Genomic DNA, 59,717 nt, shown 5'->3' with positions numbered 1-59,717 from the left:
GCCAGGCTCACGGGTGGCGTGGGCGAGAGTCTCTCTCCCTCCCCATCCTCTCTCGGGCGGGGAAGGGCCGATGGAACTCCTCGCTCCAGGACTACGGCAGCCCCGACGTGCTGCTTAGCATCCCCTCCAACCAGTGCAGCATCTTAATGTAGGGATTTCCCCCTCTGCATCCCTTTCATAACTCTATTTTTATAAATCATTTGTCCATCCATAGTTCAAATTTTTACTACAAGTTTTCTATCAATCCTACCAATGACAATAGCTTTCCAACTAAATTATAAACTTTCCCCATTCTTTATTAAAGAGGTCCTCTTCCTGGTTTCTAATTCTGCCTGTAAGCTTTGCCATCTGGACGTCGTTCATCAGTTTTGTCTGCCACTCTTCTTTGGTCGGAGTTGTAGACCCTTAGGATCATCTAGTCCAACCCCCTGCAAAACACAGTCAGTCGCAGCCAAAGCAGCATGAGTGCCGGATTTATGCATAAGCTAAGTAAAATCCCTTATTTGGCTGCTGATCCCTTATTTTCGAGGCTGCTGGTCCCTTATTTTCAAATCTGTAAATTGACAGCTATGGCCCAGATGGGGCCCTCATTGCATTGCAGAGTTGGAAGGGAAGGGTTCCAGGGTCATCTAGCCCAACCCCCTGCGATACCGGAATGCCAGGCTGTCGTCCGTCCGGTAAGTGGAGACAAGATCGCGGGGGCGGGTAGGAACCATGGGCGTAGCCAGGATTTATGGGGGGGGGGAGGATTTATGCTAGAGACCTGCTCCCTCGGCTACCCCCGTGGTAGGAGCCTAGGGAAAAGCTCGGCCCGTGGGGGCGAGACTGCAGCGGGCGGCGTGAAGTCCGTCCCCCCAGCCTGCCCCGTCGAGGGAGCTTTGGGGATACCCCTGGAGAGGCGCTTCCGCGGCGGGTGGCTTGGGCCGGGCATGGCCTCCGGGCAGACGGCAGCCAAGTGAGGGCTGGGCCCCCTCTGCGCCGCCGCCCCCCCCCCCTCTGGGCTGGACTGAGCGCCCCGTCGAAACTCCTCCTCCTCCCGCGGACGAATCCCCGCTGGCTTGGCTACCGGGAGCAGAGCGGGGAGAGCAGGGGGCTCCGGCTGGACGTCTCCCGGAGATGGAGCCGACGGGGCGGGTCTGAGCACCAGCTGATGACCATCCGGCTAGCGAACTGCACTTCGACCCTCCCAGGTAAGTAAGCGGGTTAAGATGGGTTTGAGCGGCGGGGAGGAGGCTGTCCGCCAAAGGACCCTTTTGTCCGACGAGGCGTGCTTGCGAGGGAGTGTGAATCCGCATTCGGTTCAGCGGGACTTCCTCGCGTGCTTATATAATAGGATCGCAGCCTTCAAAATGCCTTAACGTTCGGGAGTGGTTTGGATCCAGGCGCTCTTCCGACGGCACTGTCGAAGGGGCGTCCCTTGGAACCGCCGGGAGGTTTTTTTTGGAGAGGAAAACCCGGAGAGAGCTCACCCGCCGGAGGCAGACCTGCTGGAAAGCACCAGGGACACATCCCATAATAGCACGTTTGCAAAATTAGCGACCATCCGGCTTCTGAAGAGCTTTTCAAACCAAGCATTCAAACACCAAATCGGAATACTGCAATGCTGCCTGAATCACAAGATCTGACATCCAGGATTTGTTTTTGGGCTTTGGAATAGATTTCAAATACTCCCGTTTCCCTGTGTGGAATTTGGATTACAAGGAGTAGCTGAACACGGATAATGTGAAATGATAAACTATCTCTGGATGTGAACCTTGGCTTAGATCTTTCTTTATATCTTTTATTTGGGATGATGGTAAAATGCTAAGGAGAGGTCAAAACACAGCAGGATTTGCTTTTGAGGAAACATGCATAGGGTTTTGCTGTTATCTTTTCAGGGCTGATACAAAAGGTTTATTATTATTTTTTTGTACTGTTAACTTTTAATGCTAAATTGCTTTGCAGTAATGATAAAAGAAAACTAATAACAAAACTTACTTAAATTGTGGATACCAAAATTTAATACCTCTTTTATTTAGAATAGAGGAAGCGTTGGGAGTAATCATAACCCTTTAGGGAGAATGAATGGTGTAATTTAATCCATGTTTTAATAAGAAAGCTCTTAACCAAAAGGGAAAAGAAAGCAATTTTTATATATCTGTTGGCATTGAGAATGGGCAGATGATTCTTTTTGAGAGATCTTGTTGTACGGTATTGTTGTACAGTATTTGAAATACATTTTATTCAAGTATCTAGAAGCACTCTATTGTCTCTTGAGACAGACGGATGCTAAAACATGTGGCAGTTGTGCAGGTGAACAGATATCTGAGTCTTTAGGTTTTGAGAGATGTCTGTGCCGCTCCGTGTTGTTATAATTTACAGTAGACTTGGAATACCATTTCAGAAGATATCTGCCATATTACTTGCTTTCCTGACATTATTGAAGAGTGTACTTGACATTTTGGACAAACATTGAACAAAGATACTTTGTTAAGCAGCAACACACATATTGTGAGAATCAGAGGCAGGGTGGAGTCTGTTTCGATCAAACTTTTTTTCTGGAGAAAAGATTTACTCAGTTAAGAAAAGAGCAACTCTGGATCTCTGCAATTCTACGTGGCAATGCTGCTTCTTTTTAGGCAATTGAGATTGGCTAAGTGCGACTGCATTGCTGTATTGTTTTTGAACGTCGAACTGTACCAAAATGAGAGCATGACCGCATTTTCTGTGCCACGAACCTGGGAGCATCCTTTGCTAAAATTCCTAGGGACTCTCCCTAGAGTGATGTTTCAGTGCGGGTGTCTTCTGCAACATCTTCTTGACGCAACAATAGTGCATTAGTTGTGGATTTATTTTGCTTCCGTTTGTCCTGCGATGCTTCTGCAAAGCTACGCATTATTGCTGTCTGGAAGGGCCACATCGCAACAAGGGCAGAAGAAAAATAAACTGGAACATTTGCGGTATAATAACTTACGGGATGTCGGCAGGAAGTGATGGAATATGCGCCGCCTGGAAGCGAAGCCCCCCCCCCAACATTTGCAGGCACAAACAGCATGGAAAGCGGGTTGCGTGTGACCTCCCTGATAGCATCATGAGTGCAAATCATCATTAATCCGTAATATAATGGATGTCTGGAGGAGCCCCAAGTTTTGTTAAAGCAGTGATTTCCCTTAGATGGCATTCTGTATGACAGCGATGATAAATAACTAGGGCTATCCCAATCCCTCCCTCTAAAGGACTAATCCTGCTCAACTTTCCAGACAGGAACCCATATCCTTCTCCTGGTGACTATAAATGCAGAGCTGGCTTCTTCCCTGGACCTCAAGCTCAAAGGGGGCCACAGAGTTAGACACTTGTTACCTTGTTTTTATAGGCACCAGACTAAGGTGTTCACACGCACTCTTGGCTTAGAGTTGCAGATTTAAGCAAATAAGAGATGGGATTTGGTCAGAGATGGGATCTTTGGTATTCAGTGTTGTGCTGTTCCGTTCTGCCTGTGCAAACATTGCAGCTTGCAGGTAGAACGATCTCCATTCACTGAGTGGAGATTCTCAAAACCCCCCCTTCTGACGCAATTTTTGGGGTCACAAGTGGCATGTAGGGGTAGGAGAAGTGAAAATCGCATCATTGTGCAATTGGAAGTCCTTGTGCAGCGCTTCTGATAGGTGAATCCCACCCATAAATGATTTACAGATTTTGTCATGTTGAAGAGTCAAACGTTTTTAGAAATATTAATTTTAAAAATGGTTCTGCTGGTGCAAGGTTAGACCGTGATGTCACCTCATCAGAGTTGTTGTAAACAAACAACTTAATCTCTTATTGGGTGCCTTTTTGTGTTGTCATTTTTTTAAAAATTACAACTAGGGGTCTCAAACAGTGGATGTGGCCTGGGTCTCGTGGCTTCTGAGGGGGTCCAGCCTCCAAAATCTCTTACATTCTTCTTGCTTTAGTCTCCAGCATTGTGGCCTGGGATTCCACCCTTGTAACTCTACCGAGAGAAAGAAATTCTTCAGGAAGTTCCCGTTCAGGGATGGCAAGGAGTCACAATGACTCTCCATGTTGCCCAGTCTTTCTTACCCTTTTTTAAAAAGCCGGTGTCCTCAGTTAGCTCATATAAACATCCCACACCCGCTCTTCAAACTTGGCTCCCCAAATCATTTCATTTGATTTTCAAAAGCATCGAAATTTATATTGTACGTTGAGACACATTGATCCAGCCTCTCGTGACTGGCAGCACCTAACCAATTGGGACACAGTTGTTTGAATAAAGGGAGGTATTGTGACAAATGCTGTCAGTCTCAGGGCGCATGTCTCTGGATGCAGCCGCTGCAGCACTGATTCTGAGCAAAGCTCTCCTTTTTTATCACCCTGTTCTCCCTTGCCCCCAAGCATTCCCAATGCCGATGGAATTGCTGCAAATTTTACCTGCATTGGAGATGTACAGGGCTCCTGTATCCTGTTGCTCCCAGTCTGTGCATCTGACAACTTTGCATGCCCTGAAACAACAGCTTTGCAATTGCTCTTTGCTTGGTTTACACACTCTGCACGTCTTGGTTTCTGACGTGTAGGTCCGAAAACCTTCACAAAACTTATTTGGGGTTGTAATTGCCTCCATTGGGACGTGGGTGGCACTGTGGGTTAAACCACAGAGCCTAGGACTTGCCGATCAGAAGGTCGGCGGTTCGAATCCCCGTGACGGGGTGAGCTCCTGTTGTTCGGTTCCTGCTCCTGCCAACCTAGCAGTTGGAAAGCGTGTCAAAGGGCAAGTAGATAAATAGGTACCGCTCCGGCGGGAAGGTGCGCTGCTCTGGTTTGCCAGAAGTGGCTTAGTCATGCTGGCCACATGACCCGGAAGCTGTACGCCGGCTCCCTCGGCCAATAAAGCGAGATGAGCGCCGTAACCCCAGAGTCTGTCACAACTGGACCTAATGGTCCCTTTACCTTTACCTTTAACTGCCTCCATTGAGCCTAGCGCACTGCACTTTAAACCATTGGCCTGATTTGGGGCTGTAACTGCTTCCACTGTGGCCCAAGTCATAGTTAGTATTTAAGGGAGGGAAGAAGAGCACTAGAACTAGTTTTTAGAAGCATTTAGAAGCATTTAGAAGAACTAGTTTTTAGAAGCATTTTGAGACTTTCACCAAGTTGCTTCATCTTTTTCATCTTTTCTGCTATATCTGAAGGGAGGTTTCTCTATTTCCCAACTGGTATCACCCAGCTGTAAGCTTCAGGATGGTGTTTGGATGAGGGAAAGGTCATGCAAGGAAAAGATTAAAGTTCTTCCACCCCCAACCAGTGTTCAAAATTAGCCAGGTGCTAGGTGCATTTTGCACCTGACTTTCGACCACTTGCGACCAAGTGAAGATGTCCGGGTGCTGGGATGATGCCTGACATCTCCCACTCATTGAGTGGGAACTGTTTTTTCACACACAAATACCTATGGAATTCTATCTGTTATATTTAATCTGCACAATCGGAATGAATTTCTGGAACCAAGTTGCAGGAGCAGTCACTATTAAGAAAATGAGGTCGGAATAGGTCAATATATATGTGGACTATCCCTGAATCGAATTGTTTTTTCTTCCTTAAGTTCTCAAAGCTCTTAAGCTAGCTCAAGATTGTCATCTGAACTAGTCAGAGGTTTAACCGAGAAGTCCATCATTTGCAAAAGAAGACTCTAGAGTATTCTTGCTCCAAAATGGCAACTAGACTTTCCATTTTGGCGACCGCAACCTTGGTTTAAGGAGCCATTTGGCACCTAGCTTATGTACCTGTGCTTCTAACACAGCCCCCAACACTTAAAGGTAAAGGGATCCCTGACCATTAGGTCCAGTCGTGGCCGACTCTGGGGTTGCAGCACTCATCTCGTTTTATTGGCCGAGGGAGCCGGCGTACAGCTTCCGGGTCATGTGGCCAGCATGACTAAGCCGCTTCTGGCGAACCAGAGCAGCGCACGGAAACGCCGTTTACCTTCCCGCCAGAGTGGTACCTATTTATCTACTTGCACTTTGACGTGCTTTTGAACTGCTAGGTTGGCAGGAGCAGGGACGGGGCAACGGGAGTTCACCCCGTCGCAGGGATTCGAACCACCGACCTTCTGATCAGCAAGTCCTAGGCTCTGTGGTTTAACCCATAGCGCCACCCGCGTCACCCCCCCAACACTTATTCTTAATCAAATTAGCAGCCCCCATGTAGCTGCTCTGGAAGCAAACCAAATATGGAAGCAGCAGCAGTGGGAGATCCTGATCACAAACATATTGAGTCATGTGTCTTTTAGCTCATAAGAAACATAGTCAGACTTGCAATTAAAATCCCGTGGGTGACAAATGTGTACACGGTGGACCTGCCTCTACCTATTCTCTGTAGACACTTTAATTCTTTGCTCCTTACAGGTCTGCAATGGAACTTACACTTTTAACAAAAGAATTCAGGACGAGCGATAACAGACTTCTGCCGCAGCATTTCCCAGACGTATTAGCAACTGTCCACACCACTCAAGAAATTCCAGAGGAAACTATTTTGGGGCCATGTCTGCTGCACGATGCGCAGTTGGACACGGTGGCTTTTATTGCTCTCAAGTGCTCAGAGAAAAGAAACATCCATTATGTCATCAAGGTAAGAGGCTGTTCAGAAGAGTCCCTTTGCATGATTCCAGAAAGTAATTCTGAAACGAAGCCAGCTAGCTTTCGATAGGCACTCTAATCCTAATTGTAATCTAAAGTAATGAGAATGGTTACTGTACTGTGATATTTGCAATCATTGGGATCATTTCCCAAGGGGCCCAGGCACCCAGGATTTTCTGTACTGTTGGGATTTAAGGCTAAACTGTGAATTTAAGTTTTTATTCTATTGACCCTGACTTACTTACTTACTTACCCAATTACTTATTATCCATTTTTCCAAATTTATAACACATCAGTGTCAAATTATAACTAATGTAATACAATTCTAATAACTATACAATACAATACAACTACAGTCATACCTCGGGTTGAATGTGCTTCGGGTTGAGCGTGTTCGAGTTGTGCTCCACGGCAACCCGGAAGTAACGGAGCGTGTTACTTCCGGGTTTCGCCACTAGCGCTTGCGCAGACGCTCAAAATGACGTCACACGCATGAACAGAAGCGGCAAAAAGTGATGCACACGTGCGCAGATGTGCCATCGCTAGATACGTTTGCTTCTGGATGCGAACAGGGCTCCGGAATGGATCCCGTTCATATCCAGAGGTACCACTGTATACAATAAATAATGTAATACAATGGCTTCTGACTATTGCTTTTGGGGATTTCCCAGCAAGGAATAAGTACAGTCATACCTCTAGTTGCGTCCGCTTCAGGTTACGTGTTTTCGTGTTGCGACCCACGGCAACCTGGAGGTACCGGAACGGGTCACTTCCGGGTTTTGCCGCATGCGCAGAAGTACTAAATCCTGCTTCGCGCATGCACAGAAGCGCTAAGCTTGAACTGCTTGCGTCAGTTCCGTGTTGCAGACGGGCCTCCGGAACGGATCCCATCCGTAACACGAGGTTCCACTGTAGTCCCACAATTTTTTTTTTGCAAATTCTTGCCATTGTATCACTGAGCTCTCATAGTAAGCCATAATAAAGGCCATAGAAAGATCCAGCAAGTTGACTATGGTGTGATTGTCCCTGTTGACCTTGAGGTGATGCCACCAACCAAATCCTGAAATGAAGTCCCAGTGTCATCCCAAAGCCTAAACCTAGCACCCAGGAAGTGACCTTCGTCCATAGCTGTCAACTGTCCCTTATTTGGCGGGAAAGTCCCTTATCCCAGCGCCGTGTCCCACTGCTGTCCCTTATTGATGATGTCCTTTAAATTTCCCGGATTTCAAAGGAAGCAGCTCCTTTCCCTCCCTCCCTGCCGGCCAGGGAGGAGGGAGGCTCCAACTGTGTTGCTTGGCTGCGTTGCTCACCCAATAAGGAGTTTAAGAACGACTGGGGGGTGGAGCTTGCATGCCTTGTGCCGATAAAATCGGCCGCGTTGCCTGGGGCTTAGCGCTTCCCAGCGGAGAGGTGACGGTGGTTTTCCTTGCTGCATCCCCTTTGCCGGGTTGCTGCACTGTGCTTCGTTTGGCTGCTGGCTGGGCTTTCTGCCTTTGGCTTGGAGGGGCTCAGAAGTTGAACATACCTGTGCTTGGAAAATCCCTTATTTTGGCTCCTGGTCCCTTATTTTCGAGGCTGCTGGTCCCTTATTTTCAAATCTGTAAGTTGACAGCTATGCCTTCCTACCAGAAAGAAGGTAGCTCACTGGAGAATCTACATGGATTTATTTTAGTGGGGCCAACTGGTGAGAGGTCCACCACGAATACTTGGAAGAAGGCAGCTATTGAAGGATGAGGGCAAAAGAGTTAGGTGTGCGCAGCATCCTAATCAAAGGGTGAAATGTCGATTCTTTCCGAAGCTTATGTGGGAAGACGTGTTCATCACCGTTATGGATGTATTGTCAGGGGCTGGACTGAGGAGGAATGGTGGAGACTGCCCTCCATTCTCCTGAACCTTCCTGAGAACAGGAGGACAGTATAGATTTAGAACAGCGGTTTGCAGAAGGTCACAGTTCACAGGCTGCAGTGGGGAGAAGCTGGGAAATATTGGGAGAGCAGCAGGAAGAAGAAGCACCACCAGGGAGAGACAGCTAACAGACTCAGTGTCCCTAGAAAGCCTTCCTGACCCCCCCTTTCCCAGGACCAGGCGGCCATTGAGAGAGCAGAAAGCTCAGAGGCAGAAAGCACAGATCAGCCGACGCAGGGATGACGTAGAGTAGGAGAGACGGAGGGGAGGGGACTTTACTCGGAGCAACGCCATTGTCTTAGGGAGACGGCATTCCTTCGTCTCTCTCTGTGAATATTGAATAAATTACTTGGTAAGAACTCCTTTTGTTTATCTGCTTCTTGGCTGCCACTGTGAGAGGAATCAGATTCCCTGAAGCCTGACATGTATCCATTAATATGGTAGCACTCACACCAAACTTCTTTTTAAAAATTACAAGGAAGATTACAAACTATTCATGTACGCAATGACTGCTGCTAGAATCTTAGTGGCTCAGAAATGGAAATCCCAAGAAATCCCAACTTTAATGGAGTGGCAGACAAAAATGTTTGAATACATAGAATTGGCGAAATTGACATAAGATTTGGAACCAAAAAGAAGCAAAGTTCGAAAAGGATTGGAGTAAATTTGTTGAATATATACGGAGTAATTGTAAAAATTTAAAAACTGTAGCAGGATTAATGTAAATCTTGTGATGTGGATGGAGTGTAAATAAGAAACTGTAAGAAAAGATTTGAGACATGAAAACCATTGAAGGGATGGAAGGAAGTCCGGGCGCAATAAGGCACAGGGTAAATAAGAAGACATACAAATTTTTGAATGTAAGAGTATTTGGTTTATTTGTTGTTGTTACAAAAAAGCAATAAAAAGTATGGGGGGGGGAACTTCTTTTAAAAAATAATAATAAACAAAACAAAACAGTGAATTTCTCCACTTTTGGCCCTGTAGGTAGATGCCACATCAGTGCAGAATCCTGGTGGGTTTCCTTGGATGAGGTTGGTTCAACCAGCGTCCAACAAGAAAGAGCAGAACCTAGAAGCCTACTTAAGGAATAGCCAGCTGTATTATCGCCCTACAAGGAAAATACACCGGAATGAGGAACTCCTGGTTTGGTATGATGAGGAGCTCTCTGGGCTTCTGGGATTCAACGAGATTAAAGCCAGCAGAAGACTCCACACTGGTGAGTGTAGAAAGCCCATCGTCTAGTTAATGTGCAAAATGGAATTTTCATTCTCTGGGGAGTGCAAGCCATAATTATTTCGCTTATCGCCCACCTTGGATTGCCACTCCCTTGGAGGGCTTGCACGTACGACATTTTGTCTGGGACACCATCCTTCTCTTACTAAATAGAAAGACAGACACCTTCAGAATCAGTAGAGCCTGGCTTTTATCAGTAGCATCTATTGTATTCGAATTACCTGAAGGAATGTCTCCACCCCCATCGCTCAGCCCGGACACTGAGGTCCAGCTCTGAGGGCCTTCTGGCAGTTCCCTCACTACAAGAAGTGAGGTTACAGGGAACCAGGCAGAGGGCCTTCTCGGTGGTGGCGCCTGCCCTGTGGAACGTCCTCCCATCAGATGTCAAGGAAATAAACAACTATCTGACTTTTAGAAGTCATCTGAAGGCAGCCCTGTTTAGGGAAGTTTTTAATGTTTGATGTTTTATCTCTTTTTTATTATTATATTCTGTTGGGAGCCACCCAGAGTGGCTGGGGAAACCCAGCCAGATGGGCAGGGCATAAATAATAAATTATTATTATTATTATTATATTTTATATTATATTATTTATTATTATTATATTTTATTATTTGTATTGCAATTAAACATACTCAAGAAGGCAAGAATGTATTGCAGCAATTTAAGATCAACACATTTATTATGACATAACCCATGGGTAGGCAAACTAAGGCCCGGGGGCCAGATCCGGCCCAATCGCCTTCTAAATCTGGCCCGCAGACGGCTCGGGAATCAGCGTGCTTTTACATGAGTAGAATGTGTCATTTATTTAAAATGCATCTCTGGGTTATTTGTGGGGCCTGCCTGGTGTTTTGACATGAGTAGAATGTGTCCTTTTATTTAAAATGCATCTCCAGCTTATTTGTGGGGCATAGGAATTCGTTCATCCCCCCCCAAAAAAAAATATAATCCAGCCCCCCACAAGGTCTGAGGGACAGTGGACTGGCCCCCTGCTGAAAAAGTTTGCTGACCCCTGACATAACCTAACTAGATCAGATGCCCTGAAAGAAATGGCCAGATATGTTGCAGAAAAAAGAGCTATCAAAACGAGTCTTGCAAATAATTTCCTAGTCCACAACTGCCTATCTTAGCTGGGGAAGCCTTCATCTGAAAATCCAGCTCACTTCAGCTGTGGAGCTTGTCTTCATGTCACTTGGGGGGACGACCCACTGGTGCGCGCCAGGGGCAGGGAGCTCCAGCCCAGCCCTCCCCGCTGATGTGATGCCAGCCCCGAGGTTGGCATCAAAGGGGGCATGGCTGCTGCTTTCTCCTCACGGGCCCCAGAAAAATGTGCCCTGGGCCATTGGCCCTGCAGCCAGCTCCCCCCCCCCCCCCGCTATGCCCTTGGTTCACTCTGAGGTCTTAAACACTTCCACCTGTGGGAACTGATATGGTAACAAATCCTCCAGAGCATCAGTAAGGTAGGGACCAGTTCGTTACTACTAATAATCCATAGAACTCCTTACCAGGGCAGACTTGGGCATTATGGCGCCCTGAGCTACATCAAAATTTGGCACATACACACCAGCCCTCATGCCCTGCCAGGCTTTGGGAAAGGGGCATCAAAGTTATTGAAATATATTTAAATTTGTGTGTAATGATGCAATGTTTTCTACAAGAATATATCTTTTTTCCCCATGCCTTGTTGCTATAAGATACATTGCTGTTATTCCCGTAGCTGAGAAACGGTGATTCTGCATTGCTTTTCATGGTGGAAGATGTTAGACAGATGTCCTAGAAGCAATTTTTTTCAGGGAGGGCATTTGAAGAACTGACAAGAGATGAGGTTCTAGGGCTAATTGACAAATTAAGGATGAATGTCATCCTATCCAGTTGGCATACACCTGAGAGCCCCCTGAGAGAACTCAAGTGTGAAATTGCTCATCTCCTTACAAAAGGAGCTTGTAACTAAAATCAACTTTGTTACTAGAGAATTGGAGAGTAACCAAAATAATGCCAGCTTTTAAAGAGGGATGCAGGGGGAGTGAGGAATTATAAATCCAACATCTGTTCCAAGAACAGTTTTACCTTGGTTTTCAAATGCCTTGGGAGTCAGAACATTTTGGTTTCCAAACGATCGAAAACCGGAAGTGATTGTTCCGGTTTTCAAGTGTTCTCTGGAACCCGAACATCTGACATGACTTTTGCAGCTTCTGATTGGCTGCAGGAGCTTCCTGTAGCCAATCAGAAGCTGCGCCTTGGTTCCCGAATGTTTTGGAAGTCGAACGGACTTCTGGAACAGATTCCGTTCGATTTCCAGTGTACCACTGTCCATTGGTTGAAAGCATTATTAATAATATTATTAAGCATATAAAAGAACAAGCCTCGTTGAGGAAGAATCATGCCTTCTGCAACAGAAGTCTTACATTCCCAAACTTTTAGAGTTGTTGAGACTGTCAATAAGCATAGGATCTGGGATAATGGCGCAGATATGATCTATGATTTAGATGATCCAACTCTGCAATTCCGTGACTTTCTTTTTTTAAAAAATATTTTTATTAATAATTTCAATATAACAAATTATCATAACATATCATCTTCATCATTCCCCCCAATTTCCCTCTCCCCCAAGACTTCCCTCAGTTCCTCTCTCTGATTTTTCAGCACATGTTGTTCTCTGCATATTGCAAAATTGTAAAGATCCTTAAATTGTCTATCTATTATATTAACAGTCAATAAATTTGTGCATGTTTATTCAAAACCTGCCAAGGAGTCCAGTTTATTTTGTGTTTTTTAAAAGTAGTTTGTAAAAAGTTCCCATTCTTCTTTAAAGTAAGTCACAGTTGTCCTTGTCTCGCAATTTGTATGTCAGTTTCGCCAGTTCCATCAATTTCTCTTGCCATTGTTCTTTTGTCGGGGTTTCCTCATTCTTCCATCCTTGAGCTATTAAGACTCTTGCTGCCGTTATTACATACATAAATAAATTCTTTATTTTCTTTGGCAATAATGAGTTGAAGAAAACGTTTAAATTAACATTTGTTGGGGATTGTAGGAAAAAACCTGACCTTCAATTCCGTGACTTTCATGACTTTTCTTTCTGCCTAGAGTTGGATTGCCCAAACTGCAAGCAAGTTTTCAAATGGGAGCACCCCTATCTGTCTCACGCCCGCTTCCTCTGCTTCCCAGAGAACAGCGCCCAGCTCTGGAGAAACCTTTCTGCCCCAAAGACGACGAAGAGCAGGTTGGTAGGGCAACCCACAAACTTCCACAGCCTGGCTAGGGACCTGGAGTTCAAAATGGCCGCTTGGAAAGACGATTCCCACGGGGAGAGGCGGATGAACTGCGACGACGTGGAGAACGGCCTGAGCCGGAAGGCTGTGTTGTTGGAGAAGACAAACCACCTGCACGGAGGACAGCACAGCGGGAGCAGGGACGAAGGAGTTGCGCAGCAGGTATCAGGCGGATCTTTCTGGAAGCTCGGCACGGGAAAACAAATGTCTGTTAAGAAGGATGTTCTCCTCCTGGAGCAGAAGGAGAGTGCGTTCACTGAAGTGAGGCAGATAAAGGAGAAGATGAAAATGGAGAAAGCCAAGGCGGTGGAACAAGGAATTGGGGAGGCCCACCCTGGCAGGGACCCTGTTCAGTGTTCCCCTGGCAGTGCCTTCTCCTTTGTGTGGCCCAACCGAGGTGCCAGGGAGCCAAAGAGTGCTTTCAGCAAGCCAGCTAGATGCCTGCTGGACAGGAGGACAACGGCAGCTGCCCCTCACCCTCTGAGCGACTTAGCAAAAGGCCCAGGGGAGTTGCCAGGATGCGTCAGTGCCGCGGACGTCATGCGTTACAGCGCCCTTCTGGCTTCGAAGTTCCTGGCCAGCGACTTGAACAGCTCCCCGTTGCTGCCCCCGGGCCTCGTTCAGCGCAACCCTTACACCTCAGGGCTGTGGCCCAGGCAGATGGGAGAGCAAAGGCTGGCCACGCCAGCCCCGGCCTCGAGTCCCTCGTCCGCTTCCTTGACACTCTTGCCTCCCACCTTCACCTCCTTCAGCGTCGCGGCCCAAAACTGGTGCGCCAAATGCAACCTCTCTTTCCGCATGACGTCCGACCTGGTGTTCCACATGCGCTGCCACCACAAAAAGGAGGGGGCTTTGCCAGAGTCCCCACGCAAAAGGAGGCGGGAGGAGAAGCTGACCTGCCCCGTGTGCCAGGAATATTTCCGGGAACGGCACCACTTATCTCGGCACATGACTTCTCATAATTAGGACCTCACTTGGGTCAGATGTGTGCATTGATTGAGCTGTTTCTATTCATTTTCTGCTAGATTTCACCGTGATTTTCCAAGAGCCAGGCAATCTGCAGTGATTTCTGTGTTTTTCAGATGTGGGGAGGGGAACCATTTCTCCAGGAGCTCCAGGAAGATATGTTCCTGGAAACTGAGCGCTGTCGATATGCTTCCAAGGAAATAAAAGACTGAGACGTTGAGGTGGTGGTGTTATTTTGGAAATAATTTTGTTGGTTTGGTGTGGCGGGGGGCTTATCGTACCTCATGTTATTCTTTGGAAAAGCCTGCCCGCCTGAGAAGTCCAGTCCACTCTACTAAGCAGAAGTAGTAGTAATAATAATTTGTTATTTATACCCCGCCCATCTGGCTGGCTTTCCCCAATTGCTCTGGGAGGCTCCCAACAGAATATTAGAAACACAATAAAACATCGAACATCAAAAACTTCCCTAAACAGGGCTGCCTCCAGATGTGTAATGGTTGGGTCTCTCCCACGGAAGCGAGACAACTCCGGCAGCAATTAACTCAGGTTTATTGCTCAAAACACACAAATCACTCTGGAGCTCAGTCACTCAGCGTCTGCTTCCAAATTAGCTGTTGCCGAGTTCCGCCCCTTCCTCTTCCCACATTTAAAGCCCCCCTTCGCTTCCTTTCCTGTTCACGCCTCTCATTAATTCTTGCTTGCCTGCGCATCGTGGGATGGGCTTTTTCCAGTGGCCATCCCTCTGAGTCCAAGCTTAAACTGTCAGTCTGTGTCTTCTCCCTGTAACTCCCCCCTTCCTTCTCCCTGTTCTTGGAACTCAGGCTTCTACTGCAACTAGGTTGCTCCTTCCTTTTTCCGTATTCCTGCCTAATTACCTGTCTCTCCAAGCTGTCTCCTTCTGTCAGCAATTGGACGCAGCTGACAGATGTCTTCTAAAAGTGAGATAGTTGTTTTTTCCCTTGACATCTGGTGGGAGGGCGTTCCACAGGGCAGGTGCCACTACCAAGAAGGCCCTCTGCCTGGTTCCCTGTAACTTCACTTCTTGCAGTGAGGAAACCGCCAGCAGGACCTCGGCGCTGGACCTCAGTGTCCGGGCAGAACGATGGGGGTGGAGACGCTCCTTCAGGTATACAGGACCAGGACCGAGGCCGTTTAGGGCTTTAAAGGTCAGCACCAACACTTTGAATTGTGCTCAGAAATGTACTGGGAGCCAGTGAAGATCCTTTAGGACCAGTGTAGGCATTGCAGTCATGAGAAAAACATTGGACAGTACAGTGGTACCTCGGGTTACAGACGCTTCACGTTACAGACACTTCAGGTTACAGACTCCGCTAACCCAGAAATAGTACCTCGGGTTAAGAACTTTGCTTCAGGAAGAGAACAGAAATTGTGCTCCGGTGGCACGGTGGCAGCAGGAGGCCCCATTAGCTAAAGTGGTGCCTCAGATTAAGAACAGTTTCAGGTTAAGAACGGACCTCCAGAACGAATTAAGTTCTTAACCCGAGGTACCACTTTACCTGAGACATCATAGGCAATGACAAGAGTTGGGCAATATTTCGATTCTTCATCTGAAACCAGGATGAAGTTCAGATCGCAATACTGGTTTCAGACTTTCTGAGCTGGTGGTGCATCGTGGCGCCACGGCCCCTGCCAGCACAGCGTATTCCAGCCCGCCTGCTGGTGGCGACCGGGGAGCTGTGATGTGTCGCCAGCTCAAGTTGCCTGCTTTCCAGTCGGCATGCCAGTTGTGCATTTGCCTTCACCCAAGCAAACGGGACAGGCTGCCACTTTCCTCCCAGTCAGCGGGCAAAGAGACAGTCCACTCCACTTGCTTGGGCAAAGAGGCAACTGTGCAGGCAGGCAGGAGGCAGATGGCGCACCTTCTCAGGCTCCGTCTGAGAGAGGGAGAGGGCAGGAGCTCCTTCACCCAGCAAGCGGGAAGTCCCCTTCCCTTCCTCCCCGTCGCTCCTCCCTCCCTCCACAGCCCAGCTGCTTTCCCAGTCTTTTCAGTCATCGTGATATATCGCTGTATCTCAAATTGTTAGCTGGTGATGCAACACAATGTGGAAAGCCTATCGCTAGGCCCTCCTTCATGTGCCTCCTCCTCGAGAGGTCCAGAGGGTGGCAACACGAGAACGGGGCCTTCTCTGCAGTGGCTCCCCGCCTGTGGAATGCTCTCCCCAGGGAAGTTCACCTGGCGCCTTCATTATACACCTTTAAAAAAGGTAAAGGGACCCCTGACAATTTGGTCCAGTTGTGGCCGACTCTGGGGTTGTGGCGCTCATCTCGCTTTACTGGCCGAGGGAGCCGGTGTACAGCTTCCGGGTCATGTGGCCAGCATGACTAAGCTGCTTCTGGCGAAACCAGAGCAGCGCATGGAAACGTCATTTACCTTCCCGCCGGAGTGGTACCTATTTATCTACTTGCACTTTGATATGCTTTTGAACTGCTAGGTGGGCAGGAGCAAGGACCAAGCAACAGGAGCTCACCCCGGCATGGGGATTCGAACCGCCAACCTTCTGATCAACAGGTCCTAGGCTCTGTGGTTTAACCCACAGCACCACCCATAGGGCCAGGCAAAAATGTTCCTTTTTAACCAGGCCTTTGGCTGACCTAATCAACATCCTATACCCTTTATCCTATATCCTCTTTGGGGGTGTGTGTTATTGGATTATTGTTTTTATTCTGATTTCATATATTGTGATCTTTTCTGTGAACCTCCCTGAGACCTCTGGGTATAGGGCTGTATATAAATTCAATTAATATCAATAATAATAATAGTTTATAAGTCATACACTATGGACTTGACAACACTTTTGCTTGTGCCATGCACTGATCCAAGTAAGTATGTACACAGGGTCCCTTTGCACCCTTGGCGAGGAGGGGAAAGAAATCACGTTACATTAGAAATGACTACATTTTGCTTGACCCCAGTACTCAAAAGCACCTGAAATGAGGGCGAGGTGGAAGGGCAAATATACTCACTCCCTTTGTGCCGCAGAGCAAGGAGGATGTGAAGCCTCTCCTGCCCTTGATCACATCGCAACAATGGCTGTGTGTCGCCACACACAGATACGTCGTACAAACCATAGCCTCGTAGGTGATGGAAACAGGAGTCACCCCCCTCAGATCAATAGAGAACATGTTGGGCCTGGGCCCCTGGGGAGGGAGGAGATGCCAGGATCTTGGCTGCTGTTCCGGTTCGTGACCTTACGTCTTTTCAGCTGATTGTGTGAAAAAGGCTGGATTCACAGCTTCAGTAGGATGTGCACAGATCAGGGGCGAGGACCTTCGCCAGGGTTTTCTTCTCCCGCCATGCGCGAGTTGTGCGTGAACTGAGTTTTGTATCCTCCTCACTCATAACCACTCATGTTCTGGGTCTGAGCGACCACTTCTGATTTACATGCAGCTTAAGGCCTAAACCACTGAGGTCTAAGCCACTGTGGTCTAAACCACTGAGTCTCTTGGGCGTGTCAATCAGAAGGTCGGCGGTTCGAATCCCCGCAACGGAGTGAGCTCCCATTGCTCGGTCCCTGCTCCTGCCAACCTAGCAGTGTGAAAGCACGTCAAAGTGCAAGTAGATAAATAGGTACCGCTCCAGTGGGAAGGTAAACGGCATTTCCGTGCACTGCTCTGGTTTGCCAGAAGCGGCTTGGTCATGCTGGCCACATGACCCGGAAAAACTGTCTGCGGACAAGCACCTGCTCCCTCAGCCAGTAAAGCGAGAAGAGCACCGCAACCCCAGAGCCGTTTGCAACTGGACCTAACTGTCAGGGGTCCTTTACCTTTACCTAAGGTATTTAGATCCTGCCAACCTAGCAGTTCGAAAGCACCTCAAAGTGCAAGTAGATAAATAGGTACCACTCCAGCAGGAAGGTAAACAGCGTTTCTGTGCACTGCTCTGGTTTTGCCAGAAGCAGCTTAGTCATGCTGGCCACATGACCTGGAAGCTGCACGCCGGCTCCTTCAGCCAATAAAGCGAGATGAGCGCCACAACCCCAGAGTCGGCCGCGACTGGACCTAATGGTCAGGGGTCCCTTTACCTTTACCTTTAAGGTATTTAGAAGAACTGAAGATAATTGAATGTTTATGGTAGGATAAGCCTACCATAGTTCTGTACTGGCTTTGTTCAAATGTACCGATAAGCAGTGGGGTGGTGAGTGATCTCCCTATGGCTGAGTTGTGTGGGTACCAGGACAGAGGCTGGGAGGAACCATGGTTCTCCCAGTTCATGCGCCAATCTGCTGCATGTGTTGGCACTTTTCCTGACTTTGTCATCTCCCTCATCCCAGAATGCAGCAGTGACTCAGCTGGAGAGCAGTCAGGCAAGCCCCGCAGCCCCACCATGTCGTCTGCTCTTGACGGCACCATGGTTTCACGAAGGAGCAAAGCAAGGGTGCATGCTCCATCCTTTCTGGCTCTGGGAGAAAGAAACCACGAGACTTTAGCGCTACGTGAAAAGCAGCAGTACTGGGTTACTGCTCATAGTTTCTTGGGGCAGAGAACATATCACAAGAGGTAGCCAAGACTTGTTGCTACCTTCTCTCAGAAAGGTAGGGTGGAGCGCGAACCAGTGTGCACCAGCATTCTACTAGTTCACAGGAAACCATGGTTTCATTTCCAACCATGGTTTACTGTGTGAACGAGTATAATACAAAATATAAACTGGGTTTCATTTATTAGTGTAGGCTACACAACTGCATTAATGAGTAGGTTAATGGGTTCTGGATGAAAGTTTCACGCAGTTCTCAGTTTCAGTAGCTTGGATGTAAAAACAGGAAAATAAGAATACCTGTATGTAATATTTTGAGCCCTTAGCAAGTGAGAGAAAAACTCTTGGACTATTTATTCAGTCTACTAATAATCACTATGCAAGGTAAGTGTGAATAAAAAGCATATTACCTTTTAGACACAAAGTAAACATTACATCATTACACACAAATTTAAATATATTTAAATAACTTTGATGGCATTTTTATACTCACATGCATGTAGGCCCCATTGAACTCATTAGTGCTTACTCCAGAGTAGATACATATGTTTAAAACTGTGTTGTTAAGCACGCTGAAGCAGCTAAGATTTGCTAAATACATACTGAAGACCAAAACGGCTCTATTTTAGCTACATAAACTGACACAGACCTTTATACTGTGACTTTTCCTGCAAATAAATCAATATATGCCACCAGATTCTTATTACAGAACTTTTCGCAGCGGTAATCTGGTTTACAAAATATGCAGCAAAAAATTTTAAATGCCCGCAAAAGTTGTAAATTAAATAAGCAGCACAATAAATTATGCACTTTTAAATCTATGGATAATTTCATTTCAGTTTTGAAAGGGACATAAGGAATATCAGGCTTTGGAAGTTGAGAATAAAGGCCATAAAAATGGCGTGTGGTGCCCTAATGGGTTGCAGATCTGATGAACAGCAGCAATGCTAATAATCCGCCCATCTAAATACGTCGTACATGTTGGAGTGGCTGGAATGTAATTCATCTCTTGCAGATGCAGTAACGACAAGCCACCGAAGTGTTTTCAACACAAAAGCAAAGACATGACTCACATGAGGGCTGGGAGCAAGATGTTGATTGCAGGGAGAAGCAGATAGGATTAAATCAGATTTTTATTTTGACCTAACTTTTTGCTTTCTGTTCTTGGATCTTAATTCTCACAGAACGCTGCAGTCCAGATTCTGCTCTTAGTCTCCTGTATGGTGCCCTTTTCTTAATAAACATACAATGGTGAAGATACAGAACGGAAGCCCGTACGACTTGCATTTTTGTCTCAGACAAGACCTGACCATTAGCCACTGCTTCCAATCAGCTAGTCTGGGGAAAAAATATCCAAGTACAACAAGGAAATGGGTTTCAAGAACACCTGGTCACTGATAAGAATTCTGGTGGCAAACTCAGGCTCCATATACTAAGTAATACGATTCAGCTAATGACATATCACTGGAACCATGATAGATGGGTCTAACGTGCTACGCTTTCGTAACAAGGTCTTGTAAAAACCCTCCACCACTTCCCAAATTAGAGAAATAGATGGACAACCTTGGGAATTAAATGTGGGGCTGGGAGAAATGGGTAGCAAAAGATTTCCACCTTCCGGAGAAAGTTGCAAGGGAAAAAATGGTGGGATTGTGAAACCCTCCAGTGCCCTCCTGCCCTTACGCCAAGGAATCCTGTCAGCAGTGCAAAGGATTGAGCCCTCTCTGTGGTGAGGTTAGAAATAAGGTTTATTCCTTGCTTCCCTTCAGAAGGATGTTGACAAACTGGAACGTGTTCAGAGGAGGGCAACGAAGATGATCAAGGGTCTAGAACAGGGTCAGCAAACTTTTTCAGCAGGGGGCCGGTCCACTGGCCACTGTGGGGGGCCGGACTATATTTTTTGGGGGGGGGGATGAACGAATTCCTATGCCCCACAAATAACCCAGAGATGCATTTTAAATAAAAGCACACCTTCTACTCATGTCAAAACACGCTGATTCCTGGACCATCCACGGGCCGGATTGAGAAGGCGATTGGGCCAGATCCGGCCCCTGGGCCTTAGTTTGCCTACCTATGGTCTAGAAACCAAGCCTTGTGAGGAACAGTTCAGGGAGTTGGTTGTGTTTCGCCTGGAGAAGAGGAGACTGAGAGGAGATATGATAACCATCTTCAAATATCCGAAGGGTTGTCACATGGAAGATGGAGTGAGCTTGTTTTACTCTGCTCCAGAGAGTAGGACCTTGAACCAATGGCTTCAGATTACAAGGAAGGAAAGTCTGACTAAACATTAGAAATAACTTCCTGATGGTTAGAGCTGTTTTGACAGTGGAACGGAGTCCCCTGGGAGGTTGTGGACTCTGGTTCTTAGGAGGTTTTTAAGAAGAGGTTGGGTGAGGGATTCTTTAGAGCGGTGATTCCTGCATTTCAGTGGGATTACCTTTTCGGTCCTTTCCAACTCTGCAATTGTAGGATTCTGCGATCCTTTAAAGGATCAGAGCTTGAAAGACCATGCAACAGAGAAGAACTGGGCTCAGAAGCTCTGAGTTCAATTCCCTCCGTTTCATTGTGGAGTGTTAATGGTTTCCTACTTATGCTTATATCATTCTGAAAATGCACAATCTTTCCTTGGTTCAGGTGCTCTCTTCTTCTCACTGCCTAGTAATCAGTAAAACTCAGAACCAATTCAAGCGGCCTGAACATTCGCAAACACACGAGAATGACGCTCCATGTCAGGAAGATCTGCAATCAGATGCAAGGAGCTTCTTGGGAGTTCCCCAGACAGGAGCGTCTATTCTCACAGGTTGTCTGCATGCATGCATGCCCCCATGCTCACACATGGCAATATTGCCTTCAGTCTGATGAGTTTCTGCCTAGGCGCATAGGACTTCTTTGGTGGCAAAGGTAGAAGAAGAAGAAGAGTTTGGATTTGATATCCCACTTTATCACTACCCGAAGGAGTCTCAAAACGGCTAACAATCTCCTTTTCCTTCCTCCCCCACAACAAACACTCTGTGAGGTGAGTGGGGCTGAGAGACTTCAAAGAAGTGTGACTAGCCCAAGGTCACCCAGCAGCTGCATGTGGAGGAGCAGAGACGCGAACCCAGTTCACCAGGTTACGAGTCTACCGCTCTTAACCACTACACCACACTGGCTCACATTTTACTTCTGAATAACCCCTACAGGAATCAGCATCTCTCTTCGCGACGATTCACGCGTGTACAAGATTGCACGAATCCACCCGTTGAATCAGGAAGGACGAATAAGGGGTGTACACCAGTGAGGGGGGATGACATTCAGGGTGGTGTGACCTGTAAAATTTGCATCGGAGTGGAAGTGGAAGGGTACATACACAAACTCGAGTAATCACAGAGCTCCGGCTGCTCCTAGCCATCTACTCTGTGTGTATTGTGTGGGCTCAGGCCTTCCTGGGTCTGAAAGAGGAACCTGTGGGTGGGTTGGGTTGGGGTGTTCTTCTGCATGTCTTTCTTCCCCCTTTGTGGACTTCTCATAAGAACTGGGACTGGGTCAGTGATATCCTTGAGATAGCAGAGGCCTGGGACAGATTTGCCGGGATGAAACATTCACCTTCCCTAATTTTCACTTCCTGCCTTTTGCTCCGATGGGGCCTTTCGTTTTGGACCTCTAGTTTAGCTGGACCTGTGCAGCCGCAACATTTCCTTAGCCTTGATGAGTGCCACCTCAGGGGGAACTTCCATGTGAGGTCTAACGCCCACACCCTCCCAGGTGTCATCCATGGAAATGATGGATCTGGAAGTTGGAATGGTGAGGTAGAGGCTGGTGCCATCCACGTGGTATGTCTGAGGCTGGAGGCAACCCCCGCTGGTCCTTTGCCCAACGATGAAGGCTCTGCCCAGTCTCTTCATGATGAACACAAATTCCTCGGCAGCACCGGCAGTGACAGAGCTGGTGAGGATGACTAGGCCTTTATTGGAACCATATCTCATACCTTCAAGAGGCAAGATAACATGCAGTAGGTTAGTGCATTCGTCCCTTTCAACCCTATGATTGGCTCCCCTCCTCCTTGCAGCTATGAAATAAGAGGTAATAAGACCTCAAGCGTTCAAAATCATCAACAAAATTGAAATCCTTACTTAATTTACATAGGCTGGATCTACAAAGCTATAAAAAACCGCTATGGGGGGAAAGTTGTAAAAGCTCACAATGGAAATTATTATTGACTTTCCATTTCAGCTCTACAGCGCCATCTGGTGTCACAGTGTTATAACGCATTTATAACGTTATAATTCGACTAATGTAGTTGAGTCCATAGTGTCTCAATTTTAGAAGTGCCTTATATGAATCTTGTTTCTGCTTACAGCAATCCTGAAAAGCAAGTGGCTATTCCTTCTGCTCTACAGATTCCAAATTAAGGCCGAAAAAGTGCAGCTTGAGAAAGGCCACACAGACAGCCAGAACCAGGCAACTGTTTGAAGCGAGAGTAATGTCATCCTTGACCCGGACCCCTGAGGAAGATGCAGGAGGAAATACAAGCTGCTCTACCCAGTGGGGAACTTTCGGTGCCTTCCCTGGTCCCTCCTGACCTGAGGATTTAGCTCTCCCACTTTCCTCACACTCAGTGGTCAAGCCCCAGTAACACCCCATTTTCAAACATTACAAAAAGTGAGGTGTTAAACACTGTTTCCCCATGTATTCATTGCGTTCCCCCATTTCTTAATCAGAACTGCTTGACAATGATCCATGCTTTCAGCCGTTCTGACATTTCACAAATCAGTGGCTTTCTAATATACCATATTTTTCGCTCTATAGGACGCACCTTTTCCCCTCCAAAAATTAAGGGGAAATGTGTGTGCTTCCTATGGAGTGAATGCAGGCTCCTTGGCTTCAGCGATAGCAACGCGAAGCCTCCGAAGCGCAGAGGGAGCGCTCCCTCCATGCTCCTTGGCTTCGCATTGCTTTCGCTGAAGCCAGGAGAGCGAGAGGGGGCGGTGCACACTGACCCCTCTTGCTTTCCAGGCTTCAGGGATAGCTGCTTGAAGCCTTCGGAGCGCAGCGCGAGTTCCCGCTGCGCTCCGGAGGCTTCAGGTTCCTTTCGCTGAAGCCAGGAGAGCAAGTCTCTCCTGGCTTCAGCAGAGAGGGAGAACTGCGCAGCGCCCCTTCAGCGAAGCAGGAGGAGAAATGGAAGGGGCTCCGTTTCTCCTGCCGCTTTGCTGAAGGGGCGCTGAGCAGAGAGGGGGAGAATTTTTTTTCTTGTTCTCCCCCTCTAAAACAGGGTGTGTCCTATGGTTGCGTGCGTCCTATAGAGTGAAAAATACGGTAGGTATCAGGAAATCTATTGGCACCTACAAACCAAAAGTATAATTGCTCTCACCTGTAAGCTGCGAAAGGGTCCACATGTCTCTGGTGGTATCATTGGGTCTGTTGTAGACCTTGTCCAGAAGAACTGGGTGTCCTTCATCAAAGAAATAGGAGCACAGAGCTGCTACGGAAGATGAAGAGCCTCCTATATTATATCTAAACAGAGGAGGAAAGCCCAGATCACATAAGGTTCAACCTGAGGGACAAGGCAGACATACTTTCTAAAATGTGCTGCATGGTTTGAACACACGTATATTCAGTGAAGGGAGGGAATCTGGATCACAGACAGAGGTACTGTTCTTGGGGGACAGGGGGCGGGCTGGTGTGGAGGACTCCCTGGTCCTGAATGGGATAACTGTGCCCCTGATGGACCAAGTGCGCAGCCTGGGAGTCATTTTGGACTCACAGCTGTCCATGGAGGCGCAGGTCAATTCTGCATCCAGGGCAGCTGTCTGCCAGCTCCACCTGGTGTGCAGGCTGAGGCCCTACCTGCCCGCAGACTCTCTCACCAGAGTGGTTATTTCCCGCCTGGACTACTGCAATGTGCTCTACGTGGGGCTACCTTTGAAGGTGACTTGGAAACTACAACTAATCCAGAATACAGCAACCAGACTGGTGACTGGGAGCAGCCACCAAAGCCATATAACACTGGTCCTGAAAGACCTACATTGGCTCCCAGTACGTTTCCGAGCACAATTCAAAGTGTTGGTGCTCACTTTTAAAGCCTTAAACGGCCTCTGCCCAGTATACCTGAAGGAACATCTCAACCGCCATCATTCAGCCCAGACACTGAGAAACTCCACCGAGGGTCTTCTTGGTGGTTCCCTCACTGCAAGAAGTGAGGTTACAGGAAACCAGGGAGAGGGCCTTCTTGGCAGTGGTGCCCGCCCTGTGGAACGCCCTCCCACCAGATGTTAAGGAAATAAACAACTATCTGACTTTTAGAAGACATCTGAAGGCAGCCCTGTTTAGGGAAGTTTTAATGTTTGATGTTTTATCACTTTATTATTATTATATTCTGCTGGGAGCCACCCAGAGTGGCTGGGGAAACCCAGCCAGATGGGCAGAGTCTGTATGTATGTATGTATGTATGTATGTATGTATGTATAAATAAATAAATAAATAAATAAATATTGTTATTGTTATTGTTATTGTTATTGTTATTGTTATTGTTATTATCATTATCACAATCATCATCACAGGTTCACTATGAAGGTCCGAATCTATAGCCTGCTGCCATATAACTGCACATATGACATTTGAAATGTTCAGTTGCACCCATGCAAGTGGTTAAGGGGCAAAGAGATTAAATCTGAAGCTTTGAGAAACAACACTTTTACTGTGTACGTTCCATTTTGAAAATTACAATTAATTCCATAAATTGCTGATCCCCCAAAACATGAAGCCTTTTTGCTAGGGATAATTGGGATGGAAGCTCTGAAGAAGCTGACTAATTTTTTATTTTTATGCATGTGCAGCAACTACAGAATCTTATACATGCCGAAAAAGGAAGAGATTCCAACCAAAGAAGAATGGCTTATAAAATTAATCGATTATGCTGAAATGGCGAAATTGATTGTAAAACGTAACAGATCAACATGACGAATTGTTTATGGAAAATTGGAGGCCTTTATTAGACTGTCAAAATATTTTAGCGATATGAACTAGTGAGCAGGATTTGAGATATAAGCGGCGGGGGGCTGAAATGACAAGATGGACTTGGGAAGTCAAAAAGAAAAATATAAGTGAGCGATGTATGCGGCGTAAATTTGTTTTAACCTTAGGAAAAATCAAATAAACATTAACATTTAAAGAAAGAAAAGAAAACTATGATTAATTCCTCATTGATTTCATCCAGTCCCTAATAATTTTTGGTCTAGCAGTTACCTCAGGTCTATGATTAGCGCATCCGTGTGGGCAATCTTCTCCCAAACGTGCTTCAGAAGCAGCTCAGAGAGTTGAGACAAAAGATCGCAGTCGGCAAACATATCGAACCTCAAGTAGCCCACGTTGTTCTCAAGTACGTTGGTGTGGTAGGAGAACTTCACGAGGTCTTCAAACATTTCGGGAGGAGGGATCTGCCATGGTTTGAAGAACATGGGTTAAAGAACATAGAAGGGCAACGTCAAATGAATGAACGAGGTGGAGATCTTGAGCACATCATAGCTCCTAGTCTCATTGAAATTAAGCCAGGGTTGAATAGAGTGTAGAACTAGGGGAGACCAAGGTTCAAATCTCTACTCAGCCATGATGGCCTGTGCCTCTTTCTTAGTCTGCCTCATTCCTACCTCACATGGTTGTTGTGAGAATGAAATGGTGGGAAGGAGAGAACCATATACACCGCCTTGAGTTCCTTAAAGGGGGAATATAAAAAGGACCCCTGACCATTAGGTCCAGTCGTGACCGACACTGGGGTTGCGGCGCTCATCTCGCTTTATTGGCCGAGGGAGCCGGTGTACAGCTTCCGGGTCATGTGGCCAGCATGACAAAGCCGCTTCTGGCGAACCAGAGCAGCACACGGAAACGCCGTTTACCTTCCCGCCAGAGCGGTAGCTATTTATCTACTTGCACTTTGACGTGCTTTCAAACTGCTAGGTTGGCAGGAGCTGGGACCGAGCAACGGGAGCTCACCCTGTCACGGGGATTCGAACCGCCGACCTTCTGATCGGCAAGTCCTAGGCTCTGTGGTTTAACCCACAGCACCACCCGCGTCCCAAGGGGGAATATACATGAGAATAAATAAATCTTGTTTCTCTACTGGGTGCCCCTTGTACTCTGAACCTGTCAGAAACTATGAGGGGACAGCAACTTCCCTCCTGAGCAGATACAGTGGTACCTTGGGTTACATACGCTTCAGGTTACATACGCTTCAGGTTACAGACTCCGCTAACCCAGAAATAGTGCTTCAGGTTAAGAACTTTGCTTCAGGATGAGAACAGAAATTGTGTTCCAGCGGTGCGGCGGCAGCAGGAGGCCCCATTAGCTAAAGTGGTGCTTCAGGTTAAGAACAGTTTCAGGTTAAGAACGGACCTCCGGAACGAATTGAGTACTTAACCTGAGGTACCACTGTATATGCATTTTAATGCGAAAACTTCTCAGTTACAGTAAAAGCATTTCACGCACTTGCAAGCCTGGGGTAAGAAGAAATCAGAATTTTAAATGAATGTGTTGAAACCTGCAATAATAATATCTTTAAAATGAACCACGGCCATCTGTTGAACCTATTGAGTTAAGGCTGCTTTCCTGTGTTAAAGAACAAACCATGGAGGCAAACATTGGACGTTGTGTTTTATTAGTGTAGGTTACCTGCAGACTCAGGGACTAGACCAGTGGTTCTCAACCTGTTGGTCCCCAGATGTTGTTGGACTACAACTCCCATCATCCCTGACCACTGATCATGCTGGCTAGGAATGATGGGAGTTGTAGTCCAACAACATCTGGGGACCCACAGGTTGAGAACCACTGGACTAGACAGAGGGCCTTCTCGGTAGTGGCGCCCGCCCTGTGGAACGCCCTCCCATCAGATGTCAAAGAAATAAACAACTATCTGACCTTTAGAAGACATCTGAAGGCAACCCTGTTTAGGGAACTTTTTAATGTTTGATGTTTTATCGTGTTTTTAATATTCTTTTGGGAGCCAGCCAGATGGGCAGGTTATGTATGTATGTATGTATGTATGTATGTATGTATAAATAAATAAATAAATACAGTCATCACGGGCTGTAGCCTCCGAGAGATGGACCTCCATGATTACCCACAAGACCCATGATCAGAGGACCCATGTTACTGAGCTGTGCATTATCTTCACTTGTGAATAATTATGCATATTTATGGTGCTGGAGGAGACTCTTGAGAGTCCCATGGACTGCAAGAAGATCAAACGTATCCATTCTTAAGGAAATCAGTCCTGAGTGCTCACTGGAAGGACAGATCCTGAAGCTGAGACTCCAATACTTTGGCCACCTCATGAGAAGAGAAGACTCCCTGGAAAAGACCCTGATGTTGGGAAAGAAGGAGGGCACAAGGAGAAGGGGACGACAGAGGATGAGATGGTTGGATAGCGTTCTCGAAGCTACCAGCATGAGTTTGACCAAACTGCGGGAGGCAGTGGAAGACAGGAGTGCCTGGCGTGCTCTGGTCCATGGGGTCACGAAGGGTTGGACACGACTAAACGACTAAACAACAACAACAAATGACTTTATCAACAAAGTTTTTGCTTAGATACTGCTAACCTTTGCTTCTGAATCTATACCGCCCAAGCCTATCCATGGTACCTTAAATTGCACCCTGCCCTGGGATTTGCTTTTAAATAGGCATGCAGATAATTGCAGCAGTTGTATGCTTGCCATATGTCAGGAAAATCCCTGACATGTCCTGGTCATCAGGTGCACAAATGGTATTGGGGGATTTTTGCCGAATTGGCAAAAGGTCAGGGAAAACCCGGATGTATGGCAACGCAGTGGAAAAAGCAGAGGAAACAGCTAAAAAAAAGCTTAAAATCACTGTTTGGGTTAGTCCACCCCTCCCAAAAAAGCTCAAAATTTGGGTTTGTTCCCAAAAATAAGCTTAACAATTTTGGGGGTTTCCTAAAAAAAGTTCAGCGACTTTGCAGGTGTCAGGAATTTTACTTTTTGAACTATGGCAACCCTCAGCAGAGAATCCGTTACACTGGAGAACTGAGACAGGATTGCCATCACTTGCCCTGATATGCCCACATGTTCCTTGCAGCTTCTGACTTTTGAACAGAGCATGTGCGATGATACAGTCTGTGTTTAGAATCTGCAGAGTGCAGGTCATGCAGTCAGAACAGGTGCATGTTCAGAGTGCAGGAGGCTCTGCTCAGAAATTACCATATATTTTGCTCTATAAGACTCACTTTTTCCCTCCTAAAAAGTAAGGGGAAATGTGTGTGCGTCTTATGGAGTGAATGCAGGCTGCGCAGCTACCCCAGAAGCCAGAACAGCAAGAGGGATTGCTGCTTGCACTGCACAGCGATCCCTCTTGCTGTTCTGGCTTCTGAGATTCAGAATATTTTTTTTCTTGTTTTCCTCCTCCAAAAACTAGGTGCGTCTTGTGGTCTGGTGCGTCTTATAGAGCGAAAAATACGGTATGCTAAATGCATACATCTAGCTTGGCCCTAAATTGTAACTGGGGGATGACACACCCTGAACAACAGGAAGGGCAAAAAACTGATATGGGCAACAATAAAAGTGTCTTTCGTCTTAAAAACAAACAAACTGTAGAAAGGGATAGTAACACTGTGGAGAGAATAGGGCAACTTACTATTTTGCTAGTTATGCTGTTTCAAATGTGCCTTTTATATTTGACTTCACTTAGTCATGCTTTCTTTTGAAATGTTTAAGATTTTTTTTGCTTAACTTTGCTCTGCTAAATGTGGATTCTACAGTTGACCTCCTCTGTAGTTTTTTTTTTTTTTAATGTTCAGGATAATATTTTAGTTTCCTATTAATTATGTCTGAATGAATGTTAATTGTATTTAAATGTATGCTTTATAATCAACTTTCTTCAGTAATGTTTTATTCTAAATTGTTTTATTTGCTGTTTTAATGTAGGTTGTAAACTGCTTTGAGATCCCCCCTAAAAATATACAGCAGTATAGAAATGAAATTATTATTATTAATAATAATAATAATACACATGATTTGCCACTGATCCTCTATAACGTGGCAGGGTAGCAGAAAGTTCAGTGATGCCATAGGATGACAAAGTAAACACACATACACATACACACACGTTTGCCACATTTCCCAGCAGGGCCGGCCCACACATTAGGCAGGGTGAAGCAGTCACCTTGGGTAGCAGAAACCGAAGAGGTAGTACACCCCGAATAGGAACTTACCTGCATGGGCACGATACCTGGGATGTGGTCCTTTGAATGCTCAGGGATGTGGGTGACCTTGAGGTGCCTATCTCCAGAGAGAGCTTTTAGGTTAGCGTTCATTTTCTCAGCCAGTTCCACCTCACAGTTGACATTTCTGTAGGCGGCTTGCTCAGCGAGCTTGGCTGCCACTGTAGCCCCGATATCCACAAAGGCATAGTTGTCGGCCACCAGTTTGCCCACGGTCTGCAGCACGCTGGGCAACCTGGCGCGCAAGGCAATGATCTTCTGGGCGGAAGCCAAGGCCTCTGGAGCCTGCGCGGTGACGTGGGGCTCCACTCCAGACAAGCTCCACACTTTGCCAGTGACTGGACTGAGTACCACTTGGCTGGGGATCGATGCGTACAACGGGCTGCTGCCTATGTGGTAATTACCCGCCGAAAGCGAGCCCCCGACCGTGGGCTCCCCAATTACTGTGGCACGATGCAGGTCCTTTAAAGAACGAGTGAGGGCTTCGGCTGCCGAGCCACTCATGTGGCTAATTAGGATATAGACATCCTTAGCCGAGCCGTAACGTTTGCCGGTCACCTCGGGCAAAGTCCACACCTCGGTACTTTGAGAGGTGCTGCGGTCAAAAATTGTGTACAGGTGTCGCTGAGGAGCGGCGTCAAAGAAGTAGGAGCAAAAAATGGGCACTCCGTTGGAGTAACTGCCTGTGTTGTAGCGCATGTCGACGACAATAGCTTCCGTTTCCACCAACTTGTCCCAAACCATGTGCAGCACCTGTGGCCCGATAGCCTTCACCGTCTCCGCCTCAGCCATCATGTCAAAACGCAGGTACCCCACGTTGCCTGGCAACACCTCCACCTTGAAAAGAGCCTCGATGAGGTAAGCCAGTTCCTCGGCAGTGGGCATCTTGTCGGGAGAGTGCTCCTCTGGAGGCGGCGCCACGTGGCTGTGGAAGATGTGCAGCTGATGATCCCCAGAGGTTTCTTGAAGGTCGCTGGTCAGCTGAGAAGCGAGGGTCTCAAAGTCCACGACTGAGCGATACCCGCCTTTGGCCAGCTTGGAACGGAGGGCGCCACTGATCCTGGTGGCCATTTCCGGTATGGCATAGTGGGCCTCCAGCAACTGCCTTACTTCCTCGACAAGTACTCCCATGCCGTTGTGGAACGCCAGTATTTCCTGTGCCTTTTTAAGAGCCTCATCAGCCAACACAATGGCATCGGGAACCACCCCGCCACCCAGCCAACACTCCCCGTGGTTGTCGATAAAAGAGACGACCGGCACGTTGACCAGAAGGCCGCAATCTGCTCCTTCATTGAGCTGCAAAATGCAGAAGGTGTGCGAGTGGGTCAAGATACCTGCTGTAATCTCGCCAACCAGGGTGGCACGGCCAAGGGACTGCATGAGGTAAGCAAACTCCTCGGCGGCTGTGGCTGTGTGGTGGCTTGTGAGCAGGTAGACGCCCCGCCGAGCTCCATAGGGCTTGCCTAGCATTTCAGCCCTGCTGTTGTAGTCCTGCGACTGGTTTGTGCGCCTGTCATAGGTGGTGAAGAAATGCACAGCGCCAGCGGAAGGGTCTTGGAAGTAGGAGAGCAACACCGGCACAGCGGTTGAGGAGGGGCCTCCGATGTTGTACCGTAGGTCCATGATCAAACTGTCTGTGGCTTCCAGGGGCTCCCAGACTTGATGTACGAGGTAGGGCCCTAGCTTGACCAGCACTGTAGCATCAGCAAACTCGTCGAAGCGCATGTAGCCCACGTTGCCTGGCAGTACCGACACCTTGAACACGGTATTTACCAGGGCGTGCATGAGTTGCTCGTCGTTTGGTAGGTCGGTAGCCATGGCAACCTGCTCCTCGGCGGGCACAGCTGCAAATTCGCCCGGGGCGGCAACCCGCAAGAATAGGCGCGGGTCTTCCGACGCAGTGTGCAGTTCGGCGTTGAGCTTGGAAGCCAGCTCAGTTGCCGATAGGACGGAAGAGTGGTCGAAAGCGGAGAGGTGCGTCAGCAGGGTGGGGACCCGGTCTACCACGGAATAGTTGTCCTTCAGGATACCCATCAAGAGGCTGATACTGCCAGGGATAGCTTTGCGTAGCGAAATGATGCCCAGGGCTTTCTTCAAAGCTTGCTCTGATGAGGCAGCTATGCATGGCTCCACGCCACCGATTTCCCAGCTTTGCCCATTTCCACTCAAGGGGCTCACAGAGCAGGATAGGGGAATTGTCATGTAGAATGGGGAAGCCCCAATCTGCAACTTTTGGATGCTCAAGGAGCCCCCGGCTGACTTCTCCCCCACTATGATAGCCCTGTGCATTTGTTTGAGGATATAGGCCACATCTTCCGCCACCCCTGTGGTGTGCTGGCTTATCAACAAAACAACGTCCTTCTCCTTGCTATATCTCACACCCAGCACCTTCGGCAAAGTCCAGATTTCCACGGTCGTATTGGATGGCCGGTTGTATATGGTGTCCACATGCAGCACCCTGTCCTCATTGTACAAGTAAGAGATAATGAACGAGATGCCGGAAACCTGCCCTCCGGTGCTGTAACGCAGGTCGAGGACCAGAGCTGACGTCTCCATCAAGGTTTTCCACACCTTTTCTACCAGGAAAGCCCCAATCTGCTCCACAGCATCCTGACCGATGATGGAGTCGATCCTTAGGTAGCCTACGTTGCCCTCCAGCACCTCGGACTTCACTGTGTGTTGGATGAGATTTAAGAGCTGCTCCGAGGTCAGAGAAATCTTTGCTTCTTGTTTGGGGGCAACGGGAGCTGAGGGCTCATAAGAAATCACCAGCCGCGGGTCGTTAAGGGCTCCTTGCACCCCAGCTGTCAGAACAGTTGCCAAAAGTTTGGGATCGGAAATGTCCCAGAACTCGCCGCCCTTGACGGCTTGCTCGATGGCTTCTTGCATCCCCACTAGGTTTTCGGGAAAGCAATAATTATCCAGCAGAAGCTTTGCCATATCCAACACCAGTGTGGACTGGAGGACGCCCTCAGTACAGCTGCCACAACACATCAGGGCCACCCACAGCAGGAGATGTTCCCTGATCATTTTCTTTGGTCGGGATAGTGCAAAGTGAAATGTGCAGCAAGAGAAATCCAAACCACTCGCAGTCCGGGAGGATCTTAGCTTTCTGCCGGCGCTCTCTGTGAATCAGTGCTGAACAGCCAAGTATTACATTTGGAGAGCATGGAATATCCTTTAACTAGCCCTTAAATCTGGCTCTAACCCCTTAATCTCATTAAACTGGAGGGCATCAGACAAAGGCCACACAAAGTGCAGCTTCATCGCGCAACAATCCCTCTTACAAAACGGCCTTTAAGGAGCTTTAGGAAGCCAAGAGAAGCGCTTAGATCGGGGGGTTTCCAAATGGTAGTCTGTGGAACGCCAGTGGTCATTCAGGCGGGGCGTGGCAGGTGTGTGAAAAACACTTAAAATCTGAATGGTAAGGTAATAAAATTCAACGTAAGGAACAAAAGGATCAATCAAGAGTAACTGAATATCATACAGCGCCTACAGCACATTGTAACTGATACAACAGGCAGAAAAATCAGTAAGTGGTCTGCCGACAACCCCAGTAATTTCCAAGTGGTCCTTGGGCCACTTTTTTAGGAGACTCTTGTGGGAAACTGACTACATTTGACCTTGTTTAATGTTTATTATGTTTTTGTATGTGCTGGAAGCTGCCCAGAGTGGCTGGGGCAACCCAGTTGGATGGGCAGGGTATAAATATTATTATTATTATTATTATTATTATTATTATTATTATTATTATTGAATAGTACATCCCTATTTTCATTGGAGAAATGTTGGAGGGCATGGCAGTTTCTTTTCCTGGACCAATGATAGCTTCCCAATCCTCCAGCTTACATTCTACTTGCATTTGGTGTTTTGGATTTTTCCAACACTGAATATTTGCGCTGCAATCCCCTCCCCGTCAAGTAAGAATACATTTGCTGTTAGTGTTACTGACCATTCTCAGGACTGCACTTTTACTATGTCTGCTCACCAGAGTGTTGCTAAATCTGAGGCGACTTTAATCTTCACAATTTGTCATCAATTAGGATTTACTTGTAATACCAGCGCAGAACATATGGCCACTGCTTCCGGACAAGAGAAACTCAACCCGACAGACTGAAATAGAATGTGTGTGTTATTTCTTAAGCGCCATTCTATTGTGCTGCTTAGAGATTGAAAGAGGATCAGTCTAGACTTTATCCCTTTCAAATTTGCCGGTCTACGCAGTTTCCATGAGGATAAAATGTGAGTGCCAATTTACAGATTTTATAGAGTTAGGGTGAGACAGTTTCAATTTCCTCATCATCCTGGGGAAAAAGTGACAAGAGGGGTGCCGCAGGATTCTGTCCTGGGCCCGTTGTTCTTCAACATCTTTATAAATGACTTGGATAAAGGAATTGAGGGGATGCTCATCCAATCTGCAGATGAAACCAAATTGGGAAGGATAGCTAATGCCTTAGAAGATGGAATTGGGATTCAAGATGACCATCACAGACTGGAGAAATGGGCCAAAACTAACAAAAGGAATTTCAATAGCCAGTGTGGTGTAGTGGTTAAGAGCAGTGGACTCATAATCTGGTGAACCGGGTTCGATTCTCTGCCCTCCACATGCAGCTGCTGGGTGACCTTGGGCTAGTCCCACTTCTCTGAATTCTCTCAACCTCACTCACCTCACAGAGTGTTTGTTGTGGGGGAGGAAGGGAAAGGAGAATGTTAGCCGCTTTGAGACTCCTTAGGGTAGTGATAAAGCGGGATATCAAATCCAAACTCTTCTCTTCTTCTTCTTCAATGTCAGGTTCTGCACTTAGGCAGGAAGAACCAGCTGCAAAAATACAAGATGGGGGACACTTGGCTTGCTGGTAAAGGGTAAAGGGACCCCTGACTGTTAGGTCCAGTCACGGACGACTCTAGGGTTGTGGCTCTCATCTTGCTTTATTGGCCTAGGGAGCCGGCGTACAGCTTCTGGGTCATGTGGCCAGCATGACTAAGCCACTTCTGGCGAACCAGAGCAGCGCACGGAAATGCTGTTTACCTTCTCGCCGGAGTGGTACCTGTTTATCTACTTGCACTTTGACATGCTTTCGAACTGCTAGGTTGGCAGGAGCAGGGACCAAGCAACGGGAGCTCACCCTGTCATGGGGATTCGAACCACTGACCTTCTGATCAGCAAGTCCTAGGCTCTGTGGTTTAGACCACAGTGCCACCCGCGTCCCCGGCTTTCTGGTAGTACAGCTTAACATGAGTCCACAGTGCAATGCAGCAGAAGATAAAATGCTAATGCTATTCTAGGCTGCTTCAACAGAAGTATAGTGTCCAGGTCAAATAATATTCCTGCTCTATTCTGCCTTGGCCAGACCACACCTGGAATACTGTGTCCAATTATGGGCACTGCAATTTATGAAGGATGTTGACAAACTGGAGCGTGTACAGAGGAGGGTAACCAAGATGATCAAGAGTCTGGAAACCAAGCCTTATGAGGAACGGTTGAGGGAGCTGGGTATGTTTAGCCTGGAAAAGAGGAGACTGAGAGGAGATATGATGTCCATCTTCAAATATCTCAAGGGCTGTCACAAGGAAGATGGAGCAAGCTTGTTTTCTCCTGCTGTGGAAAGTAGGACTGAACGGATGGATTCAAATTACAAGAAAAGGGATTCCAACTAAACATTAGGAGGAACTTTCTGAAAGTAAGAGCTGCTCCAGAGGAACGGACTCCCTCAGAAGATGGACTCTCCTTCCTTGGAGGTTTTTAAACAGAGGTTGGATGGCCACCTGTCAGAGATTATTTAGTTGTGATTTCTGCATTGCAGGGGGGGTTGGACTAGATGATGCTTGGGGTCTCCTCCACTTCTACAATTCTATGATTCTAAGTAAGCCAGGTGTGTCCCGTCTTATATTTTAGCACCTGGTTATTCCTTCCTGGGACGTGGGTGGTGCTGTGGGTTAAACCACAGAGCCTAGGGCTTGCCGATCAGAAGGTCGGCGGTTCAAATCCCCGCGACAGGGTGAGCTCCCATTGCTTGTTCCCTGCTACTGCCAACCTAGCACGTCAAACGAAAGCACGTCAAAGTGCAAGTAGATAAATAGGTACCACTCCAGCGGGAAGGTAAATGGCATTTCCGTGCGCTGCTCTGGTTTGCCAGAAGTGGCTTAGTCATGCTGACCACATGACCCAGAAGCTGTATGCCGGCTCCCTCGGCCAATAAAGCGAGATGAGCGCCGCAACCCCAGAGTCGGTCACGAATGGACCTAATGGTCAGGGTTCCCTTTACCTTTTATTCCTGCCCAAGTGCAGAACCTGACATTTGTCCCAATAAATAAACGTTAAGTGTTGTACTCCTTCTCTAATCCAAGCCCTCTGTGTCAATGAAGGTCACTGAGGACTGCTGCAGCATTTTCTGGAACATAAGATTTATTCAGCTACAATTACCGGCTGAGCACAAAATAGAAAGAGTCCTTTGGTGCTTACGTTTATTTTATTTGATCATTCTTAATTTTTCTTCTTTGCTACCTGCTTTGAATGGGGCCCTGTACAAAAAAAGAGAAAAGAATCCAGATATCAGGGTTTAAAAATGCATCCTTTAAATAAACAAATAAATAAACACCCCTCCCTCCTTGTTTTTTAGCTGATGGGTGTGTGTTCTTACGACGATGGCCTCTCTGTGTGATTTGACTGGTCACCTGAGGATTTGTGAATGGAGATGTTAGAAAGCTCAGTGCTTTGAGTGTGGAGATAAAAGAGTCTGTTCCTCAGAAGGAGTTATGCCTTAGGAGTCTCCGACTCTGCTTCTTATCACTCGGATGTGTCTCATAAAGGGGTAAAAATAGAGGCATGCAGAATTATAGAAGATGTGGTACTGGCGACCGTGAAAAGGAAGTCACTGGGAAGAATGGAGGCCTGAGGCACTGAGCAGCGGTTTTAGCCCTTGAGGACTCTGCAATACCTGTGGTGGCAAAGGCCATTTTTTTTCTATTCTGCCACACGACCCCAGTGGAACTACATTCACTGCTTTAGGCAATTAGCTGAAATCCTTTGACCTCCGAGATTGTTTTCTAAGGGTGGAGATATACTGTAGGCATGCTTGTTTTAAGAGCTGTACAATATTTTAAACTGCAGTTTACCGGGGAGTAAATTCCACAGAGCTCTATGGGACACTTTTGAGAAAACATGTAGAGGATTGCTCTGGTGGTATTGATGACAGTTCATCTTTCAAGTACTTTATGAGAGAGAAGAGGCAGAAAAATATTTTATTTACGCACTAGAAAACTGCATTTTACCCAACATGCCCCTCTGTCCATTTGCTTTGACAGACATTTTGGTCTTAGTATGTAATTTTAGGGAATTTGAGTCTCTGGCATGGTTTTCTAGCTTTGTTCAGCCTCATTGAGCCTGGTTATCCTTAGTTTTAAATTCCCTTTTTATCCCTCTGCAGGACATACCTGAAAACTGAGAAAGAACAATAGCAATTAAGATTCCTAAGTAGGGATGGGAGAATCTGTTAGCTTTCAGTTTCTCATTTTTTCCCAATCTTAAATTTAGTTTTCCAGGTTTCCACATCAATTTGCAATTTTGTTTTGTTTTATTTTTTTAAAAAAAAAACAAGTCCTCACAACAATTTTTCAGCATTTTAGGGCACGTTTTATCTGCTTATACACATCTGGGCAACTGATGCTTCCTAGCAGAATGCATGTAGTAGTTTATTTTCAGAAATATATGCAACTCTGTACACACTTTCCCCCTCATAAATGCATTTTTGTGCAGATGTTTGGGTTGGTTGCAAAATTTGGAGAGGCGCAAATTTCAAAGGATGTTAAAATGCACACTGAACTGAATTTATCCCCAGTCTCTGTGGTCGAGTTACCGTATTTTTCGCTCCATAAGAAACACCTGACCATAAGACACACCTAGTTTTTAGAGGAGGAAAACAAGAAAAACAAAATATTCTGAACGAAATGGTGGATGTATGATTTTTGTGGTTCATGCTGTGGCCACAGACATGTGATCTGATGGTGAATTTGGGGTGACCCAATGCAAAAATCCTGAGGATCCATGGGCTTTTACCTTCCCCCTCCCAGGCAGCCTCCGCTAGCATCCCTTATCTCTCTTTGGATCCCACCGATCAGCTGTTTCCTTTCAACACTCCCTTCCCTTTTGTTTGTCTTAGTGTCCTTTCCTTAGCTGGACCAGTTTTTTCCTCCTCCTTTTCTTCTCATTTATCTCCTTATTGCTTTAGTCTTCTTGTTTCCCCCCTCTTGTTTGCAAGTTTGCTGTCTTTACCTCCCCCCTCCCAGGCAGCCTCCTTTATCTCTAGCGTCCCTTATCTCTCTCCCCAATTGGCAAACGATCAGCGGCTTTGTTTCAACACCACTTCCCTCTTTCAAAAAAAAAGAGCATGATCTGCTTTTTGCCCCTGGGCAATTCAGCTCCAGGGACCACACATTCGCTCCATAAGACTCACAGACATTTCCCCTTACTTTTTAGGAAGAAAAAGGTGTGTCTTATGGAGCAAGAAATACGGTAACTGTTGCTCCAGCAGAAAAGCCGCTGTGGATTGATTGATTGATTGATTGATTGCATTCATATTATTCCTTTTTTCTCCCAGGACTTCAAAGTGGTTCTTCCTCTCCTCATTTAATCCCCATGACAACCCTGTGAGGTAGGTTAGGCTGAAAGTGAGTGGCTGCCCCAAAGTCACCCAGTGAGCGTCATGGCTGAATGGGGATTATGAATCTCTGTTTCCCAGTCTGACACTCTAACCCAGCTTTTCTCAACTTTGGGTTTCCAGGTGTTCTTGAACTTCATTCCCCATCAGTTCCTGACCACTGGCCATACTGGCTAGGAATGACAGGAGTTATAGTCCAACAACCTCTAGGGATCAAAGGTTGAGAAAGTCTGCTCTAACCACTACATCACACAGTCCTCCTCCCTACTACTGCAGGTGAGAGAGAAAGCTGTCAAAAGGAAGGAGGGAGGGAGAATGAAAAAGCCACATTTGCCTTGCCTCCCAGTTGTTAACAGAAAAATCCGAGGGCTCCCTTGGACAAAAACAAAGACACCAACCGGGATAACTTGGAGCAAAACAGCAGCCTGTAGGCTTGGCCTTTATTAAATACTGTCGCGACAGGACTCCCACCCGCAACAAGATGAAGCAAAATGGAAGTCCAGAACAAAAGAAGACCCCAACTTTTATTAGTTACTAATCCCCCAAACTACACCCCTAAGACTACATCACAACTACATCACAACTACATCAGAAAAAAGGAGAGGTTGAGGAAGGAGTTGTGGAGGTAACCTGAGTATCTTGTCACCTGGCTGGTTCCTCCTTTCCCCCTCCCCATGAGTACTTTCCAGGTGACAAAGGGGAGTTGGCAGTTTCCTGCCCCCAGAGGGAAGATCTGATCATTGTCCTTTGTTCCAGTCCATGTTGAATCCACTCCCATATGCAAGTCCTTTGTGACCTTGATGGTCTTCTGTCTGGGACCATCAAGGTTGTCATGCCAACTGGGTAGGGCTCCTGTGTATGTGCTGGTATGGTTAAGGGATTATGGCCATCCTGTATCAAACCACCCCCCTTTGATAGTCCTTCCTTCATAGAGTAAAATAAAAGTGGACCGGTGTAAATCCGATGTATGGTTGATTTACTATGAATTTATAACAGAAACATTGCTTATGTTGTGTGTGTGTGTGTGTGTGTGTGTGTCGTGTTTGTACAAACTGAATGATTGGGGGGGGGGGGTTTCCTGCAACACAGTTCAGTGGTGGATTCCAAAGAATACATTCATTAATTGTTATTCAAAGTACAATTACAAATGTACTATGCCCTGATGCACCTAGAGGACACTACGACATGGGCGGAAGAAGGTTTCTGCACACATTGCTGGGTGAAGGGCTGAGTATCTTGATGATGTGCTTTTGCATGCTGTTCCCCTCCCTGGTCCAGCTGCCAGGCCGGGGCTTCCTGTGCAGAATATATCCTTAAAACCTAAAAATCGTGGTGGTTGACTACTTGGAAGGGGGAGCAGGGCTGTTTGGAAGGGGCTGCATTTAGATCTCACATCACTCCTGTTTAAAAACAGCTGCGCCGGTCGCGAGTTTGTTTCTGGACCCAATGGGGTTAATGTTTAAAGCCCTAAACGACTCAAACCCCCAATACCTGAAAGAGCACCTCATTCCCTACAGACCCTCTCAGGTGTTAAGCTCAGCCCTGGGGCAGAGGACTTTTGGTAGCTCCACCACCCTCAGAAGTTCAAAAGGCAAATGCCTGGCATACCTATTTTAAGACCCATCCAATTTTGGTGATGCTTTTGAATTATGGTGCTGGAGGAGACTCTTGAGAGTCCCATGGACTGCAAGAAGATCAAACCTCTCCATTCTGAAGGAAATCAGCTCTGAGTGCTCACTGGAAGGACAGATCATGAAGCTGAGGCTCCAATACTTTGGCCACCTCATGAGAAGAGAAGACTCCCTGGAAAAGACCCTGATGTTGGGAAAGGGGGAGGGCACAAGGAGAAGGGGACGACTGAGGACGAGATGGTTAGACAGTGTTCTCGAAGCTACTAGCACGAGTTTGACCAAACTGCGGGAGGCAGTGGAAGACAGGAGCACCTGGCGTGCTCTGGTCCATGGGGTCACGAAGAGTCGGACACGACTAAACGACTAAACAACAACATTTGGGTGATCATAAGTTGCCCTGAATGCTGTGTTTTAAATTGTTCTGGTGGGGACGCATCGTGCTTCTTCTGGGATAGTTTGTGTACCTTTGGTCCCCACCCTGCACTCAGCTCTCACCTGTGGCACCTAGAAGCTGTCCGCATGGGACAGTGGTTACATCCTGTGGAATGGCTTCCACTGGCCACCAAAACCAGCTGACAGTAGCCAATGAGTTGCATGCAAAGACAGGCTCTGGTGGATTGAGTGGACGAGACCAAGAGTGGGACCAATGGTCAAGAAGGCCTTTTCTGCACATGCTTTTAGACCAGGCATCCTCAACCTGCAGCCCTCCAGATATTTTGGCCTACAACTCCCATGATCCCTAGCTAACAGGACCAGTGGTCAGGGGTGATGGGAATTGTAGTCCAAAACATCTGGAGGGCCGAAGGTTGGGGATGCCTGTTTTAGACGCAAGTGAGGGGCAGATGGAGCTCATACATCTGGGAAGGCAGCCCATCTAGGAGAGGGTAAACTCTGGTCCTAAACCTCCACTGCCTTGCGGGATATTGTCACGGTCCGGGTTACAGGCAGTCAAAGTCCTGGTGGAGAATGTCGGGCCCGGGGGCAAGACGGTGGGGTGGGAGCAGGAACAAGAGTCCAGAAGCAAGGAACAGGAACAAGGTGGGGTGGGAGCAGGAACAAGAGTCTGGAAGTCAAGGGTCCGAGGGTCAGGAAACCAAGACTCAAGAAGCCAAAGGCAGGAAGCGTGTTGCTGTGGCCAAGAGCCAAAGGGAAATGCTGTCCTTATATCCCTTCCCGGCTCTTGCCACCAGGTGCTGTGAGTTTTCAATTGGCCTCACCTGTGCGGCCGCGCCTTGCCTCTTCAGAACAAGCTTAGGAAAGCCCCAGTCCTGTGAAGCCTTACCGGTCACAGGGTCTGGCTCCTTCATGCACTCCTGACAGATATCTCCAAGAGAAGAAAGGAAGTAGGACCTACGCAAATCCAGAGTGGAGCGCCTAAGATGGTTGGGTGGCACCTTGCGTGCCTCCTTCTGGCAACTCCTGCAGCCTAGCTGATGCCAAGCATATTGCTCTGCTTTCCTTTGGACCACATCAGCGAGGCTGAGAGTGGTGGGTCCTGTTGTCTGAGCAGCCAAAGACCTCCAGACACACTGCCCAGGCATGCACCCCAGGGAGGTCACTTCAGTGCTGCTAATGTAGCAAAACAACAACACAAGAGGCAGCAGTTAAGAGTTACCAGTCTCTGCAGCCACAGTTTAGAACCTTAGGGCATAGCTGTCAACCGCCCCTTATTTGGCGGGAAACTCCCTTATCCCAGCGCCGTGTCCCGCTGCTGTCCCTTATTGATGATGTCCCTTAAATTTCCCGGGTTTCAAAGGAAGAAGCTCCTCTCCCTCCCTCCCTGCCGGCCAGGGAGGAGGGAGGCTCCAACTGTGTTGCTTGGCTGCGTTGCTCACCCAATAAGGAGTCTAAGAACGACTGGGGGGGTGGAGCTTGCATGCCTTGTGCCGATCAAATCGGCTGCGTTGCCTGGGGACTCGCCTTTGCTCAGCGCTTCCCAGCGGAGAGGTGACGTGGTTTTCCTTGCTGCATCCCCTTTGCTGGGTTGCTGCGCTGTGGGAGCCACCGCTTGAGGCTTCGTTTGGCTGCTGGCTGGGCTTTCTGCCTTTGGTTCAGAGGGGCTCAGAAGTTGAACGTACCTGTGCCCCTTGGAAAATCCCTTATTTTGGCTGCTGATCCCTTATTTTCGAGGCTGCTGGTCCCTTATTTTCAAATCTGTAAGTTGACAGCTATGCCCTAGGGCAAAGTGTGGGTAATAAATTAAATTAATTTCCCTCACCTTCGCTCCTCTTCTCTGCCAAATAGCTTGTTGACAAAATTTTAAAGACTTTGTACTTGCCGTCTCAACAGCTCCCCTTTGGGTTAAAGTGCTGCAGAATTTCAAGCTGCTAAGTGTATCTTTTATTACTATCTGGCAAACGGGGGAAATAATAATTTGAAACAAGAAAACGTCAATATTCTGGAAAACAAAAGAGGGGAGATGGTATTATATGGGCTTAGAAACAGGATGTAGACCACGGAGAAAGGAAAATGGGAAGGAACATGGTTACAACGCAACGGACATGATGACAAAATGAAATGTTTCGTACGACTACTGCCTCAAATTGCCAATACTTCCATGCTCAGCCTCAGGAAGAATGAAGAGACACCGCAAAAAGGCACAATTAGAAGTTCATGAAGGCATGTGGATCAGGTGGCCAGTGTCCTAAGCAGATGTAGCATGCACCGTGAGATGCATCAAACTCAAATACTACTAGACACATTTGCAATACCATGGATGGGCATTGAGGGGACCTGCTAATGCAATAGGCCTAAGAGAAGCTGTAGCTGTTCCAATTTTTCAGTTTTGGTCTCAGATTCTCTCTGTGTGTGTCTGTCTGTCTCTTGAGAGAGAGAAAGGTAGGTGTCAGCTTGGAAGACAACCGTCCGCATACTCAGCCATTTATTTCCAACAAGTGCCGTTCTATGAAATATCTGCAGAGATATTTCCACCTCTTGGTTCAGTTATGAAGGAGAGGTCCTCTGCTCTCCTACCTGCAGCCACATTCTGCTACCTTCATCCCTTCGTACTGGTATTTCAGAGTGGGCGTTCCGGCATCGTCATTGTAAAGCAAGGAAATGGCTTCTAGCTTGGTGGGAACGCAACAAGCCTTGGCTGCTTTCTTGGGGTTCTTGTAGTGCACCAAGGTCTGGATGATAGCGTGTTTAGTCGGGGTGACGTTATCAGTCAAAGGAAAGAAGCAGCCCCCTTTGCACTCAAACGCCTCATAATCCGAGGGCGCAATGATCCAATTCCAGCCAATTTCTTTGAAGTTGACGTGAAGAGACGTTCTCCGACAGTGGTTGCTTTCAACGCTGCGTTTGCTTCTAGATGAAGAATGGTCGATTCTGCTGACAGGCAACACATTCTGCTTGTGAACAGTGTCATTCTTAAGCACGCTCTCCTGTTCGTGCGCCATCATTTCCTGAAGTTCCCTGTGGTTCTCCTTGATTCTGTTGCCATTATCGTTGGAAAACACTATCAGCAAGGGCAAACGGTTGGACTCGGCTGTTACACTGATGCGCGGCTTTCCACAGGTGGGCTCCCTCTGAACATGGCTTTCCACGGTGATCTGTAGCTGGCTGGTAGTCCTTGCTTTCTCCGCCTTGACCCATCTTTTCACAGTGCCAGACATATCAAACATCACCCAGCCGCATTCGTGGATTTCTTTGGAGACTAGGAAAGATTGGGCATCTTTTGGTTTCTCCCAGGGATCCCCTCCTAGACTGCCGTAGATGACCACGTTCCCCTGAAGGCGAGAGAAACACTCTGCCTCCTCCTGGCAAGCAGTGTGGATCCGAAGCTCAGCTCTGGTGACTTCTTCATGCCACGGGATGGAGACGTTGAAAAGCAAGATGTATTTCTGAGAGGGATCCATTTCCCCTGAAGCAATATCTGTGGGAGAAAATTGATAAGCATTGTTACCATAAGGTAAAGGTAAAGGGACCCCTGACCATTAGGTCCAGTCATGGCCGACTCTGGAGTTGTGGCGCTCATCTCGCTTTATTGGCCGAGGGAGCCAGTGTACAGCTTCCGGGTCATGTGGCCAGCATGACTAAGCCACTTCTGGCAAACCAGAGCAGCACACGGAAACACCATTTACCTTCCCGTCGGAGTGGTACCTATTTATCTACTTGCACTTCGATGTGCTTTCGAACTGCTAGGTTGGCAGGAGCAGGGACCGAGCAATGGGAGCTCACCCCGTCACGGGGATTCGAACCGCGACCTTCTGATCAGCAAGCCCTAGGCTCTGTGGTTTATCCCACAGCGCCACCCGTGTCCCTATTGTTACCATAGCTCTCTGTTATTGCGGGGTGGGAGATATGAAATGTAGGCAACCCAGTTACTTGGGCGGGGTACAAATAAAATAAAATAAAATAACCACCATTATAATCATCATCATCATCATTGCTTATTTCTGGGGGGACACAGGGGTACGCATACCCCTAAACATTTTGTGAATCTAAGTTTGGCCTCATTGAGGGGCAGTATTTCAATATGAGTAGGAAAATGAAAGTACCCCTAAACATTTTTTTAGAAAAAAGCACTGTTGTTGTTGTTTTTACTATTTACTATTATTAGGAATAGGTCTTAGACCTGCATCTTAATTGATGGCTTGCTGCTGCTGGTGTTACAAGTTCTCATGTAAATCAAAACAGTAGCAAATATTCTGCTTGCAGCCAGTAGACAACATTTTATGGGTGAAATAAGGGATTCTTTTAATATTTCTAACAGACCTGCTATGACAGCGAGGTTCAGTATCTAAAGCCTCCATCTCCTATTTTTGTGGAATGACTTCAGTGCATTAAAAGAAAACTGCCTGGCAAAGAGAGAGAGATCTAGACCTTCCCAGTGTCCTTATTTTCCTGGGACAGTCCCGGATTTACAGAAGCCGCCCTGGTTTCTGATTTAATCCTGGAATGTCCCACTTTTCCTTAGGACGTCCCTGTTTGCACTGGAGAAATGTTGGAGGGTATGGAGTTATGCGGCCCTCGAACCAAGGAAATAAGTATTTATACAACCTTTAGAAGGCACCTGAAGGCAGCCCTGAATTGGAAAGTTTTTTAAAAAATGTTTTATTATGTTTTTATATACAGGGGACCCTCTAGTTACGTACCGCTCTGGATACGTAACTTTCGGGTTACGAATGCGGCATGTGCAGAAGTGCTCAATCGCTCCATGTGCGTGCACAGAAGTGGCGCCTCTGCCTACGGACTTTTCAGGATGCGGACGGACACCTGGAATGAATTTAATTCATATCCGGAGGGTCCACTGTATGTTGGAAGCTGCCCAGAGTGGGTAGGGTATAAATATCATAATCATCACCATCACCACCACCACGATTGAATAGGATGTCCCTATTTTCATCAGTGCTGGAGGAGACTCTTGAGAGTCCCATGGATTGCAAGAAGATCAAACCTCTCCATTCTGAAGGAAATCAGCCCTGAGTGCTCACTGGAAGGACAGATCCTGAAGCTGAGGCTCCAATACTTTGGCCACCTCCTGAGAAGAGAAGACTCCCTGGGAAAGACCCTGATGTTGGGAAAGATGGAGGGCACAAGGAGAAGGGGACGAAAGAGGACGAGATGGTTGGACAGTGTTCTCAAAGCTACCAGCATGAGTTTGACCAAACTGCGGGAGGCAGTGGAAGACAGAAGTGCCTGGCGTGCTCTGGTCCATGGGGTCACGAAGAGTCAGACACCACTAAACGACTAAACAACAACAACAACATTTTCATCAGAGAACTGTTGGAGGTTATGGGCTTGTTCTGTTTCTCTCAGGGTGAATGGGCCCCCCTTCCCTGCCCTGAATGTGGGGAGGGCGTCAATGAAAAAAGCCCAGGGTTTTCCCAAAACGTTTGATTGCCTGTTAATTGGGCTGGCAGCAGAATCACCAGCCATACTAGCAATGGCACCCTCCATTGTGCTTGAGGCAGAAGGGTGATTTTTTTTTGGTGGGTGGAGAGAACCAGGAAAAGCCATACAACATACTAAGTGGTGTTCCGCAACAGTGAGGAACACCTTGGAGGTTCAAGAGGAACAGCTGAGGGCTACTGTCACTGCTCTCCAACATCTGCCGCCTGAGACCAGTGTCCCACCCTGTCTAATGGTAAGGCCAGCCCTGATCCCGGTTTATACATAAAGGTCTCACGCCGATGGATCAGTTTCAGGCACTACAGAACAAATTATATATCCTAGCCACTAGCATTTGGTAGATTATTGGCCAGCTATCTGCCCATAAACAAGCAGCGAAGGACTTCACTGTGGCACAAATCAAACACATGCACACTCAGCAGCCAAACTGGATAAAGCCCAAGAAATCACAGGTTGATTTCTCTGCTCCTCCTTCCATTTACCTCGTAATGGCCTCCTTGTGGGACGCGGGTGGCGCTGTGGTCTAAACCACTGAGCCTCTTGGGCTTGCTGATCAGAAGGTTGGCGGTTCGAATCCCCGCAACAGGGTGAGCTCCCGTTGCTCTGTCCCAACTCCTGCCAACCTAGCAGTTCGAAAGCAAAGTGCAAGTAGGTACGGCTGCGGCGGGAAGGCAAATGGCGTTTCCGTGCGCTCTGGTTTCTGACACAGTGTGCCGTTGCACCAGAAGCTGTTTAGTCATGCTGGCCACGTGAACCGGAAAAGCTGTCTGTGGACAAACGCTGGCTCTCTCGGCCTGAAAGCGAGATGAGCGCTGCAACCCCACAATCGCCTTTGACCGGACTTGACTGTCCAGGGGTCCTTTACCTTTACCTAATGGCCTTCTATGAGGACTGTGCCATGACATGGCAAGGGATGAGGGGAGTAATTCTGGCATGCACTTTGGGGGGCGGGGGAAGACAGAGTTTCCACTTAACTTTCTGCCCCTTTTGGAGCTCCACTTTGTAAAGGTCATAAGCGAATAGAATTGCTGAGCACATTTTATCTCATTATTATAATTAATTAATTTAATTTATATGCTGCCAGGGAACCAGGCAGAGAGCCTTCTCGGTTGTGGCGCCCTCCCTGCGGAACGCCCTCCCACTAGATGTCAAAGAGAACAACTACCAGACTTTTAGAAGACATCTGAAGGCAGCCCTGTTTAGGGAAGCTTTTAATGTTTGATGTATTACAGTATTTTAATATTTTTTGGGAAGCCGCCCAGAGTGGCTGGGGAAGCCCAGCCAGATGGGCGGGGTATAAATAATAAATAATAATAATAATAATAATAATTATTATTATTATTATTATTATTATTATTATTATCTGAAGATCCCAGGGCGGTTCACAACATAATAATGCAAAACGAGAGCAAACAAAAAACACATAACCAGAACCAAAATAAGCCAATAACCTTAGCAATCATAATTATTTTGCTATCTGAATTCTATTCCTGGTAGCGTTCCCAGGGGCGCCAGCTTCTCAAAACAGTTGAGGGGGCCTAACGTGATATACTGACATCGCATGCAAGGAGTCAGGGAGTGGAGCTGAACATCCTCTGAACATTGAGGAGGTCCTCAAAAAAACAAAACCCAAAAAACCCAAAAAACTGGGGGGGGGGGACGGGACAAAGTGCCTTGGCCCCCAGGAACTGGCGCCTACAATTGTTCCTGAAATGTGGTCCTAGTTGCTATTCTTTTAATTAGTTTCACTTTTTAAAAAAGCACCCTAAAGTGTCTTCACATTGGTGTGAAGAGGAAAGTATTTTTGGGTCTCCCTTGAAGCATAGTAAATAAAGATGGGCTCAAAGCTCAGATTGGGGTTGGTTTTTTTTTATTTAATAGGGCTGTCATATTTCAATAATTGAAAATCTGGACACAAAAGTTATTGAGCAAAATGTTTTTTGGCAAAGTTCTGAGCTTTTTTGGGGGGGGGGCACGCAACACGGTTGAGTTTTTGAGTTTTCCCCAAAGTCCCCCCATCCCCCCACAAAATCTCAAAAATATCTACTCTTCGACATGGAATTTCCCCGGATATTACAGCCCGGCTGAAATTCTAGACGTATGGCAACCCCAATTTCTTGAAAACTAGGGCTAATTTTAAAATCCTATTGAAGTATCGTGGTTTGGCCACTGCCAGAAACAGGAACCTTCACTGGGGAGACAACTGACATCAGGAATTAACTCAGAAGGGTTGGCTGGCTGTTCAGTTGGCAGGGGCAGAGTGCCAGAGATGTTTTGACAAGCAAGCCCTAAATTACATTATCAGTTTATTGCTGGTATCTGATTTCTTCTTGATTTAAAAAGAAAACAACATCTTTTATATTATACAGTGGTACCTCAGGTTACATACGCTTCAGGTTACATACGCTTCAGGTTACACACTCCGCTAAGGCAGAAATAGTGCTTCAGGTTAAGAAATTTGCTTCAGGATGAGAACAGAAATCGGGCTCCGGTGGCACGGCGGCAGCAGGAGGCCCCATTAGCTAAATTGGTGCTTCAGGTTAAGAACAGTTTCAGGTTAAGAGCGGACCTCCGGAAGGAATTAAGTACTTAACCTGAGGTACCACTGTATAAGGAAAAGTGAAGAACGATCAGGCTTGCTGATAGAGCAAGTAACTACAGCTGCAATTTCATAAACACTTCGTGTAAGATCCATTGAACTTAATAGGACTTACTTTTGAGTAGGCACAAAAAGGATTCCACTGTAGGATTCCTACCTACCGGGAAAACCAAGCCCACACATTGCGGAAGAAAACCCTCATACCTTCAGGACTGAAGCTACGGACAATGTTGGATATGGGGCTGGAAGACTTGTCCTTGGTATATCGATTATACAAATCAATCATGAATTGGGGTGGCTCCTCTTTCATCTTCTCCTGTGAAGGTATCTCTGATAAGTTCAAGTTCCTCAGGAAATCGGCTTTCAGATTCTCCAGGAAAGCCTGGAAGTCGAAAGGGGCCTCTTCATCCATATTCTCAAGGTCACCAGAGTGTTCGGGAGAGTTTCCCGCGGTGAGTAATCCGCTCCTAACATCCACAGGTTTGCTGTTTGTCAGATGGACCAAGATGACATTCACAAGAGCCAAGGCACCCAAACAGTACATTTTGCATGTGCTTCGTTCTCCGGTGGGGGAAAAGCCAACAGAGATCCAGGAACGTCTTGTCCGATTAGAGTCTGAGGAGTGAGTAGGGGAGCAAAACCAAAAGCTAGACGCTTTCTGAAGCTGTGTTGCGGCCGCTCTTTTCCCCAGCCCCAGACCCTTGTGAATTGTCAAGTAGACTGGTCATACACTTGCCCTTATCTCAGCGATTGATGCTAACATTTCAGTCCCTTATCTATTACGGCTCTTCACTAATGAAGATTCTATAAACATGCGGACGAGCACATATGGCTCATGAAAGCCCACGATGGAATCTATGTTCTCCTTTGGGGGGTCATTGTTGCTTAATGATGTCCCGTTGTCATTTCCTTGCCAGCGACAATATGTATTTTAGGATGCCTGATAGGAGGCTTGGAGGGGGAGGGGAGGGAGGTTTGTAAAGTGTTTTCCTAGATTCCCGCAGCAAAATATTAACACCCCCACTGCAGCTCCAAAGTTCCTTAAAATACTTTCCAAACGGCGCCGATGTGCTCTGATGTAAGACACAATCCTATGACGATGCAAATACCCATAAGGGGGACTCATTTATCAGCTAAGTGCTATTGTTTGTACACAGAAGATGATCTGCTTTCTGTCATCTCTCCCCTCCCCCCACCCCCAGGACTGTCAGTTATCACTTGGGTGATACTATGATGGCAATTCCCTGGTTTTCTGGTAAGTAACAAACATTATTATTATTGTCCAGTAGCACCTTAGAGACCAACTAAGTTTGTTCTTGGTATAAGCTTTTGTGTGCATGCACACTTCTTCAGATACACGAAAGCTTATACCAAGAACAAACTTAGTTGGTCTCTAAGGTGCGCGGGTGGCGCTGTGGGTTAAACCACAGAGCCTAGGGCTTGCCGATCAGAAGGTCGGGGTTAGCTCCCGTTGCTCGGTCCCTGCTACTGCCAACCTAGCAGTTCAAAAGCATGTCAAGGTGCAAGTAGATAAATAGGTACAGCTCCGGTGGGAAGGTAAACGGCGTTTCTGTGCGCTGCTCTGGTTCGCCAGAAGCGGCTTAGTCATGCTGGCCACATGACCCGGAAGCTGTCTGCGGACAAACGCCGGCTCCCTCGGCTTATAGAGTGAGATGAGCGCTGCAACCCCAGAGTCGGCCACGGCTGGACCTAATGGTCAGGGGTCCCTTTACCTTTAAGGTGCTACTGGACAATTTTTTATTGTTTATTTATATTTCAACTGCGTCAGACCAACACGGCTATCTACTTGAATTATTATTATTATTATTATTATTATTATTATTATTATTATTATTTTGTTGGGAGCTGCCCAGAGTACCTGGGGCAACCCATTCAGATGGGCGGCAATAATAAATAATAAATTGTTATTGTTATATAGCCTTTTTGTACGTAACGCTTCCTTCCTTCCTTAGATATACTGCGTCCCAACATGAAACTCTTTATAGGGCTCAGGCAAGTCTCTGAGGGAAGCAAGTTCTATGGCGCAGTCGCTGGACATTGATTTGTGATGAGAAGAAAGCAGTCTGTGCATATTGTTACAAAAGTCGGGTGCCTGCCCCTCTCTCTGCTGAGCGGTGGCCAGAGCCCATGAGGTCCCAGGCAACCCCACGGGGACCTGTGTTCCTTTGAAGAACGGAAGACACGGTCGAGACTGTCATGGCTTTAAGAAATGTGCTTTCTTCACCTATTTACACTTTCATTCTGCATGGAAGAGAGTCCAGATCTTACAGCATGGCCATTTCAAGAGGGGCTTGTTCCCCACAGCTGTGCAAACTGGAGTCTAAGGCATCTCTCCCAGCCTGCCTTCAGCCAACCTGCCCAAGATGGATCTCAACTCTTCTTCCTGCTTCTTCCTCCCACCATTCCTTGCTTCCACACACCCCATCACCTTGGTAACCTCATACTCCCCAAGCCATTCCTCCCCAATGGCCCACCAACCCCTTTTGTCATGTTAAGAGGTTTGCTCTTCACTAAACCAGCCAGGATGGTTTGCGTAAACCAGTCCAGGGATTCCCTGTTGGCAAAGTTTGGCAGCTTGTACTTTAATCTACATCCCAATTAATCAAAAACCTAGCATTTATTCATTCTTAGGGTTTAAGGCATGGGTAGGCAAACTACGAGGGACGCGGGTGGCGCTGCGGGTTAAACCACAAAGCCTAGGACTTGCCGATCAGAAGGTTGGCGGTTCGAATCCCCGCGACGGGGTGAGCTCCCATTGTTCGGTCCCTGCTCCTGCCAACCTAGCAGTTCAAAAGCACATCAAAGTGCAAGTAGATAAATAGGTACCGCTCTGGCGGGAAGGTAAACGGCGTTTCCGTGTGCTGCTCTGGTTCGCCAGAAGCGGCTTAGTCATGCTGGCCACATGACCCGGAAGCTGTACGCCGGCTCCCTTGGCCAATAAAGTGAGATGAGCGCCGCAACCCCAGAATCGTCCGCGACTGGACCTAATGGTCAGGGGTCCCTTTACCTTTACCTTAGGCAAACTAAGGCCCGAGGGCCGGATCCCGTCCAGTCGCCTTCTCAATCCGGCCCGCGGACAGTCTGGGAAACAATGTACTTTTACATGAGTAGAATGTGTCCTTTTATTTAAAATGCATCTCTGGGTTATTTGTGGGGCATGGGAATTCTTTCTTTCTTTCTTTTTCCAAAATATAGTCCGCCCCCCCCCCACAAAGTCTGAGGGACAGTGGACTGGCCCCCTGCTGAAAAGGTTTGCTGACCCCCGGTTTAAGGGGACCCCCCCCCCCAAAAAATCTATAACAATATGATGGAATCCTGGTACAATAAGCTCCCACAGTCTGCACAGATAACAGCTAGAACGAGCACTGAAGCCATAGCAGGTAGAAGTTAAGTAGTCCTACTCCAGGTTTTGGTGACTTCCAAAGAGTCATATATAATCAAGAACAAAGCAACCTTCAACCTTGTGAGCCCTTCTGAGAGTCATTTTTGCTATCATTTTTTACAAAGAGACTTAGAAGTAGGTGTGCCTCACATTTCCTAGGCTTCTAGGAAATGACCACTTCTGTGATCCTACTATTCAGGTTTCTCAACTCATCATATCTCTCATCAGCCAGGTAGAAGAAAGGCTTTGGATGAGTTGTGGGAACTTGCCCTTGGGCGAGATGGATGGAGCTGTCCGTGAGATGCCCTCACTTCCTGTTTCCTTTGCACCACTGAGGCATTGCTCTTAGAAAAGATAAGGTCAAGTGCTCGCTTCAGCAGCACATATACTAGAAAAGATAAGGTCAAGTTTTCCTGAGCGTGTACCTAGGATCTCCCGCAACAAAACAAAACAAAAACAGTTTGCCTGTCAACCGAGGAACAAGTTAAAGTCAAGGGAAACTGGGGGGTGGGGGCGGACCCCTGACCATTAGGTCCAGTTGTGGCCGACTTTGGGGTTGCGGCGCTCATCTCGCTTTATTGGCCGAGGGAGCCGGCATACAGCTTCCGGGTCATGTGGCCAGCATGACTAAGCCGCTTCTGGCGAACCAGAGCAGCGCATGGAAACGCCGTTTACCTTCCCGCTGGAGTGGTACCTATTTATCTACTTGCACTTTGACGTGCTTTCGAACTGCTAGGTTGGCAGGAGCAGGGACCGAGCAATGGGAGCTCACCCCGTTGCGGGTATTTGAACCACCGACCTTCTGATCAACAAGTCCTAGGCTCTGTGGTTTAACCCACAGTGCCACCCGCGTCCCAAGGGAAACTAGAAGTACCTACAAAACAAATTTAAAATACTAGGTGAAGGGGCCATAGCAAAGGTGATAAAACTGATTAAGGTCCATTTGCTTGTTTCAGGGCTGTCTTTAGCATATGCACCGCCGGGGTGCAAAGATCCGCCCAGCGCCCCCAAATTTAGTTTAGCCCCCAAATTAACTTTTGTTGACCTTTTTTTTGGGGGGGGGCAAACTCAAAATTCTTGAGCTTTCTTTGGGAGGGGAAATCGCTCATCTGTAGTAATGATGCAGTGGAAAAAACTGCTACGGAGTAACAGAGCGATGGGCGTGAGAGAGGCTTTCGCTCCATTGCTTTTCACTGCTGCCAATAGAGAGGGACCAGTATACAGTAGGTATACATTTGGCGCCCCCCAGAATTCAGCGCTCAGGTGCCCTGCACCCCATGACCCCCAGAATAATTGGGTGCACTCTCCCTACCTTGGATCAAATCTATGCTGCCAGGTGCCATAAGAAAGCTGCAGAGATAGCGCAGGATAGTGCGCACCCTGGAAACGATCTCTTTCAGCTTTTGCCTTCTGGAAGAAGGTACAGGGTTATAAAGACTAGGACTAGCCGCCTGAGAAACAGTTTCTATCCAAATGCGATTTTGGTTTTAAACGCAGTGTACGGTAGTCTCTATGGGAGTATATTGTAATTAATTACGGGGTATCAGAGTTTTTAGGGGGCAAACCAGAATGGGATAGCTGGGATAGCAGGCTTGTTGGTTTCTGAATGTCTGATGTAGATTTTCAATTTCGTTGTTCTGTATGAGACAATGACAATAAAGATTATCGTATCATGTTGTATCGTATCGTATTGTATCGTAAAGACAGCTCTGGCTCGTGTGGTTTGTGTGTGTACTCACTTGGCTGGCCTCATCCAAGAGCCCTGGGTTTCATTCGGCAGCTCCCAGACCAAATAAGGCCTACTCAGCCTTTTGGAAACTTCTAAACCTCTGTTTAAGAAGATCAAACCTATCCATTCTTAAGGAAATCAGCCCTGAGTGCTCACTGGAAGGACAGATCCTGAAGCTGAGGCTCCAATATTTTGGCCACCTCATGTGAAGAGAAGACTCCCTGGAAAAGACCCTGATATTGGGAAAGATGGAGGGCACAATGAGAAGGGGACGGCAGAGGACGAGATGGTTGGACAGTGTTCTCGAAGCTACCAGCATGAGTTTGACCAAACTGCGGGAGGCAGTGGAAGACAGGAGTGCCTGGCGTGCTCTGGTCCATGGGGTCATGAAGAGTCGGACATGACTAACCGACTAAACAACAACAACAACAACAAACCTCTGCTTTCCTCCGTGTACTAGAGCTAAGATAGGAACCCTTTCAAAATCTGGAGGAGACCTCATTCGGATGATTGAATCCTGTCACCTTTGCTGTTTGTTTAAAAGATAAAAGAGACTCAGCGCCTCTCTGGCTGCATTTAGTGTTGGCACCTCCTGACCTGAGTGGAGAGCTGTGGCAGAGACCCCTGCCATATGCAGTAATCCAGGTTTCTCAACACATGACTGGATGGAAGGAGGAATGTCTCCTTCTGTTCCCATTCTTTAAGAAGAGGGTTCCTCACGCAGGTGTGTGATATTAATTGGGAAATAATGATTCCCCACGCATAGGGCTTTTCCACATTTCCTTTTGCTATACTAACATTCTACCTATCTAGGCACATATATCTCCGTGAGTTCAACTTCTTAGTATAAATGCTGCATGAATGGACCAGATTCTACATGGAAATACTGTGTTTGTGTACGTACGCAAGTGAAGAAGTGTCCGTTTCTTATCCCGGAAACACAGTTTTCCTTTAAAAATTCTTAGGAGGTTGAGCTTTGGGGGGTGACTCTAAATATAGAAGAATATGGTAAACAACATTATCTCTGTTATGCAAGTTAAGAAAGCATTGGAAGGCAAAATGTGTAACCAATCCCCTCCACCGCCGAAGACGATTGCAATTTCAAGTCCACTCATTCAAAGACGATCAAATGCTAATCGCGTATACACGTGCCAAATTTATTGGCATGTACAGGCGTATTGGGGTATGCTGTGTTGTAAATAAAAAACTGCCCTTTTCCCTTATGGGATATCCAAGAGCCCATATAGAGTCCTTACATAGCTTCCCTATTGGTAGGAGAAAATAACAGAGGCCAACCAGAGAATATTGAGAAGCAAAGCAGCTAGTAAGCTTGATCTTTATTGATCTGTTGCAACAGGGTCTCCCCTCACATGCAGGAGAGAGGAGGGACCCAGAAAAATGGCGTGCAAGGCCTTATAAAGTCTTTTGAAATTCCCATCCTGTAGATCAAGACCACCCCTCAGAAACCTAAGACCACCCCTCAGATACATCACACCTACATCACAGAAAAGGCAGTCTAAAACAGAAATTCGATTCGAACCGCCAACCTTCTGATCGGCAAGTCCTAGGCTCTGTGGTTTAACCCACAGCGCCACTGCAAAATGTACTAGAGCTGCATTAATTATTCTTCACAATGCATTTATCATTCAAGTCAGACCATGTTTAGAATGCTGCTGGACCTGAATGTTAAAAGCCTTACAGCATCCATTCAGCCCCATGCGAAGAGCCTCGCAGTGTGATCTCTCAGCGAACCAACCTCATGGGATTCCTATGATTCCAGCACTTGGTCTTGAGATTCTTTCCAAAAAGCTCCCTCGAGAAATCTGCCTCTGTGCCCCTGCTGGATAGCAGGAGTTCCCACAGTGCCAGACTGGGCACCAGGAAGGATGTTCCCTTCACATCAGCATAGAAATTATGCTGCGGGTAGGGCTAGGAGATTCCTGGTTTACAACATTGTGATATATCACCAGCTAAACATCATATGTGGGACGCGGGGGGCATTGTGGGTTAAACCACAGAGCCTAGGGCTTGCCGATCGGAAGGTCGGCAGTTCGAATCCCCGCGACGGGGTGAGCTCCCGTTGCTCGATCCCTGCTCCTGCCAACCTAGCAGTTCAAAAGCACGTCAAAGTGCAAGTAGATAAATAGGTACCACTCCGCCAGGAAGGTAAATGGCGTTTCCGTGCGCTGCTCTGGTTTGCCAGAAGCGGCTTAGTCATGCTATCTACATGACCCGGAAGCTGTACGCTGGCTCCCTTGGCCTATAGAGCGAGATGAGTGCACAACCCCAGAGTCATCCACGACTGGACCTAACGGTCAGGGGTCCCTTTACCTTTAAATATCATATACACTGATATATCACGAGGTCTCATATAAGGATGGAGCAACATAGTTTTGGACGATAAATCACCCAGCCCTAACACACATAATGATTCACGATGTATTGCCAGTCATGAAACCAATATCATGATATGGACTTCTAAACGGTTTTGGTGGATATATCAATATATCACCCAGCCAGCGTTTTTTTCCCCCCTGGGATTTCTCAAGGGTACTTTTTTTTATTTTTATTTTTGCTGAAAGGAAAGTGCTGGTTTAAAGTGTGGCACTTGCTGTAACAACTTCATGGTGTGTAGCAGCACCTCTTTCTAGAAGAAAAGCACTGCACCAGGCCCTAATTGTGGGTTGAAAGTAGTGTTCATTGCTCACCTGTACCCCTGGTTGGCATCCGTCTGTCACGGGAGACGAAGGAAGAATGTGCCTTCGGAGGTAAAGTCAAACTGTCATTTGTTGACATTTGTAAGGATTGTGTACAGTACCATCTACAAGTTGGGCTCCCCAACTTATTTTAAAGCCTTCAAAAAGTACAGTGGTACCTCAGGTTAAGTACTTAATTCATTCCGGAGGTCTGTACTTAACCTGAAACTGTTCTTAACCTGAAGCACCACTTTAGCTAATGGGGCCTCCTGCTGCTGCCGCGCCGCCGGAGCCCGGTTTCTGTTCTCATCCTGAAGCAAAGTTCTTAAGCTGAAGCACTATTTCTGGGTTAGCGGAGTGTGTAACCTGAAGTGTATGTAACCTGAAGCGTATGTAACCTGAGGTACCACCGTAGTTGCTACATTTTTCTATATTGCACTGGTCACCGAAGTGTGGAAGTCTGGTCTTGGGCAAGCAATGATGGAAACTTAGGAGCTTCTATAAAGGCTGTGGTTAGCTGTTCTCAAAGTCTCATGAGGGAGGCAAAGTTCGTGTTCGCGTGTGTGTGTGTGTGTGTGTGTTTTCACACGCTTGGCTGCCTGTTGTCCCCAGCACCTGTCTCCAATTACTGAGAATGACAAGCCACAGCTCTGATTGAACCGCGTACATCTAAACGAGATCATTTGTCTTCATCATCTCTGCCCATCCTTCAATGCCTTGACAGCAGTCTCTCATTGGAAGATAATAAGACCCATTATTGCTTAGAGGAGGAATAATGTATCGCAGGCCCCGCACAGAGCCTTTGGGAGCAATTTGTATTCATTAACGTTCTCGCAAATTAACTTTCACTGATTAATATGTAAGTGTGACAGGCATGCTGGTTGGGCTGCTTGAGCTGGCGAGAGGAGTCTCCTTGCATCCATCCCAGTTGTTCGGAAAACAAAAAAGAAAGATGATACAAAAGGAAACCGCATACCTATCTAGAGGTGCCTCTTCAGCTATCCGGAAGCCCAGCAGAAGTTGGTCTTTCAAAGCAGAAGAGTTTTAAACAGAGCCATTTGTTCCACAGGCCACTTGCTGCAGTGCAACCACCCAACTCGCTTTCCTAAATACTATCTCCATAGTGCACCTTCACCTTTAGACATTTGAAGTACAGAACATCTCACAGCTTGTGTTTTCCAGGAAGGCGTAACATATAAACATTCTCCACAACTACCTCATCCAAAGTTTGCACCATGTAAGGGCTTTTCCAGATGACCTGTTTACTGAACATTCACCCTCATTTGGTTAAAAAAGGTAAAGAGACCCCTGACCATTAGGTCCAGTCGTGACCGACTCCGGGGTTGCGGTGATCATCTCGCTTTATTGGCCAAGGGAACCGGCGTACAGATTCCGGGTCATGTGGCCAGCATGACTAAGCCGCTTCTGGCGAACCAGAGCAGCACACGGAAACGCTGTTTACCTTCCCGCCAGAGTGGTACCTATTTATCTACTTGCACTTTGACGTGCTTTCGAACTGCTAGGTTGGCAGGAGCTGGGACCAAACAACGGGAGCTCACCTCGTTGCGGTGATTCGAACCGCCGACCTTCTGATTGGCAAGCCCTAGGCTCTGTGGTTTAACCCACAGCGCCACTTGTGTCCCTTCTCATTTGGTTACACAGAGGTTAAGATTATTTCCAGTCTCTACTGAGCCCTCATCCTCATTTGCTTGCATGGCATTTACGCATTTCTCTGTGAATATTTTGTTTGCCCTACATTTTTCAGTGGGACACGGGTGGTGCTGTGGTCTAAACCACTGAGCCTCTCGGGCTTGCCAATCAGGAGGTCAGCGGTTCGAATCCCCGCAACAGAGTGAGCTCCCGTTGCTCGGCCCCAGCTCCTGCCAACCTAGCATTTCAAAAGCACCCCAAAAAGTGCAAATAGATAAATAGGTACCGCTCCATTGGGAAGGTAAATGGTGTTTCCGTGCACTGCTCTGGTTTCTGGCCACATGACCCGGAAAAACTGTCTGCGGACAAACACCGGCTCCCTCTGCCAGTAAAGCGAGATGAGCGCCGCAACCCCAGAGTCATTCGCGACTGGACTTAACTGTCAGGGGTCCTTTACCTTTACCTTTTACATTTTTCAGTGCCGTTCCCCTTCCCTTTCCTAACTTCAAAAGAGCCCAATTCTTTTTAAAGTGCATTTGCTAAGCCATTTTAGCTGCAGAAACCTGACATTCTCAAATCCCTCGTACAAAATACTGTCAGTCTCAGAGTCACCTAAACCTTTGTAATGGAATGTCAAAAAAAAGGCATCTTTAACTTTCCTGGGTCTTGGGAAGTCCTCTTTAAGAGTGTCAAGGCAGTTGGTACCTCACACTGTTCCAACGAAGCTGTTATGTACTGAGTTGAATAGGATCCAAAATGCAGCAGTCTGATTGGTCCTAGAACAATAGGATCCAAAATGCAGCGGTCTGATTGGTCCTAGAACAATAGGATTCAGAATGCAGCAGTCTGACTGGTCCTAGAACAATGCAGCAGTATGATTGGTCTGCAGGAGCCACCCAATCCAGCTCCAGATGGAAGTGAATCCACAACCTGATTGGCCTACAGGAGAATTCCGGAATTAGCCAATCACGTGCAGCCCATTGTGTAAATAATGTATATAAAGCAGATACTTTGGGGGAACATATACCTCCTCACCACTATGAGCTGAATAAAGAGCATGAAATCCACTCTCGACTCCGAGTATATTTCAGAAGCATTGATCTCTCCTTGAACCAACCCAGTCCATCTCCTTCCAATGGACAAGAGTTAAGAGGGCAGGTGATTCAAACAAATGGGTGGCTGCAACTGAGCCGCTCCACAGCTTTCCCCAGACACCGTGTGCTGGAGGTTGTTATGGGCGATGTGGTTATCACCACAAAAGCCTGTATCACCTGAAAGGGGGCTCGCTTTCACTTCTTTGCTGATAAAGGCCCGTCTCTTTGCCACCGGTCATTCACAGCTTCCCTCCCCTCAGTGCCAGACTCTCCAACCATGCTGGGAAAGCCACTTCCTTGCCAAGAAGCAGTAATGATTTCCTCCTCTCTTCCAGATCTTGCGGCCATCGAACTGTGCCACAATCCAGAGCATTGTGAAAGCCGTCAGAGTCATTCCAGGCGTTCCAGAGCCCTGCTGCGTCCCCTACAAAATGAACTCTCTGGCTGTTCTGCTCCTTGATTTGAGCAGATACATTGTGTTAACAGCTGCGATGGGAATTTTATGGTCTTAGATATATGGTAATGTTCATAACCGCACATACATAGATCAGCACAGGAAGACCAACCTGGAACCGTTTTGATTCCTAAACTGACCAAATGTTTTCTCTGCATGGTCAAAGTGGAAAAGCCTCCCCATTGTCTTTTCCTTCACAAATCCTGTCTTAAGGGTGTTTGAATAGGGTGTGAGCCTGTGACATGGTCCAGGAACCAGTGGCGTAGCGTGGGTT

At 47.2% G+C, this 59,717-nt stretch overlaps 3 protein-coding genes across 5 annotated transcripts; 1 reads left to right on the top strand and 2 right to left on the bottom strand.

The window, feature by feature from the left end:
* Positions 1-577: 577 nt before the first annotated feature.
* ZNF488 (zinc finger protein 488) lies at positions 578-14,197 on the top strand. Of its 3 annotated transcripts, none has more exons than XM_083616411.1 (4): positions 578-677; positions 6,372-6,594; positions 9,495-9,726; positions 12,829-14,197. In XM_083616411.1, the coding sequence occupies exons 2-4, from the start codon at positions 6,379-6,381 to the stop codon at positions 13,977-13,979; spliced, it is 1,599 nt and encodes a 532-aa protein (XP_083472537.1). In that variant the 5' UTR covers positions 578-677; positions 6,372-6,378; the 3' UTR covers positions 13,980-14,197. The 3 variants fall into 3 exon arrangements, with proteins under 3 accessions (XP_083472537.1, XP_083472535.1, XP_083472536.1); XM_083616409.1 differs by lacking the exon at positions 578-677 and adding an exon at positions 1,056-1,190; XM_083616410.1 differs by lacking the exon at positions 578-677 and adding an exon at positions 3,143-3,263.
* Positions 14,198-21,678: 7,481 nt separating this feature from the next.
* On the bottom strand, positions 21,679-32,811 carry RBP3 (retinol binding protein 3). Its single transcript, XM_083615534.1, has 4 exons — positions 29,669-32,811; positions 25,696-25,886; positions 23,822-23,964; positions 21,679-22,438 (listed from the first exon to the last, which is right to left on the bottom strand). Exons 1-4 carry the CDS (start codon positions 32,705-32,707, stop codon positions 22,119-22,121), a joined length of 3,693 nt encoding a protein of 1,230 aa, XP_083471660.1. The 5' UTR covers positions 32,708-32,811; the 3' UTR covers positions 21,679-22,118.
* Positions 32,812-42,282: 9,471 nt separating this feature from the next.
* GDF2 (growth differentiation factor 2) lies at positions 42,283-49,104 on the bottom strand. The gene is made up of 2 exons (XM_083615914.1): positions 48,622-49,104; positions 42,283-43,839 (listed from the first exon to the last, which is right to left on the bottom strand). Exons 1-2 carry the CDS (start codon positions 48,959-48,961, stop codon positions 42,935-42,937), a joined length of 1,245 nt encoding a protein of 414 aa, XP_083472040.1. The 5' UTR covers positions 48,962-49,104; the 3' UTR covers positions 42,283-42,934.
* Between the last annotated feature and the right edge of the window lie 10,613 nt (positions 49,105-59,717).

This window comes from Podarcis filfolensis (genome assembly GCF_964270895.1).
Source record: "Podarcis filfolensis genome assembly, chromosome: 5".
NCBI classification, from domain to species: Eukaryota; Metazoa; Chordata; class Lepidosauria; order Squamata; family Lacertidae; genus Podarcis; species Podarcis filfolensis.
This window is presented reverse-complemented; position numbering and strand designations above follow the sequence as displayed.

Coding starts and splice junctions, on each gene's coding strand:
- GDF2 (XM_083615914.1), bottom strand. CDS start 48,961: ATGTACTGTTTGGGTGCCTTGGCTCTTGTGAATGTCATCTTGGTCCAT. Junction 43,840..48,621: donor CCGTAGCTTCAGTCCTGAAG/GTATGAGGGTTT, acceptor TTTCTCCCACAG/ATATTGCTTCAGGGGAAATG.
- ZNF488 (XM_083616411.1), top strand. CDS start 6,379: ATGGAACTTACACTTTTAACAAAAGAATTCAGGACGAGCGATAACAGA. Junction 6,595..9,494: donor ACATCCATTATGTCATCAAG/GTAAGAGGCTGT, acceptor TTGGCCCTGTAG/GTAGATGCCACATCAGTGCA. Junction 9,727..12,828: donor CAGCAGAAGACTCCACACTG/GTGAGTGTAGAA, acceptor CTTTCTGCCTAG/AGTTGGATTGCCCAAACTGC.
- RBP3 (XM_083615534.1), bottom strand. CDS start 32,707: ATGATCAGGGAACATCTCCTGCTGTGGGTGGCCCTGATGTGTTGTGGC. Junction 25,887..29,668: donor CAGGTATCGTGCCCATGCAG/GTAAGTTCCTAT, acceptor AAACCATGGCAG/ATCCCTCCTCCCGAAATGTT. Junction 22,439..23,821: donor GACCCTTTCGCAGCTTACAG/GTGAGAGCAATT, acceptor TGCCTCTTGAAG/GTATGAGATATGGTTCCAAT.